Raw genomic sequence first — 72089 nt, forward strand, 5'->3', positions numbered from 1 at the left:
TAGGCTTCGATGAAAGTCACAACGCTTGGATTGATGAACACAATATCACATAGAACTACAACAATATCTACTGTGACCCAAAATGCCACTTAACTACTGTCGAATCTTGAAATCGTTCTAGACGTCAATGATTAACGTTTATACCGGATTTATTCGAACATAACACAAGCTCAACCAAGTACATGACGGTACTTTCGAAATTTAAGTTAAATTTAATTAATAAGGCACCAGATTCGGCCACTTAATTATAAATGACACATAAGCAAAGTTAAGTGCGATTTTTTATGGTGCAAGAGAATTATACACACTTAATTAGTTAAGTGGTACTTAAGATTTAAGTTGGTGCAATCGGCTCTTAATCTATAATTTGGTGAAAAGACTTCTTGCTCCGAATTTCTTACACCTGGATTTCTGTCAACTGGATTACTTTTCATCCAAGATACTTGAAAAAGTACATAAATATCCATTCGTTTACTTCAATTATCAGGAAGTCTGCTAATGTGGGGCTGATTTGATTAATACCAGAGTATGTGTAATCGTAAAAAATTATGAATAATTAGATAATGATGATAATAGAAGTACATTCGTAGCAAAACTTTACGACATTGTTTAAATCAGAATTAACAATCCACACTTATTCTCCGTTACTAAAATATAATCTTATCATCTTACTTAATCATAAAAGAACGTAGTCCTTTTACCGTAAATACAAAATTAAGGAGTTTATTTTATTGTCGTCGGTTCTGAGATTCTGAGAGAATTTTCAATACCACCGTTTCTGGCACAGAAGTAGGAAATTGAAAAGTCATCGCCACTTGTTTTTGTATTTTTTATGACTCCTCTTTGTTTGATATGTTTTATTTTTTCTCTCATAATCTATATTAAACATTCGAGTTAAATTGAGAGCGGCATCAAAAAGATCAAATCTCGTTAACGCGTCTTAAAATTTACATACATATACAGGGTGTTAGGGAATGGTCTCCCAAGAATTTCAGCGTGAGTTTGTAAGGGAAAATAAGGTCAAATACCTTAATACAATTTTTTCCCAACATGAATGGTTTTCTCAAAAATAAAAATTTAAAATGGTGCCTCACTGTTTGGAAGCTTTTGGACCATTTTATTATTGTAATAATTAAATAAATAGTTAACGTTTTGTAATGAAAATTAATTGCTTAACAACCAAAAGGCAACAATGCCTTTATGTCAGATTTTATCGAGTACCTACTGGCACAATGACGTTTCGGTTTTAAATAGTTCCGTTGGATATCTCATCAAAAACTACCAGGACGGCTTTTATATTGTTAAAATCAATAATTTATCTATTAATATAAGTTTTTTTATAATTTATTTAAAATATTTGACTACATTCACCACAGCTTTGAGGTAAGTCCCATTTTATTGCTGCAAAAACCTGAAATTATTTCTGCAGCTTCATTGTGACATCAATACCACATCTCGTTCAACCTCTAAAGGGATTTGAAATCGAGCACTGACCACCAACTAATAAGATTCGTTAATTTCTGTATAACTTTATTTATTTGCATTGACAATCCAACTCGAAAATTTTTAACCAATCAAATTGCAGCATTTTTCCAATTTGGACCAATCAAATTGATTTATAATGAAAAAACACCGAGCAGAGTGAAAAATCAACCAGCTGAGTGAAAAAACAACTAGTGGTTTTTCAGCGACAATTTAATTCATGTATAAAAAATCTCATAAGGCGCTGTGATTTTGTCACTTTGACAGCGGATAAAAGTTTGCCCTAACTTTTATCCGGCAAAAACACTCAGGCAACTTATAGCTTTAGTTGCTAGGCATCTAATACCTTTAATACCAAATAAAAAAATTAAATTTGTATTGTTCATTCATTAAATTGTCTCGCCGAATTACACTCGAGGTTTCATTTAGTCAGGAAAAATATTTATTTGCAACTCAAACTAATTGCTTGACAATTAGACTCGAAAAATTGGTACGATAAAATCAACTCCGGCCTACGGCCGTCGTGCTTTTATCGTGCCAATTTTTCTCGTCTAATTGCTAAGCAATACGTTTTCGTTGCAAAAAATATTTATCCGACTAAATGAAACCTCTTGTGTAATTACAGTCGAAAAAATTTATGTCAAAATGAAACGTCAATTTGATTAGGTCAACTCGATAAAAATTTTCTCGGTGGATTGTCAAGTCGAATACAATTCGTGGTCTAATTTTTTCTGCAAAATTTGTCATTTAAGACATTCGTAGCTTTTGCTTTTGGAACATTACACTCGTCTCCTTCGTCGACTCGTGTAATTTTCGTTGCAAAAGCTACTCATGTCTTAAATGACAAATTTTGTCGGAAAAAATTATACCACTTATTTTATTATATATGAAAAAATTCAACATAAATGTTCAAAATGTCCTCCGTTTGCCCTAATACAAGCATTAACATACCTTCACAGGCAACCAATAAAAGATAGATCAAGCCAAAGTGTAGACTTTGACAGTAGTAAATTTCGACTCGTTACCAACCAATCATTTTAAAACCCAAACATATAAGATTTCTTCGTGCACGAAGCAATATTTCAACAGTCCCAAAACTGCAGGGAACAATTTTATTTTTAGAAAACGCTTTAATTTATCCAAAAACGGTATAAAAATATTCGACCACATTTTCCCTGATAAATTCACCCTGAAATTCCCTAACACCCGGTATACATTTTTAAACCCAAGTATAGCAACTAAATTGCCAAGGCTTTCCTTAAACAGATAAAATTCTTGTTTGAAACGTATTCACTAAACAAAGTAAATATTTATTTTTTAAGAAATTTTTACAAGAAATTACGTTGCGTCAATTCCATTGAGTGAACGATATTGTTTTAATAGATAAGAATATCTATGGAACGAAATTAGTCGAATGACATAACTCTATGCATTTCTATAAAATATTAAATATTTAACCGATGCATATCCGTTCTCCATGGGAAATGTTGGGATGGGTCTGGCGTCTTTAACTTTACCAAATGGAAAATTGAGGATGTGAATAAACACATAAGGCCGCCACACACGGATGTGGATGCCTTGAGACATCCATGCGCATACGTGAACGCGTAAGCAACGTCGTCAAGGTGGACGCAAAATAAAGCCACGTTGTTGAATGCACAATCAGGAGAACAAAGAACACCGCGATGGTGTGTCTGTTTTTGCCAGAAATTTTGCTTGTACCCTGATGTAGACACGTGCATGTATCAAGACATCCACGTCCGTGTGTAACCGGCTTTACGGAGACGTAACTTGGTATGGCCGGTGTCAAATTGTAGGGGTGGCCAAGTCCTAATCTTTTAGAGGAAGCAGGTACTGATTTCCAAACAAGTAAATAGCAGAGCTTGTCATTTGACTTTCCAGAGAGTGGACAGGTACACGATAATATTAATAAGTAATAACTTCACTTCACTTTGTTGCCCTTCTTTTTATATAATTTGTAGTTTTCAAACAGATGCAAAATTTCGGCACGTTCACTTCTAATTTAGCTAGACATACCTATTAATGTCACAATTTACGAAACTGAAATAAGGAATTCTCCTCCATTCGACCCTCTACATAACCCTTAATAATTCAAGTAAGCATCTGTAACCACAGATACTAAGAAGTATGGTGCTACTTGAAAATTTCTAAACGATTGGCTTCGTTTATTAAGTTGATAAGCGCCGCAATTGACATCAGGTTATTAAGGGTCAAACTAACCACGCCCTGCAATTTAGTACTTAGGATTTTAAAACCTTTGACCATCGCTGAATTTGACATCGCCGCTTGAAAAATGAATAAAGTAGTCAAAGTCTTAACCGAACAAAAAATAGTTATTTTTATTTGTGTATCAAGGCCCAAAAAGTGCATCTTTTTCGTCCGAGTGTGGGTTTTCTTGTCGAGCCGGAGCCGAGACTTGAAAACAGGCGAGGACAAAAGGCACTCTTGGGCAGAGGTGCACACAACGTTTTTCGTGTTCATTTAGGCATTTAGGCAAATTTTGAAAAGTAATTTTGAGTTTATCGTTGACAGATGTCAAGATAGGTATATAAACTGAAAAATGTATATATTAGAGTTATATACGAGTACCACTTTTCACGTTATGACTGTATCTCGATACACGAACACGAAAACTAAATAATGCGGTTAACAATGACAAATAGCAATAAAAGAAGAATTTTGTAACAATTTCAAAACAACTGCATTTAAAATTTGTTAGGGTCGGAAAGTTATGTGAATCAGTCTGTATATGTTAAAAAACAATTTTACACGGGCGTACTAAAAAGTTGTCTTTTTTCATAATCCGTCATTTAAAATATAACGTTCATCTAAAATTTCGAAGGGGGTGCGGCTGAGGGCGAAGTAATTGTGCCACCTCATATTCTAGCATTTCAAATTGGTATTGTTAAATACACCAGAAATAAATACTATTTGCGCGAACACCCGGTATAAAAATTTTCATGTAAATAAACAGTAGTGCTATACGAATTATCATTCACAGAAATAGTTTTAGGTATAATAATTTCAAAGACAGGTAAATTTAAGCAAATATTTAATGTTTTTATCGTTTTACTTTTATGATTATATTACTTTTATTGTTATAATTTAACTACACCTATTTATACTTAAAGTACAGTAAAAAAGCGAACATAAGTGTAGAAATAAAAATGAAGATCCTTTTGACGGTATACAAAAAATCTTGTAGATAAAATATCAAAGAGTGCTGATTTTATGCAATTTGTAGTTTTTGGTACTTGCTCGAGTATATTCAACTATAGGAATTGTATGCAAACAAACTAATATTCACTGTTTGAACAACCATCAATATCAACTGTGTTTCAATTTTGGAAAACGAAGTTTACTATTAGGAAATGTAAGAAGCTGCAGAGATGGTACAATATGTGATGATAACAAAAGAGTTCCGTAAGTGTGTATAAACTAAAAATATTAATGTATCTATCATTTTAAAAACAAGGTGTGTTAATTTACCTTCGCTACGAGCTGTGACACTGGTTCCAACAACCTCCACAATTCCTACCGGTAAGTCATTATTAGCTTAAGTAAAATTCCCATTCATCTAAGTGCAGGTAAAAATTTTCCAAACAATATTGATAAAAATAACAAATCCAGATTAGAATTAATGTAGTATTAATTTTTGCTATTTACTTACATGTATGTACATCTCCGTATTTTATGACCTCTAGTAAATTTAATAACTTCACAATTAGGGGTATTATTTGTTCAAAAAATCAGATTTCTAATCTATGCCATTAGCGAATTTTTTTTAGGCAATTCTATGATTGCTTCCCACTTCCAAACATAACTCGTCTTCGTGCTTTGGTCATATACAAAATCTCCAAATCTAGAATTGGGAAAGTGAGAAATGTTTACAAACTGGTTGTCTTATCCGTCGACTATAATAGTTATTTATGCAACGAGTTTCTGTGTAAATTGGGCTTTTCTAATGGATTAGTGCCGTTTCGTGCGTTCCTATTTCGTGCGTTACTGAAAATATTCCCAATTCGGGCGTCGTCCCAAGTCTTTACCTGCGGCGAGTGCCATTTCGTGCATTGGTCCGTTGGCAATGCGGGATACGGTCATGTACGAAGTACCCACCCACTATTTTTAATCAAAGACATTATATTGGGTGTTTTTTTTTAATTTCACCTTGTAGTAGGCCTTCAACAGTCGATTGTGAACGCACCACCCGCGTAAAACGTAAGATTCAAACAACTGATCCGTGATCCGTAACCAGTGGGTACAGTGCGTTCACAATCGGCACTTCAACGTCTACTTCGGGGTGAAAAAAAAAACGCCGGATACATATACCTACCTACATACTCGTATTTATTCCTCGTATTTACTATGTTTCGCTGTCAAATAATGTTATCCAAAACTCTTCAAGTTGGGATTGATTTCGTTCACTTGACTATAGATTTTCCATAGAATAAGGTACACTTAGCCTTGTAAAGGCTTTATGTCAAACTTCTAATTATTTTATACCTACCTATCTCAGAGCATTTAAGTCCAAAATAAATGTGCTTTTCACTCTATACCTATATATATACAGTGCATTCACATTTGTTTTAGACCAGAGTAGACTATGGAAATTTGGCGAGTTGTATGGTAAGACTGTGGCTGAATGACAATATACATCATGTATAATATTTGAGGTTACACTTTCTTGTCAAAATTCATGACCATGTAGCCAAGCATTATCATTTTCTAATTACCTACATAGTTTAGAGAACTCAATAATGTGTGTATTTAGTGATAAATGTAAATATTGCAAAAATTTAAAACTAATTTACCTTAATACTTAATAATAATGTCAAATCTGACACTGGCAGCTCGAACAATTTTGATTTTGTTATTTTGACATAGCCCCGATACCAACGTTTAAAAAAATTAAAATAGCCTACTCTGGCCTAAAACAAAAATGAATGTATTATATATACAGGCTGTTTGATGAAAAACGCCTCAATCCATAACTTTGTTATTTATTACCCGATTTCAATGAACAAAAATATCAAAGATATGGTTTCAAGCACTACAAAACAGCCATAAAATGGTTTTTTTTTGGCGTTATCTTTAATAGCTAACGATAGTCAACTTTTTTTTTTAATGGACACATGTAGCTTGGTCTGGTAAGGTTTTTTTTTCTGGATCTAATGATGTATTGAAAGTTATCATTTGGTTCATAGCTAACTGAAAAAAAATAAAACATTTTTTGTGGTTCAGCTTAATATAAAATTTTTAAGAGTGCTGTGAAAAACAATCGGGATACAAAGTACGATAAATGTCATCTAAACGTCAGCTTAGAAGTTTTCATCTGCTTTTTTAACCTTTTTTTGTGTAAGTATAAATAAGTATAAAATAACATTGTCAGTCATGCAGGATAGCAGTCATTTGACTATTATTTTATGTTCGAGTGTAATAAAAATCGTAATTAGTCAAAAACAAAAAGTTAATAGAAAAAATAATAATTATTAAAAAAAAATAAAAAATAAAATTATTATTATTATTTATGTTTTCCAAGAAAATAATAATAAAACTCTTCAAGATTGCACCTGAAAATTTTCAAAATCACACTTGACATTTGTTGCTATTTGTATTCCAATTGTTTTTCAAGGCACACTTGAAAATTTCATAATAAACTGAACCACAATTAAAAATTGTTTTATTTTTTTTTTCAGTCAGCTATGGACCAAACGATAACTTTTAATACATCATTAGATTCAGAAAAAAAAACTTTATCAGACTGAGCCTAAAAAACTACATGTGTCCATTAAAAAAAAAAAGTTGACTATCGTAAGCTACTGAAAATAACGCCAAAAAAATTATTTTATGCCTACTTCGTAGCGCATGAAAAAACATATCTTCGATTTTTTTGTTCATTGAAATCGGATAATAAATAAAAAAGTTATGGGTTGAGGCGTTTTTATCAAACAGCCTGTATATATATATTCGTATGAAGAAAAATACAATCAAAATTTGAAATTCACAAAATAATTATGGTAAATTATATGTTTTTAATTTGTTGTAGGTACCTGTTCAGGTACAGATATAAATAATAAATCGACCACACACCCAGGAGATGTCACTTTCAGCAAACATGTGTGACGAGAACGTCAAGCTCGCTTGTGTTGCTACAGGGTGATTCATATAAGATAATGAGCCCGACGTTCTGACGATGCAACCCAAAAAACAGATTTCATTTACGTCTTGATCTCATTTTAATTACGATTTAGATTTGCAATCCAAGTTATCTTATGTTGCTCTGACAGTGCTTTGACAAGCTTTAACATTAGTGCTGGTCTTTATTGTCACATTGTACACTGCATTGTACCGTTCATTGTTCATACCCCTGTTAAAAATGGTATACCAACAACGAAAAAACCGACATGGTTTTAATATACGGAGAATGCAGAAAAAATGCTGTTGTTGCAATGAATTTGTATGCCCAACGTTTCCTGAATAGACGACATCCTAGTGACATGATTTTTAAACGTCTTGAAAGGAAACTTAGAATAAATTGGCCTCTCCGTAATAGAAGAAGACAACGCACTGCTAGGTCTTTGGAAAATGAACTTCGCGTAATAGCTTCCGTGGCAGAGAACCCACAGATTGACCATAGAAGTGTGGCCCGAGAAGAAGGCATTAGCCAAACTTCAGTTTGTTGTATTCTGAGGGAAAATAAATTTCATCCCTATCATGTGCAGCTCCTACAAGAACTTAAGGAAACTGATTTTGAACGCAGATTAGATTTTTATCACTTTATCAGAACCCAAATGCAAGTTGACAATAACTTTATTCAGAAAATTTTATTCAGTGATAAAGCCAAATTTTCTAACAATGGTAGTGTTAACAAGCAGAACTACCACTACTATGCTCAGGAGAATCCACTGTGGATACGTGAAACACATTTCCAACAAATTGTTTCGGTGAACGTTTGGTGAGGGGGATCGCATAATTGGGCCTTTTTTTTCCAAGAAAATTTGACGGGTGAAATCTACTTAAATTTTTTGCGAAACATATTAGGGCCAATTTTGGAAAACTTACCATTGGATGTCTATCGTGGTTTGTGGTTTCAACATGATGGGACAGCACCACATTACCATGGACATGTTAGGCAGTACCTAGACCATATTTATAATAAGCAGTGGATTGGTAGAGGGGCCCTTAATGCTTGGCCACCCCGTAGTCCGGACATGACACCTTTAGATTTTTTTTTATAGGGTGCTGTTAAGGAACAAGTATACGCGACACCCATTCACACCCTCGAAGAGCTACAGAAACGCATACCCGACGCAATCCATAATGTTTCGCCGGAACTTTTACAACGTGTCCGGAGGTCTTTCCTCAATAGAGTAGCGGCTTGCGAACAAGCAGGAGGCCGGCATTTTGAACACCTTCTTCCCTTAAAAATCATTAGAGAGTTTTTGCAAACCGTTTTATCGAATTTAACGTACGTTATTCTCTCGTCGCTAGGCTGCAGAAAAATTTGTTGTTGTCGAAAACTCTAAACCAAAGACGTATTACGTCTTTTCTAGTTCGTTGTCGTACGTACGTTAATCGAATAACGTATATCAATTAGAAATTTAATTTTCGAAAAATTGTCATCTAGTAAAGGTTCCAAGATTAGATTTATAACATTAATAATTTCTCAAAGGATAGGCGCTATCTCCATAAATTTTGATTCGTTGGCCATTTACAAAACTGCTTATAATAATTAATATAATATATTATTAATTATAATAATTTCATTAGTACATAGCAGTGATTGATATTTAAATTTATTTATTTTATTTATTATTTATTTATTTGTAAATAAGATAACGTTTACCGATCAATTAAAACGTTTTGCAAAAACTCTCTAATCAAACGGTTTGCAAAAACTCTCTATTGTTTTGTCTCCCTGTTTATCGTTGCAATTTATGATTTATAAAAAACTGTTTGCCTACCTTTAATGTTTCATTCTTTCATACATTTTGTACTGGGTTTACACCGATAATGCTTCTCTAATTTCTCTATCATTCCGCGAGAATTGAATGGCACTAATGATGATCGTTCTCTGCGCTGATGTCAGAGTGACATAAGATGATAACTTGGATTCAACTTGCAAATCCTAATTTAAATTGAATCAAAGGCGTAAATGAAATTTATATTTTGGGTTGCATCGCCAGATCGTCAGGCTCATTGTCTTATCTGAATCGCCCTGTATAATTATATACATGGCTATTCTAAATGATAAAATTTATGGTTGCCGCTCCACATAAAAAACATCAAAATGATGTGAATAAATGAGTACACACCGTTCACACACGGGAGTTATATTGGGTGCAAAATAACTCAATATTTTTAAAATTGATTGCAAAACAATTGGATTCAATCGTTAATTTAACAAAAATAAATAAAAATCTCATCACCGCACTTTTCATCTAAAAAATGACAGTGACAGCGACAAAACCGACAGTTCACATGAAAGCGGCAAAAATGTAATAGCATGAGCATGACCTATTTGGACTACAATCATTTAGAATAACCCTGTACTTTGTCCAGCGAGAGATTGGGAGATTTTAAATTGTATTTGTCAACTTGTGTAAATAAATATGCATACATACCTTTGTAACAAAGACACACTGAACAATTACGCCTTAATTGTATAACACAAAAACATTTGTGGTACATGTCAAAATATTCGAAAACAGTAGCTACACAGCTACAACATTTTGATGCGAATTAGAAGCTTTTTGCAAGCGCTCTCATTACGAAAGTGTTTTTTCATTTAAATCAAAAAAAATATTTAAATGTTCAGATTCAAATGTGATTTTGGACATTTTAAATCCAAAGTGACATTATTAACAAATCAATTTTAAAAAACAGCTAAATTCATTTTTTGTTGAAACGGTTTCATTTATCGTGGAATGGCTCAAATGTAAACCACGTGGTCACAAAATGGCTGCTGCAAGTACTGAACGTACCTCCGGCTGCTTTGGAGATCGAACTACGAGTGAATCAAAAAAGCCCTGTTTCCCGTCCCGCATGCGGTTTTATCATTTCTGGCGCACCCCACTTTCGCAACCGCTACTTGACCAAAGTGACCAATCAGCTCGATTCTATTTTACGCCGATCGCGACACCTTTTCGATATCTCTAGAAGTTTTGAAGTTACAGTTTCCGTTTTTCCACCATTAATTTAAATGTTTAAATTTAGACCTTTGTCAGGACCAGACCGAATGTACATAATTTGTTGTTGAATTAGAACTCTGAAAAAGAACACTAAATTACTGACTCTATACAATAATAAACCTCAACATCAAGAAACAAACACAATTAAAACGGAACAAACAGAATTAAACAGGAACACTGAATTAATGACTCTATAGGTACAATAATAAAAATCAGACCAAGAATTAAACAGAATTAAAATGAAGCAAACAGAATTAAAATGGAACAAACATAATTAAAATGAAACAAACAGAATTAAAATGAAACAATAGTTATTTGGATCACAAGTCCAGAAAATGATATTTTGCGAGTGTGAGTGATATTGCGTAGCCGAGGCGGTTTAGCCGAGGCGAAGCAACACGAGCACTCGCAAAACATTTTCTGGACGTGTAATCCACAAAATTTTTCATGCCGACAAATTTAAATCATTTTTAAAAAGTAAAAATTTTGTTCACAAGCGGAATCGAACACACGACCCTCGCGTCCCTGAGCCGAAACGGAGTCCGTTGGCTATATTCAATGCTGCCTGCCCATTCTCTAGCGAATTTTTAGTCAAGGTCACTTTTGTAAGTACTAGGCCGGGAATTTTACGTTCCCGGCGGATTTTGAATCATGCAAAACCGTCGATAACGACCGGCGGCATGAAAACAGAATGTAAATGAAACAAACAGATTTAAAATGAAACAAACAGAATTAAAATGAAACAAATTAACATTATTTTGAAACCTAAATTGGGCTTGAAACGCTGTTACGTAAGTGCTATGTCATGCAACTAAATTCCGTTGATCTGCTACTTCTAAAAATTGTTCTACATTGGTTTGATTCCCCAAAACTGTTCAAATTAATTCGTAATTTTCATTCTCTCTCTCTCTCACTCACACCTCTGATTTCTACGACTACCTGGCTTTACCGTTACTCTGTTATCTGCGTTTTCTACCGACTCCCTTTCTACTTTACTTACTTTTCTAACTAAAAGTGCAAACGATTCTAGTTATTTTCTTCGATAAAGCGCTCTGTTTCTAATTTGCAATTCTCGCCCTTTAATTACAAATATGCCACAAATTTGAGAATGCTAATAAAGGTAAATTAACCTAATGAACATTGATTTGGTGGTTCTCTCAATTTGAAACCTGCTAACATCAAATTCATTAATTCATATGGGACTTAGGTGTGTTTAAGCGCAGGTTTTGATATTTAAATTAAACTAATTATCGAGAATGAACTGATTTATTTGAAAGCAGCTATTTGACTAACTAAGAAAAACGACAAAAACGCATGGTGTGACAAAAATAGAGAGTCACAAAAACTCACTCGCTTACATAAGTCACAATGGAAATAATGCACATCCGTGACATTGAAAAACTGTACTTTTTGTACAATAATAATTCAATATTCTAACACTCCCACTCAAAAATTACAGGAGCTAGATACCTTGAATTTAATTATTAACTTTATATAAAAATAAGTCTAATGGTAGGCTATAATATAATGTAACAGTAAAAACTAATATTTCCTTACTGTAACTTAAAATTATTATTCCATTCCAATAGTTAGTCGAATTTCTAGAAATTTTGCTGCTACTAGAGACTTTGTAAAAACGTCTGCCAACTGATGACCTGTTGGAACATATTTTAAAATTATTGTGTTTTGTTGTATTTGTTCTCGGATAAAATGATATTTGATATCAATATGTTTGGTCCTTTTATGATCAGTTGGGTTATTGGCAATGCTTATGCATCCATTATTATCTTCAAAAATAATTATAGGGTCTTTTATTTCAAAGTGTATGCTTTTCATAAGTGATTTTAGCCACATTGCTTCTTTTACACTTTCATATAATGCCATATATTCGGCTTCAGTGGAAGAAGTTGCTACTGAGTTTTGTTTTTTAGTATTCCAACAAATCGTACAGGATTCAAAAACACGAAACAAATATCCTGTTGTACTTTTTCTATCACTCAAATCACTTCCCCAATCTGCATCAGTATAGCCAATAACTACGTTTGTATATGTAGACCTTTTATATACTAATTTGAGGTCAAGTGTCCCTTTTATATATCTCAATACTCGTTTTAAACACTGCCAAAGCTCTTTATTATTTTTACTTTGAAAACGACTCAGAATATTTATTGCTGCACAAAGAACTGGTCGTGTACAGAGCATGGCATACATTAAACATCCAACTAAATTTTTACAGGGTGCGTTATAACTTATATTCGAGTTAAGTTCTTCATAATTTATTTGTACAGGCAAAGGTGTAGCTACTGGTTTACAATCACTCATATTAAATTTTATCAAAATATTTTTAAGAAATATATTTTGATCTAGGGTAATTTCATTTTCAGAACGGATAATTCTAATACCAAGAAACAATGAAATTTGTTTTAAATCTATCATTCGAAACTGTTGCATTAAGAATGCTTTGAAATTAGTCATGGTTTCAGCATTATAAGTAATAATTAGTACATCATCAACATACAACAGCACATAGATATTGCCTTTTAAACTACCCCTATTTAAAATATACAGACAGCGATCTACCTTTGAATTTTGAAAACCCTTTTCTTTTAAAGTTTGATCAAACAGTTCAAACCAGCATCTTGAAGATTGTTTAAGCCCGTACAATGATTTATGTAATTTGCACACCTGATTTTCATTGCATTTAACACCTTCAGGTACTTGCATGTAAATGTGCTCTTTCAAGGTACCATTTAAAAATGCAGTTTTGACATCCATATGATGCATTTGTAAATTAAATTGATTAGCAAATGCTAATAAAAATCTAAAGGTGGTGATTCTTGCAACTGGTGCAAAAGTTTCGTTATAGTCAATTGAATATTGTTGACTGAAACCTTTAGCAACTAATCTAGCTTTATACTTTATAGGATTTCCCATTGCATCATTTTTAATTGTGAAGACCCATCTACAACCGATAATATTTTTACCAATAGGTTTATCGATTAAAGTCCAAGTTTGATTTACTTCAAGAGCTTGGATTTCTTCATTTATAGCGTCCTCCCACTGTTTGCGATCTTCCCTTTCTTTAATTTCAGTGTAAGATTTAGGGATTGTTGTATTATGAAAAGTAATCATGCAATTTAAGTATGTTTGCATTTCAGTAAGTTCATCATTATAACAGGGTTGAGGACGATTTTTAATTCTTTCACTCCTTCTGATTGGTGTTACTGATTTATCTGTTTCACTAATTTCTTTCACAGGTTTATCAGTTTCATGCGACACCGATTTGTCCACTGTTTAATCTGTTTCATGACTAGCAAGTTTGTTTTGTTTGTCCAATGATTTATCTGTTTTATTTGTACCAGATTTATCATTTTCGGACATCACAGTTTTATCCACTGTGTTACTTGCTTCATCACAATCAGTTTTAACAGTTTTAAATGGCACATAATTATTTACTGTTTTATCTGCTTTATGATTGTCAGATTTAATAACAGTTTTAGCCTCTGCAGTTTTCATAGTTTCGTCCATCTGCAATAAAGGTCTCGAGATTTTAAAATTTATCTCGTCAAATATTAGATCTCTAGCGATTAGGAATTTTTGATTACTAGGATCCCATATTTTATAACCGTTAGGTGCATATCCAACTAATATGCCCTTACTTTTTCTGATTTTATTATGAACATATACGGTTGACCCAAAGACTCTTAAATATTGTATTTTTGGTTGTTTGTTGTGCCACAATTCATAAGGAGTTTTATTTGCCTCGAGAGCTTTAGTGGGGCTTATATTAATAAGGTTTACTGCTGTTAAAACAGCCTCACCCCATAGGGCTTTATTTAGGTCAGCAGCAATGACCATGGTCCTGGCCCTTTCAGTAATGGTACGGTTCATCCTTTCAGATATACCGTTTTGTTGAGGCGTGTGACTAACAGTCAAATGATATGTAATGCCCTTTTGGCTACAAAAATCTTTATATTCATTCGATAAATATTCACGACCATTGTCGCAATACAAATTGACGATCTTTAGATTAAAATGGGCTTCACACTTTGCTACAAAGAAAGACTTTGTAGCAAAGTGTGTAGGGAAAACATCAGATTTATAAGTTATTAAATAAACAACTGTATAATGAGTGAAGTCATCAATGAATGTCACAAAATAATTTTTGCCATCTACAGTACTAGGTTTAATTGGTCCACACACATCGGTGTGAATGATAAAAAGGGGGCGCTTTTCATGATTTTTAACTTTCGCTTTAGCGAAGGGAAGTCTAGACTGTTTACCATAAATGCAAGCTTCACAGATATTATCTGTAGGTTTTATTAATTCAAGATGATTAATGTCATCTATCATTTTATGTGTTTTTAATTGAATGAATTTTTGCTTGCTTATATGACCAAGTCGTTCATGCCATATTTTGTAATTATTATTTATTACAGATTGACTTCCTAAATTTACCATGTTTTTACACGCTTTAATTTTTACAGCTGTTAAACCATTAAATGGCTTACCTGTTAAAATGGTTACATCACCATTTTTTATTGTGACACCTGCCGCATCAAATATAGTCGTCATTCCCTTTTCCTGCATCCGACGAACGGAAAGTAGATTGTACGGGACGTCTGGGCAATACAGCACATCTTCCAACGTTCCGTGATGTCCTAGATTCGTCTTCACTTTTACAGTACCTCTTTTTGTAGCAATGACGGAAGTATTTGTCTTGGCGACGGCAATGTTGATTGGTGGTGATAATTCATGGAATTCAGTAAAAACTCCGTCGTTATTTATTATGTGGTCTGTGGCCCCGGAATCCAAAATAAATGTAATTTGATTGTCATCATTTGTTTCTGACTGGTACTCCGTGCTTCCAATCATAAAAATAAAACCTTGATTAGCACTGTCGACATTGGTTTGAATACTTTGGATTGTTCGGGGACGATCTCCTTTTTCTATCATCCTTTTGTAGAAATAACAATCCTTCTTCATATGATTGGTACGACCACAATGGTCGCATTTTAGGTTTGAACACTTATATTGACGTCCAGATTTAAACTTATTTTTATGACCATTTTTCTTGAAGCCCTTTTGTGGTTTATATTTGAAATGACCCGCATTTTTCTTGTGAAAGGAAAAGTTTTGATTAGAACCACTTGATCCCGGAACACTAACACTCAGAATTTTTGTACTGGTCGCATTATCACTATCACCTTTAATTTTCACTTCATAGTCTAAAAGTCTATTTTTGACAAAGGTTAAATTCAGGTTGTCTTCGTTGAGAGTCTCTAATGCTGTTATGAGACCATCATAAGTCGAAGGGAGAGTTAGCAGAAGATGTGATACTTTGTCCATTTCATCTAATTTCGCACCCGCCGCAGTTAATTCCGTTATTATTTCTTCGAATGTGTTAAAATGTGCGATCAACGTTTGATCACCTTCCAGTTTTAATGAAAGGAGTCGTTTTCTTGCTGCAAGTTGCGTGGCCAAACTTCGTCGTTCATAGATAGCATCAAGTTGATCAAAAATGGTTTTGGCGAAACGTACCTCTTTCGCGAAACTCAAGAATGCATCACTTAAGTAGTCCACAATAACACCTCTCGCCGTGGAGTCCGCCTTTAACCAGTGTTCGTCTGGCAGATCTGGGATTGCATCTTCAACTGCATGAAGAATATTCAATTCACGCAATAGCGACTTTACTCGAAATTTCCAAATGCTATAGCGTTCTCCGTTGAATTGTTTGATGTTTCTTTTGTCGATCTTCTCCATGTTTTACACTTGGCACACCGGCACTTTTGTACCTTAATTTAACTTTCACGGTCGATTACAGATATTACACGATACCTGGGCCCATAACCTATGGGACTTAGGTGTGTTTAAGCGCAGGTTTTGATATTTAAATTAAACTAATTATCGAGAATGAACTGATTTATTTGAAAGCAGCTATATGACTAACTAAGAAAAACGACAAAAACGCATGGTGTGACAAAAATAGGGAGTCACAAAAACTCACTCGCTTACATAAGTCACAATGGAAATAATGCACATCCGTGACATTGAAAAACTGTACTTTTTGTACAATAATAATTCAATATTCTAACAATTCATTTATCCCCTGATTTTAACTGGACTCCCCAAATTGTCGAACGAGTAAATTTTGCAATGTTTCTTTTCCCATGAAAACTGTTATCTTTGTGTTATGTTCGGACCGGGGGCGTACCTGCATTTTCAAAGAAAGGTTGGCAGATTTCACTTGAGGAATGTGGTACCATTCTTGCCGACAAAGCAACAATAAAATTTACAGCTGACCAGCATTTGCGTCGCAAAAGAACGGTATTTAAAATATTTAGTTGAAATTATTTTAAAATTAAAATTCCTAATTTATCGAACCTATTCGGACCGTTACAGTGTATAGGGCCCTAAACAATAAGTAAATAGTTTTTCCATGGAAAATTTGCGAAATGTTACTTTTTCTGTGATCACTATGGTAAGATGCATTTTTCCATGGTTTACTTCAGGACAAAACTAACAATTGCTCACAGTGTGTAGAAATGATCGTGGGAAAAATTTCTCATTCTGCCCATGGGCGTGAAATTCCTCACTTTAGTTCATTCCCCTTGCCCTTACATTATGTCCAGTATTATGAGTTATGACCTTTGCTAATAATAACTTTTGCAGCTTTCAATTTTTAATATACTTTGTTTTAAATTTGAATTTATTTTTAATGTTTTGTTCTTTTTATTTACTCTGCACATACCTACCTACACATGATTCGATATTTCAGAAAGATTCTCTCGATTTTCCTTAATTTTATCAATTCACCTGTATTTTTTCAGTTACACGTTTCTTTCAAAGATCTTACTATTCCAGCGACTTATTTTGGGTATTGGGTAATACTAAAATATCATATTTTTTTCGTACCCAACAACCATCGATCTGAAAAATATGAAAAGTGAATGAGTAAGGAAAACTATCAAAGTTTTAATAAGATAAGACCGTAACCCATATTGACCCACTGTACTCAACGTGTGTTTGTTGTTGTTTTTAATATTCGAAAGAAAATGAACTAGGTACTTATTATTTACTTTGCCAAGTACGTAGAGAAGTGACCCACATAACATGTGAGTCCAACGCGTTGAAACCACTAAAATGTAATAGTTATTTGGATTACTAGTCCAGAAAATGATATTTTGCGAGTGTGAGTGGTATTGCGTAGCCAAGGCGCCTAGCCGCGGCGAGCAACACGAGCACTGGACAACATTTTTCATGCCGACAAATTTAAATCATTTTTAAAAAGTAAAAAATTTGTTACACAGTCTAGGACTGGTTTACAAATCTATGAGGGGCATGATGACCAACTCAATAGACCGGGACCAATGGCTTAACATGACTTCCGAATCGCGAGACAGAATATAGCCTTTTTTTTCTATTTTTTTAAATTTCGCCCTGGGTCGGAATCGAACCCGCGACCCTCGCGTCCCTGAGCCGAAACGGACTCCCTTAGGCTATATTCTGTCTAATAAATAATAATATTTCATCCGGTGGATTTTGAATCATGCAAAACCGTCAATAACGGCCGGCGGCATGAAATATTTTTATCATCATTGATCATAACTACTACCTCTAGGGAACTCCAAAATTTTACGTACGTATTCAGCCAGATAATTTTTATCAGAACATCATGTAGAAATCATACACTTTTCGCCAGAAATGCGAAATGCATTTCGATTTCAATGGCATCGAACATACATACTTCGGATATCGCTAAATATAACAAAAATTATCAAAACGTGAATAACAAACCATTACAACTTATAAGTGTTCACTTCTTAACATTGAAGGGCCAACTTGCTTGCGCTATTTTTGATTTTGACATCGCATCAGACATCATGGACGCGGCCAGAATGGGCGTTAAAGACTACAGTGGCGCCGGTTAAATAATAATTTCGTTATTTCGGTTTTTTAGAGGCATTATTTTAATAGGGACAATTTAATTATTAAATATTTCGTGTAATTGAAAAATAAATAGTGATAAATGCTTCAAATAACCTTACATTTCACTCGATCGAGTCGCCTGTAGACATTTCTACTCCTAGGACTTGAAGTACTTCTACTCCGCTCAGGAAAAAAAGCCACTTTAACCGTTTCTATGGAGATTCACAATGGCGCGACTTTCGACCGCTTGAAGATAAAGAATCTTATTTAGTGGTGAAACACTTTAAATTAACTTATATCGGCTGTGTGAAAATGGTGTCAAAAAGGTCGGATAAACTTTTTAGCACATATTAAGTACTATTCACACATACCGAAAAAATAACAAAAAATTGGTACTATCTTTTTTTAATGGTATATGGCCTCTTTAACGGGCAGTATCAAATTGCGGCGGCGGTCAAGTCTTAGTCTTTTAGGGAGTGGGCAGGTAGACGATTATAGATAATAATTAATAACTATCCTTTACCTCTGGTTTTTGAAAAATTGAAATACAAAAATATCGTTGGTGGACAAGAAAAGTGACGTTGTGCATTTTGATGTTATAAGGATGTTACAATTCTTCTCGATCAAATCAGTCAAGAAATTATAGAAGCCATCAAGCTTGTATCAAATGGAATCGCCACCCAATGATTATAACATTTAGGCCCGGTTTATTCACCTTCAAGTAAATTTATCTGGCCAGTAGTTGCTGTGATTTAGAATCAGCTATTGGTGGATCCATGGTAATTACCGTTCAGATAAAGTTACTTGAAGGTGAATAAACCCGGCCTTAGCCAAATATTTGATACGACTTGATGTATTGCCTTTTCGAAATCTATAAGTATTTGGGTAGGCGCAAATGATAACTGAGCACAAACTCGTTACGAACTGTAAACAGTGCTCATAACTCTGAGCAGTTTTGTCCGTCAAAAAAGCGAACACAAGAGGCACATAATTAGTGCGATTCTGTTTCAAAATTTAGCAATATTGTTATTGAACAACATTGAGTTTGCATAGATCCAACCAATCAACAGCATTATTGCATGGCAAATGCAATAATACGTTGTTTCACTGGAACATTCGTGAAAACCCTTCTTGTGAATGCGGTGCAGAAAAAGAAACCATCCAACACATTTTGGAAGAATGTCCCCTTACTAAATTCCAGCAAGGTTTCTCCAAACTACATCTACTTACCGAAGACGCCCTAAATTGGCTACAACAAATTAAAAACATATAATTTACCATAATTATTTTATGAATTTCGAATTTTAATTGTAATTTTCTTCATACGAATATATATATATATATCAACAGCTTCATATCATAGCAACTACAACTTTGTTATATAGCAATATTGGTAAATTTTAAAACAGAATCGCACCAATTGTCCATTTTTATATCCGTGAACAGTAAATAATTGTTTAAATTTTTTTTCCTGAAATCGTCAAGAAAATAGGTCATTTCAAGACGCAGTTGGATTTTGAAAGTGTCACTTTTCAAGCCTAGTCAGTTTTACGATTTTTGCCTGCCGAGGCATTTTTACTTTGCATGTAGAGAGTCATTTTACTATAATGGTTATCGTTACCTAGGTGACTGTGTCCGACGTGATGCGATAGAATTTTATTTTTAAAAAGCGATTTCAGAAAAAATTTAATACATTACGCAGCATGAAAGTGTCTGTGCGTGACTCGGAGGCTTGAAGAAGTACTCGGACGCTTCGCATCCTCGTATTCTTCAACACGCCTCCTCGTTTGCAAAGTATCACTTTCATGCCTCGTAATGTAATATAGTTACTATTGTACAGTGTGAAAACGTACCGTCCACGTATATTTCTGACGATTATGACAAAAATTTCAAATTTGTGTGGCAAGAAAAAAATATATGTAATATGTATGTTTTTCTTTGTCATTCACCTGAAGAAAATCCCGATTTCGATTAGTTTTAATTTGAATCGATTCAAGAGCATCATGTACATCGCTGATACATCTGGATAATGAACTGAGAAGTGCAGTACTAACTGAAAATTTCTAAATGATAAGCCGACCCCTTATTAAGATTATAAGTGCTGTAGTTTACATCAGGTTATTAAGACCCAAACTAACCGTGCGCTGCAATTTTCATATTTAGGATTTTAAAATCGTCATTCTCGCTGCAATTAGACATCGCCGTCTTTAACAGTTACAGAAAAAGACTTGAAACTAAAAATTCCTTTGTTAGATCACTTAAGTATGGTATTAGTTGTATGGTTTACATTGTCATAAAAGTATTTTATTGAATTTTTGTGTTCTATCTAAAAGAATAGTTTGGTTTTAATCAAGTTAAAGTTAGTGGATAAAAGTGCTTTAAATGTGCAGTAGTATATGACAACATTGTAATAATTTTATGGTTTCTTTTGAATTGTTGTAAAAATATCAATTTCTGGTTTCCAAGGAAACATTTGTACTTGTACTTTCGGGCGTATCCGAGTTCATCCCGGTGGTCACTTCTTTACCTGCATAACCCTTTTTAACGGACGAGTTCCTCCCGAGGTTATCGGGGATTACTGCGTAAGGTAATCGACGGGTGGTAGCTGAACTAGATTATAATGACTAGTATTTTGCTTGAAGTTGGCAATAAATACACTCATGAGAGGGAGAAACAATTTTATTTACAAGGGTAAATTAAAATGACATACGACATTTACAAATTGCACTCTATTTATGTATATGATATGAGTAAAGACCGGATAAAAAAGCATAAAAATTTAAGAAATAAGCGCTTAAAATGGCACATCATTTTGTCAAAAAAAGCATATAAAAAGCCTAAAAAGACATAAAAAAGCACATAAACCCAAAAATAAAGCTTAAAAAACTGAAAAACGTATAAAATTTTATTAAAAAATACTTTTATTATGAGCATACCAAATTGTATTTTAACATAACTACAAAAATAAAATTATACCTTATTCTTATGCTATGGTAACAATCTTCCTATACTTAAGTAAACTTTAAACATATTTTGTGTACCTAATACAAAAGTAATCAACAAAAACCATATAAGATTTAAAAGTCAGATTCTTGTTCCTGCTTGAAACAGCTGACAATAAGATGTTCTATACTGGCCATTGTGAAATTATGCCTCCTATCACTTAAGATGTTTTTGTACGCTGAAAAACTTCTTTCTACATCGACACTAGTGATAGGTGCGTATTTCAATTTAACAATTATGTCAGAATCCACATCGATATCAGCTTCTCCATTTCTGATTTTACAGATGTCCTGCAATTTAAGAAAAACTTCGTTTTTTGAAACTGTTTCTGTTTTTTTTTTAACGATTTCTCCTATTTTACCCGGGACAGAAAGAATCCTCTCTTTAAATTTCTCAATAATTTTTATCGATTTAGTTAACAACAACTGCTGTTTTTCAAGATGTTCTGTAGTTTTGCTCACAAAATTGTAGTTGGCTTTAATAAACACCAAGTTGTTTTGTAACTCTCGACGTTGCATAACTTCTTTGCAGTCTGTTATAGCTTTTGTAGTTGTATCAGTAAAATCCAAAACAATTTTCTTAAAATCTTGAAAATTATTTGCATAATAAACTGTCGCGTCCAACCAAGTGCCCCATCTTGTGAGTACTGGTTCCGGAGGCAGCGAAACATTAGGTAATGCCCTTTTGAAGTGCTGTACTCGTAAAGGTGTTTTCACGAAAATTTTCTCACCACTTTTTACCAACTCGTTAACTAATGGAAATTGTAAGCGAATTGTTTCAGCGATCCGATTAATGCCATGCGCCAAGCAGGTACAATTGATTAATTTCTCATAAAAAAATTTAATATTAGATGCCGCTTTAACCATGTATGGCGCTCCATCTGAAAGCATTAACAAAATCTTGTTTTTTGGTTGGTACTACATTTGGTAGGAAAAACCTTGCCAATTCTTCAGTAATAAATTGTGAAATTGTTACAGCATTGGTTTTATTCACCTGTTCCCATGCATTGTAGCTGTGCCGGCATATAATAAATAAATTAGGTACACAAGCCCTAGAAATTAAAATCTATGAAAAATTGAAAAATTAAAATTAAGTTTTATATAAGCATAAAAGTCGAAAAAAAGCATGAAGATAAAAAATAAGCGTAAAACTACAAAAAAAGCAAAAAAAGCGCAAAAAACATAGTGTCAAATAGTTTGTTTTTATACGATTCATAAAGAAATTAATTGATTTTGTTGCTGCTTTTAATTTTTGTTGTAACCGTAAAACTTATAAATCCGGTCTTTAGATATGAGTATACAGTAAGTTTTTTTTAAGATTGGCCATAGGGTTTTACATGCAAATTTTTCAACCCACGTTAACTTTATTTTTGTGAAAATTACAAAGCCTAGCACTGATTTTATATTAAACAATAATATTATCTAGTCATTAAAAAAAAAACTTAAGGTATATCTATTTTTGCAATAAAAAAAATTTTTTTAACACATCTCCAACGTATACGGTTATCACTTATTACATAACCTTCTGGCTTGACAAAATTTCGCACCATGATCTACAAGGTAGCCTTTTTCACTTAGTTCCCATTCTGACGTTTTTAAAGAAATAATTAAACTAAAAATTTTACTTTGAAATGGGCTTATTTATAAGTGAGATTTACCCCTGCATCTCACCAAAATAGAGATGGTTTTAATCATTGGTCGCAAGAAGTATGTCTTCTTATAAAGAAATCTTTAATTTAATATTTTAGGAAAGGCAAGGTAATTCCTAATTACCCCATTATTCTTATCACCAGCGCTAATCCCTTACCGTCCACTACCTGCTACAAGACTTGAAAATTTCTGACCGCCGCACAGAGGGGTATTGGACGGTCAAAGTTGATCAAAAGTCGAAAATTTAAAATGAATTTCATATAGTTGGGCAATGTAACCACAAAAAAATACTCTTTTTAAAAAGATTAAATTTGACCCTCATGCCATTTAAAAAAAATCAAGTTAGCCTTGTATCTTCAAAATAAATGATGTTGAAAAATTTAAAAAAATCTTAGATGATAGATTTTAAATACTTCTAACTGTGTGCCAAATTTCAAGAAGCTCTGCTAAACCGTTGTGAAAATATTTAGCGGTGTCCATACCTCTAGCGACCCTGTATATTTAAAAATAATAGGTGTGTTTTGGTGATTTTTTTTCTTTTTAAATCACTTCTGTATAGAGGTTAGTACACGTAAAAATTAGAAGTGGGCCTTGGAAGACCTTGGAAATTAGTTTAAAACACACCACTTTTACAACATACGTTATTTATAACTTCCAGTTGCAATTCCTTTGTGTTAATGGTATTAAAAAAATAATCAAAACGCTTACTGACTCGAGTCCATCACAGAAATCTTTATAAATACAGAAAAAATTGACACTGAAACTTCGTATAACCAATAACGTATAGCAGGGCAGAACATAGCCCTGAAAGACAATAAGGTTGTCTGGGCGTCCGCCATCGTTTTTTTTTTTGAAACCGGCAAATAACAACATACTTTATCTATTACCCCACTACATGGTTCAACTTAATGAAATGAAATTTTAAATTTTCGACTTTTGATCAACTTTCAGCGTCTAATACTCCTCTGTGCGCCGCGCCGGGAGGAACTCCGCTACCGCCCTAATTTCGACTATCGCTATTGAGGTAACACAGCGCAATGTTGCCGCTTTGGTCATTACTTTTTAAAGAATTACTGGCTACACGATGTCTGCACAAAAAAATTTCCTTCAAATTAGTGATCTCTGAAATATCCCCCAACTATGCTTAAAGGTTTATCCGACCTTTTTGACACACCAGATATATAGTTTGGGAACGAGAAATTGGAACTTTAGCTTCTTCACTTGAGTTTAGGGTAGGTTGTAAAGATTATAATATGGAAGATTTACGATAGTGGTCAGTTTTTGCCTGCCGAAGTGCTAGTCTAGTATACCTGCTAGTTATTAAAAAGGGATGCCGAATATCCGGTAGAGCTCGTGCCAACTCTCATGATCGATGACCTTGACAAAAGCTGCGCGAAGGCGGAGCCTAATTTTGATAAGTGAAACGTGAAAACATCGGTCGTTTGGTTAGAAATTTCAGAGTGGCGCCAAATTTAAATGTTGCACTCTCCAACGGTTTGGACTAGAATGCCCGACTTGTCGTCAGATAAATATCAACATAAATTAGTTCACAAGCCTGCAAAATGTAAAGTGAATGGAAACAAAATTTTCAACGCTTTCTTAAAAGGTTTTTATTTATTTACTTAAGTCAACAACTCACAACCAAAATCAGCTAGATTTGAACTAGAGCTACCCCCTTGAACTTCTTTTTCGTCAACCTGTTCTTCATCTGATGACAGAAAGAAATCAGACTCGTCACTTTCTTCGCCATTAATGGAAATTATTAGGTCTTCAACCTCATCCACTATATATTCCCTTTTCATGTACTCCACTTCAATTTTCTCCACATGAGAACAAATGTTCTGCCATTGTTGTACAGTCACTGCTTCAAATTTCGCTTCTGCCAATTTCCTGACATCATCCAACTTGAACGTTGTGTTGTATGCTGCCACATGATTTTTCACAAGCGCCCATATTTTCTCGATGGGGTTTAGCTCCGGATGGTATGGTGGCAACCTTAGAACTGGTATGTTCGACTCCGCCAATATTTGATCTATTTTATAGATTTTGTGTACAGGCTTGTGAACTTTAATTATACCATACAATTCTGCCTTGGTGCATTTCTGTTCAAAGAAAATTCCTCTCTCCATTAGCCACTTTTGCATGTCAGCCTTTTTCCATGCAGACGTTGGACTTGCTTGTACTGGCACATTGTGGTAGGAAGCATTGTCTACAACCAGCACAGATTTAGCACTAACATTCTTCACAAATTTTTCGGTCAGCCACTTCATAAAATTTTCGCTGTTCATTTCATGATGGTAATCTCCACTTTTTGTCCCAGATTTAAAAATTGTCAATGCATTTGGCACAAATCCTGTTGCACCTCCTGCGTGCAGAATAATGAAGCGTGATCCTTTTCCCACTGGGGCCTTTAAACACCTATTGGAACCATCATCCCATGCTTCTGGTGAAGTGTGCAAACTATGTAGATATGTTTCGTCACAATAAATAATGTTCCACCCTTCTTCTCTGTACCGCTTTATCCTCCTTAAATATTCTACCCGTTTCGCCTTGATGTCAAATTTTTCAACCAATGTTTTTCTGTTGTCCTGTGTTTTCTTCCAACGGAAACCAATTTTATGCACCAGACGTCTAAATGAATGGATTTTTCCTGTGAAATTAACACCTTCTTCATCTTTCACTGCTTCAAATACAGCCTTCATTGTTGGTCTTCTTTTGTGAATATCTGCGTATGTATAAATAATGTTTCGAATAATTTCCTCTTCGTACTGATCCACAGATTGTTTAGGCTTCGGTTGATTAATGTTCTTCCTCGGAGAAGTAAATTTGGAACCTACTGGTTTGTTTTCGGCTTCCTTAATGATCCTTCTCCGAGTGCAGATTCCAACACCAGTAGCTTCTGCAACCCTTTCTTGTAAGCGGTTTAATGGGATTGAAACTTCTCCACAGTCTTTTTCATTTTTCATAAATTTATACACATTATAAATTATTTCCCGTCCTTGACTGTGAACCACTTTCTTTTGATTGCTCATTCTGATGAATGACACTCAAAGATTCTGTAAAGAGTACAAGTATTTTTGGTTAAAAATCAAGCACAATTAAGTGTGTTATACCGAGTGACTATAAATGATTGAAAATTATTTTGTTATGTTGGTAACACATTTGAAATCTTTAGTTGGCAACATCGTTGGCATGACACACGCAATTTTTAAAATTGAAACAAACGTCAAAAAAATCTAAATCGACAATGTACTTCGTGACTTAACCTAACCTAAATAGAAATGATTGACAGATGATCCACGAGAAGACTTGCACTACCAACTGCATCAGTGTTGCCAATCCACTATTTTCCTTCAATCATTTATAGTCACTCGGTACTTACAATTGCAATTATGCAGATTAATGGAGTCTTGAAAAAGAGTGTTTGTAAACTCGGAATAACAATAATGGAACGGAAATCAAAACAACAAGGAAGCAAACACGGAGAGCGGAGGTTAATCACGAAGATCGGACAACACAATGAAAACCACAGAACACCTAAGATAAGAACTGATTTCCCTATGTTAAAGGTTGGCAACGGAAAATACAACGCTCCTGGTAGTCCAGTGGCAAACTAAATGACCGCGGGAAAAATTTGAACGCAACAGTCTTTATAGTGCTCCCTTTTTCAGATATAAGTTTTTTTTAGTTGTCAAGATATTAAAGTGTAAAAAGTAAATTTGGTTTTAAAAAAACCAAATATACTTTTTCACTTTAAAATCTTAACAATTTTAATAGTAGGAAAATAAAATTAAACACATATATATTTATTAGTTATATATTGAACGAAAAACCGACACAAATAAGAAAAAAATGTAACAAGATAAAACTCTAAAAATTCAAGAAAACAGATAAACAACAATTTAACATTCACTTGAAAAAAGTAAAAAACAAATCACAGTACTATTTACATTTCAGTCTTAATATCCCTCGGATACTGCGGAATACTTCTACTCGCGAATTTACGCTTGTTTGTCAAAACTTCACTTTCACCTGTTCCACAATAATTATGGTCTTGAAGATGAAAACTGGAAATGCTGTCCATTATTTCACCATCTTGAGAATGTGAGGAAGGTTTTTGATCCAAACCTTTGCAAACCGCGGTCAATGTTGTAGACTGATGACATCAACAACTACAAAATCTTCATTTGCAGAATGGTCGTAAGGTTTTGGTACAGAACCGGTGTTTAAACGATCCTTTCTTTCATTCACAAAACTATTGCCTCAAAATGATGTTCACAAATTTTCCATGCACCAGTTGATGGATTCTGTATATTTACAAGAATACTTCTTTCGGCTAACAACTCCCACGACTGAAAAACTTTAGTTTGCACAGTTTACATATCAAGTATGGCACTAATCCGAAAACTTTCGGGAAATTTGCCAAGCATCCTTGGCATAACCCAAAACGAAACACACAACACATCACACAAGATGGATGCTAGTTCGCAAACTCGCAAAGGCGCAAGCTCACAAGAGTCACTAGATGACAAGAATGACATTTGCCTGCGCGGTTTATTCAAAATTCCCCCTCTCGCTCCGCGCCCCGCCGGTGGCACCCACACTTTTTCCGCTGCCATTTTGCCAATGCCAGTTTCACCCCCCTGTATGAAAACAAACATTGAAAATCCAAGATCCAAAACAAAAAGTCGAAAACACCCCGAGTTTTGCATCCCGGAGTTTTGTGGTGACAGTACCCATGTTTTTAGTTCGACTCGTACAGCCGCGTTTGTACGCATTTTGGTTTCTGCGTCATCGATCATGAGTTGGCACGAGCTCTAATATGCAGATTGTTTGTGCCTCCTCGAATGAAGTGCTCATAGTCGTAAATCTCCATTATTATAATCTTTACAACCTACCCTACACCCATTGCAAGTGAAGAAGCTAAAGTTCCAAATTCTCGTTCCCAAACTGTAATTATGTTTGGTACTTTTCTTATTGTACTTACATTATTTTTATAATTTGTAGATGCAATCAGAGCACATTGGCAACACTGTTAAAGTGTTAACCTGCAAACTGTCACTTTGTAACGTAAGCCCATTTGACATTCATGACACGAAAAGGAGAAGAATAGAAACATTTTGTATCCAACACGAGAAGAAAGTTCTTTTTCCACTCTTGCTCGTGAGTTAAATTTCGAGCTCAAGTGTAAAAAAGATACATTTTCTTCTCTAGTTTAACAAATAACTATTACCTACTCGACTTGCATGAACCATAGGTGGAGATTTTCAAATATTTGGGCGACTGGGGTAATCGAAAAGACAGTGATTACACTCACCCCATCTACCTACTTGTTTACTTGTTGAACGTCGAGTTGAGTAGATACTGGGGCAAGTACTTGTCCCAATTCACTGTCCTCTTTTTCTCGCTCTATGTGAACTAAACTTTGACTTTAATGTGTTTATATGAGTGCTGGCCCCATGTTTAAGTTTAAAAATATTTATTGTTTTCAACTGTTATAAATTCTCATTTTTCTCCTTTGTAAACTACCTCCTAACTGCGCTAAAGCAAAAAATAGCAGATAACCAACCGTTGCCCTAGACAACACATTCAAAGTGACATTTCTTGAAAAATTTGTCAAAACTGTCAAAAGCAAATTCGAAATCATTTTTAAAAGATTTGGAAGCTTTAGGGACGTCGTTTCAAACAATAACATTTTGTATGCAACTCGTTTCTTTGCAAATTGGGCTTTTCTAATTGCCCTCGAGGCCTTAAAATCCTCGCTACGCTCGTATTTCAATCAGGCCTCTCGGGCAATTAGAAAAGCCCAATTTACACAGAACCTCGTTGCATAAATAACTATTACAATTAGGTTTGCAGATTTATCAAGAGAATCATTTCCGTTCACAAATGTCAATTGTGTTTACCACCACATAAATTTTGTCGTGCAGACAGGTGTTTACTCAGCTTTATAACAACTCTTCAACATGTGGTTTACCTTATTAATTATTGTTTCTTTTAACGATGGAAAAATAATTTTCCTTTTCTTTCCTCTTTTAATATAATTTTAATGTTGTTTTTAACATGAGATATTAACACTAACACTTGTATCGGGCCTTCAAATAAATATATATTTAGAGTAGGCGCAGGCTACATTCTAATTCTGTTAACAGTGTAAAGTAATTTTTGTAGGTAACCAATTATTCTCCGGAGTTACACAGGTTACATAGTAAGCTTTTTCTCAATTTCATATTGTCATATTCCGTGGAGGGGGAATAGGGAGAATGCACTACAAAAGTTAAAAATATTTTCTAACCTAATTTTATTTCGTTAAAATGTCAGTCGTTTCTTGTGTCATTTTCTACGCTGGAAAAATGTTGCAAACAATTGAATTTCCATAGGTTGCTCCAAATATGAATTTATTTGAAGGCCCTTTATAAATCTCTAAGCGCTTTTTCTTCTTGTTAGGCGATCAGAATTTTTTTCAAATATAACAGCCTCATTATCAGTATTTTGAGTTATAAAATAATGTTAAGTCGGAGTTGCATATTTTACAAATCAAGAAATAATGTTGTTCTAACACTAATATCTTATACTGTTTCTATGGTGCATTTGAGCTCACACCTTATGTTTCCCATAAAATACGCTTTTCACTTATAATATCCCTAGTAATTATTATTATAATTAATTATTAATTATTATTATAATTTTCACTTATAATATCCCTAGTAATTAGCCCTCGTGTTCCACTCGGGCTAATTAATACGTTTTAGAAATGCATTCGAAAAAATTTCCGGAAATAATCAATGCACGAGGGCATATTCGGTAAGAAAATCGCAACGACACGGACATTATGCTTCTTAAATTATAAATTTTTAAATCGTACGACACTCATTAAAGACCAATAGAAAAATTAGTTCACGAGCCATAACCAAGACAACAACAAAATAAATGATTTTGATTGGCTGAAAAAATTTCCACTTATTAATTTCATGTTGGGTTAGCTATAGAAACGACACCGAATTCTGTTTTTCTATTGGTTATTTTTAAGTGTCGTGCGATTTTCTCTATAAGACACGTCGTCAATAACAACGTAGGTATCTTATAGAGTCATCAAATACGCTCACACATATTATTCAGGTAACATTTTATTCATAATTTTTACAGTAATTATCTCAAAAGTGAAAAGTACAATTATTGAATTGGAACTGCCATATTAGCTTCGTGCTCTTGTTCCTAACATCTTCTTCTTTAACTTCTGCTGCTTCATCCAATGCAAGTGTCCGGCCATCGAAAACTGGCAATCTTTACATTTTCTTAAAATGATTCTTGCCGTAATGTGAATTAACTTTTAATGAAGTTCTTCACACTTACCCCATATCAAGAAAAGCCAAAATGAGATCTTCCGTTACCTCTGTGATGCTTTTTTTATTGTTCCGGCCTTGAAACGAAACATACACCTTTTCGTATATACTTTTAGACTTCATTGGTAACAAATTGCCCCTTTTTTCTTATTTGTTTTGGAACGTTTTGGCGCATGTCAACGATGAAAATTGTTTTTTTCCAAATGTGTTGATATTATTACCATAGTACCCACGGCAACCTTCGCATTTTGTGTATTGTGACGCGACTCGAATAATTTCAGAATTTATTAAAATTTCTGATAAGACGTTAGTGTTAGAAAAAATCTTGAAGACAACGCATGTTTTATAGTTTAAAAATCTCGGTCTATTAAATCCTCGCTCCCTGCGGTCGCTCTGATTTAAACTACGACCTGGATTTTTAAATCGTCTATGAAACACTTGTTGTCTTAATAGCTATAGTGTTAACTTGGAAGCTGAGTCATCTGAAATAGATAAAAATTCGAGCAGTAAGCAGTGCGCAAGTTATAATATACTGTTTTGCTGTAAAAGTGTAAATAAGAAAAGAACAAAATTTAGAAAGTTCTACATCTGCAAATTGTTTTGTGTCCTCTGCTGTTGCATTAACAAAGTTCTCAGTTGCGCACAAAATCAATGGTGCAGCATGAAGCAAATATAAAAATGCTGTTCTCGAATTACTATAGTACTTAATTTAAACATATTTTAGTAACTGCACCTCCATGCTTCGAAGCAAGCAAATTTCCTGCAACCAACTGCAACGAATATTACCAATGTGTACCTGTTTGGTGGTGGTGGGAACCAAGATTGCAAATATGTCCAGACGGCCAAGGGTTCGATAAGTCATCTTTGGAATGCGCTTCTGCTGTTTCACTAGAGTGTTATATAGCGACAACCTCAGTACCAACGACAACGATACCACCTGGTAAGCATAAACACAATTTATTTTAACATTTTGAGTAATTTTGCCAAATATAGTTACAGCGCCTTCATGTTTTGGACCTACGAAATCTCCAGCTGCAAATTGCAATGAATATTATGAATGTGAGCAAGTATGGTGGTGGTGGGAACCTAGATTGAAAACATGTCCAGAGGGAGAAACATTCAACACAATATTAAATGACTGTGACCCCTCTGATCCTCTTAACTGTTATAATTTAACAACAATCTATACACAAACAGTTGCAAGTAGTGGCAATACAAAATCAACGCTTACGGCGAATTCAACAACAGATATAGATTCTACGAGCACCAAGACACCGCCTGAATCAACAACTGCTACACAACGGGGAACAACAACAGTTGCTACACTGAGTACAACAGAAGGATGCTCTACCCTTTCAACAACAACAAGAACAATAGAAACTTCAGGTACCTAATATAGTTATTTATTCACGTCATAAGTCCGGTAAACCAAAGTTTACGGTAACGAGTGAAGAGTCTGGAATTTTGAGACGAGCTACTATAAAAGTTTACCTAACGTATAACATAATGGGTTTTATTTCGTACTGTAGACAGTAAATCATTGTTTTAATGTATGTATGTATGTATGTATGTATGTATGTATGTATGTATGTATATTTAGTACCTATACAGGTTTATAAAGTTATCCGGATTTTTTGATATTTCCACGAACTTATAATATAATAACTAAAAACTAAGCTAACTAAATAAATAAAACAGTAATTCAAAACCAATAACAAATTAGCAATTATCCCTCCCCACATATTGTCCTTCTTCTCCACTCAACCTTCTTCATCCATTCGACCCCTCTTCCATCCTCGTTCAACATTTCTTCTCTACTCTCATCTCTCTCTCTCTCTCTCTCTCTCTCTCTCTCTCTCTCTCAATTCTACGCATTTATTCAACAAATACTCTATCGTCTCCTTTTTTTCTCCACACATCCTGCACATTCTAATCCTATCCTCATTCCAATATTTATTCTCTCTCTCCTCATTTCCACACCTAAATCTTGCTATTATCACTCTCTCTTCCTAGGTACTTTGGTAGTTCTTCCGTTATTATTTTTTCATACTTTCCATTGTACCTAGATTCCCTAATTCTCGTTCTTCTTTCGTGCACTTGCGCATCTCTGTCTCTCTGCACCAATTCATCTGTCATTGCTCTGCCTCCCTCTCGCATTCTTTCTATCTCCGCTCCTGCATACACATTTCTTTCGAAATATGCCTCCCTGTCTTTCCATACCCCTTTTCCAATTTCTTTCCTTTTTTCTTTCAGACACTCTTGCAAAATTCTACACTCTCCTCTCTTTATCACTCTCTCCTCAAATCTTATTGCTCTCTTTCCTGCTTCTATTCTTATTCCATCCCTTTTTGTTTCCTCCATCACTATATAGCCCGGTGTCTCTCTATCAACTCCTAGAACCCATTTCAAATATTTTCCTTGCACCCCTTCCAACCCTTCTTGCTCTCTCCATCCCCATATTTCCGCTCCATACATCATCACGCTTTTCAGCAGACTATCCTTCTAAAGTCATGTCCAAATTTTCTCTCTGCTATCCCCCATACCGCTCCTATTATCTTAATTGGTTTTTTCACTAACTCTCTCACATGTGCTGCTGCTGTGTTTCTTTCATTCATCACATAACCTAAATACTTAAATTCTTTCACTTCTTCAATTTTATCCTTCTCCTATCTCCACTCATTTATTTTTCTTCTACCAACCCCCTTTCTAAACACCATCATCTTGGATTTCTCTACATTCACCGTTAACTTTTCCCTCCTCATATATTTCTCCATGCCATGCACATCCACATTATCAAAAGCTGGCTTCAGGTCTACAAAAAATGCAAATGCCCTCTTTTTTATCTCATTTACTATTATACGATTCAAGATATATACATTGTCCATAGTCCCTCTATCTTTCCTAAATCCCGCCTGTCCGTCTGGTAACACACCCCGCTCATTCATTTCCTTCATCAGTCTCTCTTCCACAATCATCGCGTATACCTCATATGTCGTATTAAGGAGCGTGATCCCCCTGTACTTGCTGGCTGTATCTTTTTCTCCTTTCTTATATATGAGGCATATTATCCCCTCCTTCCTCTCCCTTCCACACTCCATTCATTATCTCTAACAACCTATGAACTTCCCTTTCAGTTCCATATATCCACGATTCGTTCTGTATACCGTCCCTCCCCGGTGCCTTTTTCCTTTTCAGTTTTCTCAGTTGTTGCTCTAATTCTTCTCTTGTTATCTCTTCTATTTCTCCCACTCTGTGTTGTCTCTTTTCCTTTTCTTGTCTGATTTCCTCACCCCCCAACAACTCACTGAAGTGCTTTCTCCATTCCTCCATAGTAATTCTATCACTCACTATTTCTCCTTTTTTCTTTCTTTCCCTATTTGTGTATCTCCACACCTCTTCTTCCGTCTTTATACCCTTCATCTTCATTTCTTCTTCCATCCGTTTCTTTTCCTTCTTCTCTTTGCATACTAATTTGTACCTCTTGCGTGCTCTCTTGTACTCTTCCTTCGTTGCTTTTTCTTTTTTCCAATTTCTTAGTTTCTTTCTTGCTGCTTGCTTCCCTTCCCTGCATTCTTTATCCCACCACTCGTTTTTCCACATCCCCATCTTCTATCTTATCTCTATCTATTTTTTTTCTGTTGCATTTTTTACGTTATCGCTCAGCTCCCTCACTTTTTCGTTTATCTATTCTTCTTCGTATTTTGCCTCCCTAAGTCTTGCTCTATAATTTTCTTTTCCTTCTTCCGTCCAAATATTCTTCACAATTTTTCTTTTAACATCCTTCATACTTCCTCTCTCTTTCTCTCTTCCTTTTGTCCTCACTTCCAATGGCATATGATCCGACTCCACTCTTTCTCCCACCTTAAATTCTCCTATTTCATCCCATGCTTCTTCATTCACCATTACATAATCAATAACTGTCTCCCCTCTCGGTCGAATATACGTGTACTCCCTTTTCTCGTCTCCTATGCAGTTTCCATTAAGTACGTCCCACCCTCTTTCTTCTACTAAGCTAACAAGTTCTCTCCCTCCTGCGTTTTCTATTCCATCTTCTGTTGGTCTTCTTTCTATTGTTCCTTGTTCTTCTTCCATCCGTCTTCCTTTTCCCCCAATTCTTGCATGAAAATCCCCCCAATCACCAAAGTTTCTTCTTCCTGCTCTTTTAGTCGCTCTTCTATTATTCTCTTCGTTTCTTTCATACTTCTGCTGTATATTGTTACAATTCTCCATTTTCTCTGTTTTCTTTTCACCGTTCTTTCCATAAACCCTCTTTCTTCTTTTGCTTCAGTTCCGTTTTCTTCTTCCAGTCCCTTTTCACACCCATTATTATCCCACCTTTCGCTCTCCCTTTCTTGCTTTCCCTCTCTGCATATTGACACTTCCACTCAAACTCTCTCGGCATTCTCCTTTCCTTCCACCCACGTTTCTACCAATCCCACTACGTCAAATTCTCCCAAATACTTCCAAAACTCATTCTCTTTGTTTTTTATTCCCGCTACATTCCAGAATACTATTCTTATTTGCTCGTTTTCTCCCTTATTCCTATCCATGTTCGTTTTCCCCTTTCTGCCCTGTCGTCTGTTTCTTGCGCGCTTATTCAAATAATTGCTGTATGTAACTTCTCCTTTTCTTCGTCCCACCTAAAACCTTTTCCCTCTATCCATATCTTTTTATAACCCACTTTCACCCGCAGTCCTTTTTGTCGCTCTTCTTTGGCTAGCGCTCTTAATTCCTTCTGTATGTCTCTTTCCTTCTTCGTCAGATCATCTTCTATGTATACTCTCTTTCCTTTTTTTTCTCTTAGTTTTCTCTTATTTTTCCATAACTTTCCGTTTTTCCCCGCAGCTCTCAAGTTCCGCCACAATCCTTTTTCCTCCATTTATTTTATACATCTCTTTCACCGTTACTTCAACCTCTAATTCTGCCTTCATCCATTTTTCCAGTTTCTTGTCGTTCTCACATTCCTCTCCGTCCAGTCCCGTTACAACAATATTCTTTTTTCTCACTCTTTTTTCCTGCCCTTCCATTTTCTCCTTCAATTTTTTTCATTTTTTCTTTTAGTTCCATCTTTTCTCTTTCCCATTTTTCTTCCTTTTCACGCATCATACTTTTCAATTGTTCCAATTCCCGGCTCATCTTCCGATTCTCTTCCTTTATCTCCCCTACATCCTCCATAATTTTTTCCAACATCTCTTTCATTTCCTCATCCATTGCCTTTTTAACCGGTGATCTTTCCACTTTTTTACTTTTCCGAAAGGGGTTAATCCTCTCTTCTGATTCTCGTCCTTCTTCTCTTTTCCTTTTATGATCTTCGTCTTTCTCGCTCTCACTATCACTTTGTTTCATTCTACCTCGTTTTTACTTGCCACTTATCTTATCGCGCGCCGTAAAACAGGTCCGCTCGCTTCGACTGCTCGAATCGGACTTTCATTATTTTAATGTAATAAATTGTAAAATAAATTCCCGAATTGAAAATATGGACATCTCTGAAAAACTGTTTGTTTTGTTGCCTTTTCATATTATGTATCTCAGGAAACGAATACGAAAATAATTTTTTCTAACTTGCTATTTTAACAAAGCTACTAATTAACGCGCTCACTTTGAATATGTTAATAAACCATTAACACATCCGAAATTTAAAAATGTTTTCACTTGACAAAACAAATTCTCTGCTATTTGCTGTATTTCTGTATAATTCATCTTTAACTGCAATTTCACTTCCGAAAAATGACAATTATGTTTAGTCTAGATTCAAATTTTAAATTTTACTATAAATATCAACTTTGCAATTAAAGTATCACCAACTGTCACAAAATTCCCTAAATTACCATGTATTCAATATGCAAATTAGACGAAATAGCCTAAAAAATTCGTTTTATATAACTTAAAGCACTCGTTATTTAAAAGCACTCCTGCCTGCGGCAGTCAAACTGCAAATCTCACCCGTGTCTTAATGTTAACGGCCGGTTGCATAATGCATTTTAAAGCGGTTTTAAATTTACCTAAAACTAAAAATTGTGTTTCATATTCATTAAACGAGTTTTTAAATCCTTAAAACCCCCTTTAACTTTAAAAGCTCGTTGTCAGTCTTTTATCTCGTTAAAGGTGGATTTAAATCGAGAATGATTTAGCGCGGGCATAACAGGCATTGCCTCTGCCCGATCGCATCATTAATAATAATAATAATAACATAACCTCAACTAAATGACAAGTGACATTTCTCTAATACATTGCCACAAATTGCTACATTTTTGTTTGTGAATTAGTAGGTAACCAATAATTCTAATTTCAATGGATAATCGCGTGCAGGCACATTTAATATCAGATTCAGGCAGACTTGTACATGGGGAGAGACAAGTGCAGTAGTTGATTATAAATCAACATTTTTGAAACTTGTAGGTATAGGTACTGTTACGTTATAATTTACGCTCCCGAAACTGGGCAACCCTGGTACCGGTTACAAATCCGGAATGTTCAGGGGTATAACGAACAAGTCGTGGCTTCGACTCGGTTTACAATGCGAACCACGAGAAACGCCGACCGAAGCTGAAAAATTGGTGAGAACAGCCCGGAGTACGGGAAATGATACACAATCTTCCAACTAATCGTTTATTCAGATGTCAACAATGAAAATAATGATATAATGAAAAAGAAAACAAACGAAGCCTGACTAGCCCTATGGCGTGTACAAAATTGAATAACCCTAACTCCTCGGAGGGTCCTCCGGGTCCCAGATAGACAACGAACGAGTACCGGCAAAACAATAAAAAAAAATCCTTTCTTTAGCGAAGGAGGAAGGCCGACTGATCCTACGTAACGTCGCTATTCGGCTACGCCGCCCGCATAAGCGGGGAGGTCCTCCAAGTCTTCCTTCGCTCCAAAAAAGAAAGAATTGAAGTTAAGATGTTTCTCTCCGGTACGGACCGGTGAAGAACCACGCGCAAAAAAATGTTCGGTGAGCGCGATACACAATTCCTGGCGAGGTCACTCACCGATTGATAGTCGTTCGTGAATATAAAAACCCGACGGACTTGATAAGGAAATTTTTTCTTAAGTTAGTACGATTAATGAAATGACGCGCCTTATGACAAAACTGCAACTTTAACAGTGGAACAAATTATAAATCCTAAACGCGATATACAAATTAAAGGAATTTGATAAAACTTTTCACCCGTCGAAATAATGAGTGACAATGGAAATTTGACTATAGTTAAATACAAACGCTCAATTAGTTCGACGGAGTGACAAAATACAACCGAAAACTTTGAGAAGCTACGGCCTGTAAAAATTGGGGTGTCACCACTGCTCCGGACTTGCTGGTGGGTAGATCCGGCACCTTCCGGTGAGTCCGGGGACGACCTGGACTGACAGGACTCGACGAGATCCTGATCCGCAAAAGCGTTCGGTTTGGAACCTTCCGTAGTGAAGTCCGTGATCCGCTTGGCGATGTGGGCGGTGGTACTTAGACGAATCGTCTCCAACGGCCCTCGTGAACTCCACTACGTCGTCTCTTCGGCCCTGCAAATTCACTCGATCACTGTCCCCTTGACTCTCCCCAGGCACTGACAACACCACCGGCAAAAGGTCATGAAAATCTCCCGTTCCGTCTCTGGTTCCCCCGATTTATAGCTTCCACCCCCTCTATGCGCAGATTTTTCGGCGGAAGTCCGAGTACGTTTCCGTCGCGATGGATTCTAGAACATTCTAGAAAAATCGCGAAGATTTACAATCGCGCGGCGATTTAAATCGTAACAGTACCTACCTACCTACTGAGAAAATAAATATAATCCATGAATTCATTAGTTTTTATTGCTCAATTATTGTTTTCTTACTACCTAATTCAGTCTGTAAGTCTAATAAGAGTTTTTTTCTTTCATGTTCTTCTCTTTCCTCTCTTCTCTTCTGGAAAAATTCGACGACCTCTTACGAGGAGTACTGCAGTACTGCCCATTATAAGTTTGTGAAAATGTAAAAAAATAAATAAAATATTCAGTATGTAACAGTTCAAAGTCCGAGCGAAACGCTTACAAAAACTTTCCAACGTTTACAGTAAAATTCCCTAGAATTCCCTTGGAAGTGACTACGTAAACACGGTAGATGATTCGTTTTCGAATTAATGCAAATTTTAACTAATGTTTCGATCGTCCGTGTTTATGAAACACAGTCTCATTTATTTTAGATTTAAAGTCGCATTTACCTTAAAGGCGCATTTTATTAAAGGAGACTTTAAGGTCGGATTATGAAACCGGCCGTTAAGTTTAATAAAACTCATGTTTTAACATACTAATTCAATTGGTTTACTTCGTTTGCATCCAGTAAAACTTTTACCGGGCTCGGTACCGTAAAGTCTGTTTTACCAGACTATAATCATCAATGTAAACATGGATAATATGAACAGAATTAAATAAAATCATTAACGAATATCACAACGTTCCTGACGATAAAACGACAATAAATGTATTAGCCACTACTACATTTACATCGGTAACAAATCATCCAACAATGGCGACAACTTCCATAAAATCATCAGATGGATCAACAACAGCCATTTCCACACCTACTACTGCCCCAACAACAACTTCCAATTCGACAACAACAAGTGCTGCTGAAGTTTCAAGTAATAGAGCCTTAGTTGTACAGGGTTATTCTAAATGATTGTAGGCGAAGTAGGCCATGCCCATATTCCATGTTATTACATTTTTGCCGCTTTTATGTGAAGTTTCAGTTTAGTTAATTTAAATATATTTATCAGCAACTCCTGCATCGACGGCATTGCCGAATAGTTCAACAGCGCACTCCTCCCACGGAACCACAGATGCTACTGAAATTTCAACAACAAATAGTTTCACATCCGGTACCACACCAACAAACACCCATTCAACAACAAAACACTCTCCTGAAACGTCTTCTAATGAAACCTCAACTGCAACAATTGACGGCTTAACCTCAACGACTTTATCAGAAATTCTTACATCAACGGTAGTTTTAAATAATTCAAGGACAGATATTGATGCGACTAGTGCAACTTCTGAACCAAGAACTACTATTCAACCGGGAACAACCACAATTTCCACAACAAATTCAAGAGAAGAATCTTCTACCATCTCGACATCAACAAGAAATTTGGAAACTTCAGGTACTTACCTGATAAATTTTAAACGAATTCCACAACGAACTTTACTATTTAACGTCGGGAAATTTAGCAGTTACTTCCACACCAACAGCAGTAACAAATCATCCAACAATGAAGACAACTTCCATAAAATCATCAGATGGATCACCAACGGCCATCTCCACATCCACTACTGCCCCAACAACCACCAATTTGACAACAACAAGTGCTGCTGAAGTTTCAAGTAAAAGAGTCTTACTAGTATCTGAAACAAAAAAGAATTTAATGTAAATATTTTTATCAGCAACTCCTACATCAGCGGCAGTGCCGAATAGTTCAACAGCACATTCCTCCCACGGATCCACAGATGCTACTGAAATTTCAACAAATAGTTTCGCATCCGGTAACACACCAACAAACACCCATCCAACACCAACAAACTCTCCTGAAACGCCTTCTAATGAAACGTCAACTGCAACAACTAACCCCTTAACGTCAACAATTTTATCAGAAATTCTTACATCTACGGTAGCTTCAAATAACTCAACAACAGATATAGATGCGACTAGTGCAACTTCTGAACCCACAACTACTACTCAACCGGTAACAACAACAGTTTCCATACCGAGTACAAGAGAAGAATCCTCTACCCTCTCTACATCAACAAGAAATTTGGAAACTTCAGGTAGGTACCTGATAAATTATAAACGAATTCCTCAACGATCTTTATTATTTAACGTCGATAAATTTTGCAGGTACTTCCACACCACCATCAGTAACAAATCATCCAACAATGGAGACAATTTCCATTAAATCATCAGTTGGATCAACAACGGCCATTTCCATTCCCACTACTGCCCCAACAACAACTACCAATTCGACAACAAAAAGTACTGCTGAAGTTTCAAGTAATAGAGTTTTAATTGTATCTGCAATAAAGAGAAATTTAATTTAAATATATTTGTCAGCAACTCCCACTTCGGCGGCATTGCCGAATAGTTCAACAGCACATTCATCCCATGGATCCACAGATGCTACTGAAATTTCATCAACAAATAATTTCATATCCCGTACCACACCCACAAAGATCCATTCAACAACCGCAAACTCTCCTGAGACGTCTTCTAATGAAACGCCAACTGCAGCAACTAACGGCTTAATCTCAACAACTTTATCAGAAATTCTTACGTCAAATACAGTGTCGAATAATTCAGGAACAGATACAGGTTATACAAAGATACCTTCTGAATCAACAAGCTTTTCTCAGCCGGCAACACCAACAGTCTCCACACCGAGTACAAGAGAAGCATCCTCTACTATTTCAACAACAACAAGAACTTTAGAAACTTCAGGTAACTGATCTGATAATGATATATTAATAACGAATTCCACAACGATTCAGATAAATTAACCTCAATAAATTTAGCAGCTACTTCCACACCAACATCATTAACAAATCATTCAACAATGAAGACAACTCCCACATCGGCGGCATTGCCGAATAGTTCTACAGCACATTCATCCCATAGATCCACAGATGCTACTGAAATTTCAACAACAAATAGTTTCGCATCCGGTACCACACCAACAAACACCCATCCAACAACAACAAACTCTCCTGAAACGTCTTCTAATGAAACGGCCACTGCAACAACTAACGGCTTAACCTCAACAAAATTATCAGAAATTCATACATCAACGGTGGCTTCAAATAATTCAACAGAAGATATAGATGCGACTAGTGGAACTTCTGAACCAACAACTACTAATCAACCGACAACAACAACAGTTTCCACACCGAGTACAAGAGAAGAATCTTCTACCCTCTCGACATCAACAAGAAATTTGGAAACTTCAGGTAGGTACCTGATAAATTATAAACGAATTCCTGAACGATCTTTATTATTTAACGTCGATAAATTTAGCAGCAAATTCCACACCAACATCAGTAACAAATCATCCAACAATGGAGACAACTTCCATAAAATTATCAAATGAATCAACAGCGGCTATTTCCACACCCACTACTACCCCAACAACAAATACCAATTCGACAACAAGTGCTGCTGAAGTTCCAAGTAATAGAGTTTTAGTTGTATCTGCAACAAACAGAAATTTAAATTAAATATATTTATCAGCAACTCCCACATCGGCGGAATTGCCGAATAGTTCAACAGCACATCCCTCTCACGGATCCACAGATGCTACTGAAATTTCGACAACAAATAGTTTCGCATCCGGTACCACACCAACAAACACCCATCCAACAACAACAAACTCTCCTGAAATGTCTTCTAATGAAATGGCAACTGCAACAACTATTATTACATCAACGGCAGCTTCAAATAACTCAATAACAGATATAGATGCAACTAGATCAACTTCTGAACCAACAACTACTACTCAACCGGTAACCACAACAATTTCCACACCGAGTACAAGAGAAGAATCTTCTACCCTCTCGACATCAACAAGAAATTTGGAAACTTCAGGTATGTATCTACCTGATAAATTATAAACGAATTCCCGAACGATCTTTATTATTTAACGTCGATAAATTTTGCAGGTATTTCGACACCACCATCAGTAACAAATCATCCTACATTAGAGACAACTTCCATTAACTCATCAGATGAATCAACAACGACCATTTCCACACCCACTACTGCCTCAAAAACAACTACCAATTCGGCAACTACAAGTGCTGCTGAAGTTTCAAGTAATAGAGCCTTAGTTGTACAGGGTTATTCTAAATGATTGTAGGCGAAGTATGCCACGCCCATGTTCCATGTTATTACATTTTTGCCGCTTTTATGTGAAGTTTCAGTTTTGTCTTTGTCACTGTCATTTTTTAGGTGAAAAGTGCTGTGATGAGATTTTTATTTATTTTTGTTAAACTAACGATTGAATCCAGAAATATTGAATTGTTTTGCAATCAATTTTAAAAATATTGAGTTGTTGTGCACCTAATTTAACTCCCGTTTGTGAATGAACAGTGTGTATAATACTCACTGATTCACATCATTTTGATTTTTTTTTATGTGAAGCGGCAACCATAAATTTTACATTCAGTTTTCACGCCTACTACGACTACAATCATTTAGAATAACCCTGTATCTGTAACAAACAGAAATTTAATTTAAATATTTATCAGCAACTCCCACATCGGCGTCATTGCCGAATAGTTCAACAGTACATTCCTCTCGCGGATCCACAGATGCTACTGAAATTTCAACAGCAAATAGTTTCCCATCCGGTACCACACCATCGAACACCCATTCAACAACGACAAACTCTCCTGATACGTCTTCTAATGAAACGCCAACTGCAGCAACTAACGGCTTAATCTCAACAACTTTATCAGAAATTCTTACGTCAACTACAGTGTCGAATAATTCAGGAACAGATACAGGTTATACAAAGATACCTTCTGAATCAACAAGCTTTTCTCAGCCGGCAACACCAACAGTCTCCACACCGAGTACAAGAGAAGCATCCTCTACTATTTCAACAACAACAAGAACTTTAGAAACTTCAGGTAACTGATCTGATAATGATATATTAATAACGAATTCCACAACGATTCAGATAAATTAACCTCAATAAATTTAGCAGCTACTTCCACACCAACATCATTAACAAATCATTCAACAATGAAGACAACTCCCACATCGGCGGCATTGCCGAATAGTTCTACAGCACATTCATCCCATAGATCCACAGATGCTACTGAAATTTCAACAACAAATAGTTTCGCATCCGGTACCACACCAACAAACACCCATCCAACAACAACAAACTCTCCTGAAACGTCTTCTAATGAAACGGCCACTGCAACAACTAACGGCTTAACCTCAACAAAATTATCAGAAATTCTTACATCAACGGTAGCTTCAAATAATTCAACAACAGATATAGATGCCACTAGTGCAATTTCTGAACCAACAACTACTACTCAATCGGCAACAACAACAGTTTCCACACCGAGTACAAGAGAAGAGTCTTCTACCCTCTCGACATCAACAAGAAATTTGGAAACTTCAGGTAGGTACCTGATAAAGTGATAAATTATAAACGAATTCCACAACGATCTTTAGGTATTATTTTATTTTATCCTGTGTAAAATTTCAATACTTTAATTCGTCAGTTTGAATCCAGGAAAACGCAAAAAACGGCCGGACGCCGGTTAAGTGTTGCTATTGGAAACACAAAAGTAACAATCGCAGTAACAATTATTCAGGTTTAAGAAATGTTTTATTCAAAACTACATCTAAATACAAATTAACATTTTAATTATTTAGGCCACAAAGAAGATGCACTTACTTTCTCAGACTAAAAACGTTAGTTCACAAATAAAATAATACAACCATTTTAACAAATGCGAGATCTTTTGCTGTTCTGGAGACACAGATTTAAAAGTCATAAAGGAATTTCAAAATTTAGCACCAGGCATTAAAATTTCTGACCGAGAAGGTTTATCTCTTTTAGGCGCTCCAATCTTTGACCAAGGTTTCAAAAACACTGTCGAAAAAACTATAATTACAGTTGAAAATCTTTTAAACAAAGCTGAACTTCTTAACAGACACGTGGCTTATACTCGTACTTTAAGCAAAAACTGTCTTTTCATACCAAAATTTATTTTTTTATTAAGAACAACTGCATTTTGGAAATTTTCTAATTATGTTAATTCAATTGATTCTTCTTTAAAGTCTTGTTTAAAGAGAATATTTAATTTACGTTTAACTGATTTACAATGGCGTCAGTCAACTTTACCGATTAGATTTGGTGGTCTGGGAATTCGTCGCATTTCCGATATTTGTCTCCGTGCTTTCCTATCTTCAATTAATGGGGTTAAAAAACTTGTTTCTTTATTAATAAATTCAAAGGATAATGAGCTTATTATTCACCATTATGATGAAGCTTTAGCAGTCTGGGATCTAGAAAATGAGAACGAAAGACCAACAATCCCACAATTTCAGAATTGGGACCATATTAATATCAAACGAATACCTAATTGCCAATGACTTAATCTTTAATTCACCTAGAGACTTGGCTCGTTTTAAGGCTTTGCAATGCAGGGAACCAGGATCTTGGTTACATGCAATACCTTCTCCTAATATTGTTACTCTTTTAGATAACACTTCCTTCCAAGTTTGTGTTGGTTTAAGATTGGGTTGTAATCTTTGTACACCTCATATTGGCAAATGCAACGCGAAAGTTGACGAAATTGGCACCTAGGTACGGTCTAAGTTGTTTCAAAAGCAGTGGTAGATTTTCAAGACACACTGAACTTAATTCCAATATCAACCGGTTTTTAACTTCTATTCATGTGAATTCAACTTTAGAACCAAACGGACTGTCTCGGGATGACGGAAAACGCCCAGATGGGATGACTTTAGTACCGTGGATTAAAGGTCAACCTTTGGTTTGGGACGTTACTGTTGTAGATACACTTGCAGACCGTTACGTATTGAAATCATCTGAAGTCTCAGTTTTGCCGCTGAAATGGCTTGCAAACGCAAACATAGCAAATATAGTTCAATCATTTCGTCAAACTACGTGTTTAAAGGTTTAGCATTTGAAACCTTAGGTCCTTGATGCAAAGAAGCCATCGATTTCATTAATGTCATCGGAAACCGACTTATCGTGGAATCAGGCAAATTCAAAATCGAAGAAATTCGTTTTCGAGAGGATTTCCCTTGCCATTCAACGTGGAAACGCTGCAAGCATTCGGGGCACTTTTCAAGTTTCCGCAATATTATCGGAAAATTTCGTATTATAAAACAAAAATGTTATGTAATTATGTTATTAATATAAAGTTTCTTTACCATTTAAACCAAATCTAAAAAATATACATTATTTTTTGATTTCCATTTACAAAAATGGCTGAATTATTTTTGATACCTGTCACCAGACTTGCTAGGTATTAATTCAGTACAGGCTTGTGCAGATTTTCTTACAATTTTTTGAGGATTTGCTTTAGAAGCCATTTTGACGCACCAAATTATTTCAACAAAATCAACAATTGCCAAACAGCCGTTGCTAATCATGTTCCAAAAATGTGACTGGATGGGGAGCATTTGTTGAATTATTTTGAAATTAACTTCAATGTTTCTTTCAAACGAAATTTGAGGCAGGATGAAATAAAATACATAACGACATTTGTCCGTGAACTCTTTCTACAGTACTCGTTTCGAATTTCAAGACTCGGCTGCTTCGTCGCCTCGTCCTTAAACGTCTCACTCGTACTGTAAACTATGAGTTCCCGGACTTATAACGTTAATTAGTAATTACTATAACGTCGATAAATTTAGCAGCTACTTCCACACAAACATCAGTAACAAATTATCCAACAATGGTGACAACTTCCATAAAGTCATCAGATGGATCACCAACGGTAATTTCCACACCCACTACTGCCCCAACAACAACTCCCACATCGGCGGCATTGCCGAATAGTTCAACAGCACATTCATCCCACGAATCCACAGATGCTACTGAAATTTCATCAACAAGCAATTTGGTATCCGGTACCACACCCACAAACATCCATTCAACAACCGCAAACTCTCCTGAGACGTTTTCTAATGAAACGCCAACTGCAGCAACTAACGGCTTAACCTCAGCTATTCTTACATCAACGAGAGTGTCGAATATTTCAATAACAGATATAGACTCAGCTAAGACATCTTCTGAATCAACAACTGCTTCTCCGCCGGAAACAACAGTCTCTACACCGAGCACAAAAGAAGCCTTCTCTACCATTTCAACAACAACAAGAACTTTAGAAACTTCAGGTAACTAATCTGATAATGATATATTAATAACGAATTCCACAATGATCCACATAAATAAAATTCAATAAATTTAGCAGCTACCTCCACACCAACATCAGTAACAAATCACCCAACAATGGAGACAACTTCCATAAAATCATCAGATGAATCAACAACGGCCATATCCACACCCACTACTGCCCCAACAACTACCAATTTGACAACAACAAGTGCTGCTGAAGTTTCAAGTAATAGAGCCTTAGTTGCATCTGTAACAAATAGAAATTTAATTTAAATATATCTATCAGCAACTCCCACATCGGCGGCATTGCCGAATAGTTCAACAGCACATTCCTCCCACGGATCCACAGATGCTACTGAAATTTCAACAACAAATAGTTTCGCATCCGGTACCACACCAAGAAACACCCATTCACCAACAATAAACTCACCTGAGACATCTTCTAATGAAACGCCAACTGCAGCAACTAACGGCTTAACGTCTACAATTTTATCAGAAATTCTTACATCAACGGTACCTTCAAATAACTCAACAACAGATATAGATGCGACTAGTGCAACTTCTGAACCAACAACTACTACTCAACCGATTACAACACCAGTTTCCACACCGAGTACAAGAGAAGAATCTTCTACCCTCTCGACATCAACAAGAAATTTGGAAACTTCAGGTAGGTACCTGATAAATTATAAATGAATTCCTCAACGATCTTTATTATTTAACAGCTACTTACACACCAACATCAGTAACAAATCATCCAACATTGGAGACAACTTCCATTAAATCATCAGATGAATCAACAGCGGCTATTTCCACACCCGCTACTGCCCCAACAACAACTATTTATTCGAAAACAACAAGTGCTGCTGAAGTTTCAAGTAATACAGTCTTACTAATATCTGTAACAGACAAGAATTTAATGTAAATATTTTGATCAGCATCTCCCACATCGGCGGCATTGTCGAATAGTTCAATGGCACATTCATCCCTTGTATCCACTGATGCTACTGAAATTTCGACAACAAGCAGTTTCGTATCCGGTACCACACCCACAAACATCCATTCAACAATCGCAAACTCTCCTGAAACGTCTTCTAATGAAACGCCAACTGCAGCAACTAACGGCTTAACCTCAACGACTTTTTCAGCTATTCTTACTTCAACGACAGTGTCGAATAATTCAATAACAGATATAGATTCAACTAAGACATCTTCTGACTCAACAACTGCATCTCCGCCGGAAACAACAACAGTCTCTACACCGAGTACAAGAGAAGCATCCTCTACCATTTCAACAACAACAAGAACTTTAGAAACTTCAGGTAACTGATCTGATAATGATATATTAATAACGAGTTCCACAATGATCCACTTAAATAAAATTCAATAAATTTAGCAGCTACCTCCATACTAACATCAGTAACAAATCACCCAACAATGGAGACAACTTCCATAAAATCATCAGATGAATCAACAACCGCCAATTCAACAACGGTTATTTCCACATCCACTTCCAACTCTATTGCTGCTGAAGTTTCAAGTAATAGATTCTCAGTAGTATGTATAACAAACAGCAATTTAATGTAAATGTACTTTTCAGCAACTCCTACTTCGGCGACATTGCCGAATAGTTCAACGCCAGATCCATCCCACAGGTCGACAGACGTTACTGAGATATCAACTACAATGAGTTTCACATTTAGTAGTGGCCCAACAATCCCTCATGCAACAACAACAAACGAAACTGAGGTTTCAAGTAATGAAATATCGATTGAATATTTCAATAGCAGCTCTTTAATTTCAATTTAAACATTTTTATCAGCAATTCCTACAACAACGGCAGATCTAACAAGTTCAACAATGAAGACAACAGCGACGACTGCTGAACTGTCGACATCAGTTACTTCAACTTCCACCGCGGCGACTTCAACATGGATCAATTTATCAACCACAAGAACACCAGAAACTTCAGGTAGTAAATATAAAATCCAATCTTTCATAAACAGTTAAGTTTTATTAACTTTATCAACCAAATTCACAGAAACCTCACTATCAAATAATACAACAATACTCAATCGAAATTTATACTTTCACGTTCCTTGTTGTTGAGATTGTTGATTTCCGTGCAGTGCTTACAACATTACTTTGATTTTTTAATTGTATCACAATCAAGAGTGCCAAACTCAATAATTTTAACACTTAATTTTACGTATTCTAACCTTGCGGCGGGCTATATTTTCCTTTTTGATTTGCAATACACTGATCGTTTGGTTGAAAGTTGTTTCAGTCATATGTAGACTTTTGAGATGAGATGAATTTATTCGCTTGTATATTGTTTTCAATATTGATGTTTCAGTAACACCGCCTACATGTAATGGACCTGGTAAATATCCAGCAGCTGCTTGTGATCAATATTATGAATGTGTTCAGTTTTTGTGGTGGTTTAACTTGCAACTTAAAACATGCCCTAGTGGACAAGCATTCAACCCAACACTTAAAGATTGTGTCTCTGCTGAGCTTCTACATTGTGGCGCTTCAAGCACAAGCAGTAGTACCACAAGAACAACTTATCCTACTACCAAATCATCTACTATTACCTCGATAGCTACTACTGTCGCTCCTGGTATTTTGTCTAATACAAAAACTTTTTTTAAATATAATTCAGCTGTTCCAGTAACTCCACCAACGTGCACTGGTTCTGGAAAATATCCTGCACCTGACTGTACACAGTTTTACGAATGTATTTCAGTTATGTGGTGGTGGGATTATGAAGTAAAAACCTGTCCTGAGGAACAAGCGTTTGATACATCCAGTTCCGATTGTACATCAGTAGCTCTAATAAAATGTAAAAATACAATTACTACAACCACTCTTAAGATTAATACAATGACAACTCGAAAATCAACATCTACCACAACAACAAAATCAACAACTCAAACTACAACTACTACGAGCACAACACCAGCGCCAAGTAACTTATAGAAGCAATGTTACCTCTATAGTTTTATGTGTAATATTATTTTTTTAGTAACTCCACCAACATGTACCGCAGCGGGGAATTATCCTGCACCTTTATGTAATCAATATTACAAATGTCTCTCCGTTATGTGGTATTGGGATTATGAACTTGTAACATGTCCTTCCGGTCAAGGTTTTGATGTCGCAATCAATGACTGTGCAGTAATAAAGAATGCAGTTAGAATTTCCATGTGAACCCCTACAAAACTGCATATTGCTGTAAAAATAACAGAAAACTGAAGACATTGTTGTCATTTTTAGAAAAAATAGTATCAAATTCGGAGTTTATCATATTATGTGTATATTTGAAATAAACGGCTATACAGATTGTGCCACCCCTCTAAAATCATAGAATATAATGCGGTGTTACTGAAAGGATTCGCGGACATAAATGTTAGTCAACATAAAGGAATACCCAGTTTATTCACAACATATTTTGTTAAGAGTGAAGATTATTAACTTGTTGACGATTATTAACAATCGCTACTCCCAATTGTCATTTTCTTGCAGGTTTGTCGGCTTGTATACATGGTTGCTGTATACATCACATTCTTTCTCTACTTAGGTAGGTACGTACTGGTAGGTACTTCAAAACCTTTTAACAGATGTATTTAATACAAATTAATAATCCAGAGGTTGTTTGACAATTTATGGGCGATTTCCGGGAAACTCTGAATCTGTAGATGGACTTAGAGTTGTGGAAGTAAGATCGAAGTCGTGATCTTCTGGATCGACTGCTTCAGATATTGATGGTAAACTTTTCTGAGTCTTTTGTTTCTCCCACAATGTTACCCCCGACGATGATCAAACAAGTTTTTCACACCCGATATCGACCACCAAGGTGTTTGCAACTCCGCATTGTTTGTCTGAACTGTCTCATTTGGAATTTAAAGCCAAAAAAGACCCTTAAACTTTCTCAAATCACGGGAAAAGTGAAATCTTTGTTTGCTTTCGTTGTCATAAGTAAAATTCTTCTATCTAATTTAAATTCACTGATTTTGTCTTTATGAATTTGTATACCGAATTTATTCATTTCAGTCGATGCGCCGGTTTTTTTGTTATCTACCGTTGAGGCAAAGTCAACGCGCACCTTTTCTCGGGATAATTATAACCCGCTTATTTGCCCACCCAAAATCGCTCCCTCAGAAGTCTCATAACTTTTCAACGCCTCAACGGAAAATCATCATCCAAACTTTCGCGAAATGGTCTTTTTACCCTCTTCTTGTCTTGACCGTGTATTAAGTTCGCGAAGACATCTTGCTTCGTTTCGACGCTCTTCGAACTTCACGCAGCCTCAACGAAGGCCCGTTTTCGAAAAGTTTGTTATCTCTAGACGGTGGTACCAGCAAGTTATCTCGGAACCGTCGTCCCAAGAGGACGCGTTTTTTCCGGACATTCGCCCGTTGGAGTTGTCTTAGAATCATTATCTCAGCGAGTGAGCGAGTTCTTAACATAGTCCCAAACAGACGTGTCATTTTTTTTTCTCCGTTGGAACCCTAGTCCCAGCATCGTTTTCGGATTTCCGGGCCTTCTTCATAGCCATCGTCATCTCTTTTCACCATTTTGACCGTACATCGCCATCGCGCCTCAGGCCATTAGTCACACAAACTCTATTAATCTCGTTTCAGCAGTGCCATTTAAAAACCACCCCGGTGGTTGCTTTCGGATTTTTTTTTTGCATAATCATTAATGTTTTCCTTATTTTAATGAATTACCTAATTAATTAATATCAATTCAATGTTTTTTACATCTTAATTGCCTGACTGAGTTCAGTTCGGGTTATTTTATTACAAAATATTTCAAAGCCTTGTTTACAAAATGGATGAGTTCTGCGGGTTTGATCAAATTTTGCACTGTGTTAAAGTTATTGTTGAGGTTAGGTATGTTTGTAATCAAATTCGTAAGAGACTTTCTTTGTAATTGTAATCATGAATTTAAACAGATGATTGAGTCGTCAGTCTTCACCTGATTATATTTTATGTTATCCAATTTAGATTTGAAAAAGTTTGATTTTGCTGTAAACCCCCATTCTTATGCAACCCTATTTACGTACGGCAAATCTACCCTAACCTTCAGGTAACTTGTTCGAACTTGTATTACCCAAGCAACATTTAATATCGCGTTTACTAAGTTACACTTTTACCAGAGTCGGAAGGTAACATGCTCGCGGTATTTAATACAGAATCGCATTTAACTATTACGCCCTAGTGCCGAAATACCTCTTCCGGTAAAAGTCCGGTGCTTAAACACCAATCACAACTTCCGAACAAAACCCGGATACACAAGTCCTCGCAAATTAATCTGAATGACTGTAGGCGTCATTTCTCTCACAAATTTTCGTCCACGAGCTTCGACATAGACTTGTACAGAACTTTGTCGTACGCGACACCAGTTTATTACAGGTAACCGGGATAATTATTTTGTCTCGTTTGTCCTCGTGGTAGCCCACACATACATAGTACATGTCGTTGGAGCGGGAATTACGACGCCCATTCTAAGTCCACGGCCGGAAGCTACGACCTGGCACCGTGTCTTAGACCTAGTAAAGTTGGAGAAGAGGGTCCCCGGGAACCACGACTCTCCTCATCGTTGGTGGCCGACAAACGCGCCTATAATTTCAGGTGCAATTGGTGCAAAACAATAATTTTGCTTTGATCGCCTAAACACGACGCGGGAGAGAAATAGCCCTTCTCTACCCTATATTGAATATGCAACCAATTATTCTATCTCCCTAAAGTTTATAACTAGAAATTTCGATCTGATTTGAGGGCACCAGTTGAGAAAATTCAGGAACGATTTAGTTATAAATTAGTAATTGACTGTTAAGTTCAGTGGCGGGTGGTATTCAAAGCGAAAATGAAGAAATTACGTCTAATAGATTTATAAAAAAAAAACAATTGCTGAATTTAATCTTAATCTAAGTTCTGTGCAGAAAACCGTGAATAATTTGTTTTGTTAAATTATTATTAATTCAACGTTGCGCTTCAGTTTAGCTGGAAAGTTGAACGAAGGCAGGCGAGCCCACCCTGGATTATGGCCGACGAAGCTAGTGCGTACTGTTACGTTATTATTTTCTCCTTAACTACTCCACCAACAAGAGAAAACTTAAATCTCCCAACTTCACCGGGGGAAATTTAAATAACGATTTCTGAGACTGATTGGTTCCGGGTCCGGCACATAAACACACTTACGTCTCGAGAGCGAGGCTGTTGAAGTAGAAATGATGCTACACAAACACGGTGTTATACCAGGTGTTGGATAGAAACACAGATGTAATAATGAGAGCGTTTAATATTCCTTTCCTAACCTTACAGGCGACAAGTAACTATTTAACTCCAACTTAGATGCCGCTGCGGGCGAAACACAGTCGACTATGTAAGGTGATGCTAGGATACAAACCAGTGTTATTCCAAAATTAACAAATTAAAGATATGGGCCTTGAGACCAAATTGAACTAACCAAAGTTAACAATAAGGTAAAAATGAGACTAGAAGTGAACTGAAGTTTCTCAAAATAACACGCTGAAGGCGCTTAAACACTAATTAAATTCACAAACAGTGCCGGTACTACCAGGCTAAATCTCAAACTATACAAATGACCAATTCATGAAAATTAAACCAAAACCTTCCTTACATCGGGCCTGGGGCTTGAAATCCAAGAAGAGTCCTTGGGAGAGCGAGCCGGAGGAAGGTCCTCCGAGTCCTTCTTCCGCCGCTGGTCTACCACGCCGTCCGTATCCTCGGAAAGTCCTCGGGGTCCTTCCTCCCCTCGACACTCCCTAGGGATAGGCGTGAATTAGTCAGGTTTAGCCCCGGTGCAAAAAAAAATGGAAAACGATAAAGTAATGTGATAAATAATAAAAAAACTTCCGAGAGCCAGCGAGCGCGTCGTTTCTGGCGAGGTCACTCCAGGTCCGATAACGTGAATCAACGTAAAAGAAATGAGCCAAGATGGCGGACAGTAAAAGAAAGACGCTGAAGGACCTTGCCAGATATGAGTTGCTCCTGGTCTCGGGTTCCTCGGCCAGGGACAGTCCGGTGTGAGGTCCTGCTCTCCGGTGGGGTCCTGGGGGATGACGTCGGCCCAACAGGGTGGTGAAATTAATCCGCTGAAGCGTAGGGTCGATGACCCTCGTGAAGGAAGCCTTTATCCGCCGCGACGTTTCGGTTGGAATTCTTCTAGGACGATTTCCCAGCCGAATCGGTCTTCCTCCACGGGTTCGCCAGCACCTGTTGCACACTAAAACACCCCCTAATCTCCCCCTTTTGAACACAGCACTCACACACGAATCGGTCGTAACCTCTGACCTCAACTAGTCGAGAACCTCTCGAGAACGTCTGCTCCACCTTTATATATTTTCCCCTCCTTTCGCCGAATTGACGCGGCCGGTACCGGAAGTCGGGGTCCGAGAGCCCGTTCTGGAATGTTCTAGAACGTTCTCGCCTTTAGGATTTACCGCGAAATTAAAATCGTAACAGTACGTACGATTCTATCAGTTTCTGTGTTCTCTCGCGTCAACTCGAGCCGAGAGTACGACTAGGCTCTCGATCGCTGTTTGTTGTCCGGGTGGGCTAGCCTACCCTGGCAGTCCAAGCGTACCAGCGTACACACGTGCGCATGCTGTTATATGAGTTTGATAGCGTCTAATGCATTACTGAAAAGATTTTTTTTTTCACGAATAAAACAAGACAACAGTGTCATCGATCATATGTTTACCTTTTTTGTTTACCTTTTTTTTTTAGATTTTTATAAAGTCAGACAATACATTTTATACTGTTTCGTGTATTTGTATTTGTATTTGTCAATACTAATACATAATACATACTATCTAATAATAAAATATTTCAGATATAATTAAATCTGAAATAAATGTTAAAAATAAGAAGTAGGAAGGCGCAATCAAGAAAGAAAGACCGTAAATTTTGAAATTTATTTATATAAAAATACCCATAGCCTAATAGGGTACTGGACACTTGAATTTTACTTAATTAATTTAATGAGCCTTATATCAGTTACTAGAAACAGCTTACTTTGTAAATCAATATGAATCATATATGTACAAATAGTACCGGACCGGACCTACCGTAACCAAGGGCAGGCTAGGCCTGCCTTACTGAAACTCGCACGCGCACATTGTCATAATATGATGAAAAACAAATAGTTCGAAATTTAAATAAACCATGTCCTGATCTGGTAAATTTACTTTATAATGAAAAGAGACGGTGCACGCGCATGTTTTCAACTTCGTGGTATCAAAAGTGTCAATGGATTTCTGGAAGCATAAACAAGAATAGATTGTATTGTTGGTATTATTTATTATTTTGCGAAAACACACGGAGTCCCTGGAATTCAACCGGTTATAATAATTTGAAACAATTAGAATTAGCAATGTCAATCCAGCAACACGAAATTTCGAAAGAACACGTACACGCGGCCTTAAAATTCAAACTTTTTGGGAAACAACAGAGCATTGCAGCTGCGTTACATTCGGGACATCGGGTAAGCATTTTGAGACATAACGAAAAAATGAAAGAGAATCGGGATATTTTAAAACGTTTAGCCGATATGACACTCTATTTATCGACACGGAATTGGAGTTTCGTGGTCACGATGAAACAGAAACGTCATTAAATCAGGGCAATTTTAAAGAGCTCGCGAAACTTTTAAGTACTTATGATGAAAAATTTTAAACTTTTTTAAACGAATATTCTGTATTTAGCGGTTTATCAAAAACCATTCAGAATGAGTTAATTGAAAGTATCACGAAAGTGATAATAAAAACCATAGAATCAGAAGTAGATAAATCTGTTTGTTTCTCGTGGCAAAAGGTCGAAAGGCAGATGATCTTTTTAACTTATTGACAACGACTTTTAGTAGATTCAATCTTCTACAAAAATTGGTAGGTCAAACGTATGACGGAGCTTCAGTGGCTTTAGTAATGGCAAGAGAGCAGTCAAGAATTCGTTCAATAGCTCCCCAAGCAAAGTTCACACATTGTTATGCCCACAGACTAAATTCAATATTACAGGACGCTTCAGGTAAAATCAAAGAGTGTCGAATATTTTTTTGCTAATGTTGCCGGATTTTCAAGTTTTTTTTCAAAATCAACGAAAAGGACCAAATTATTAGATGATGACTTAGTGTTAATTGTGTAAAATGACAAAAAAAAAGTGCATATGTATAATGGTATACATTAATCCTTATGCAGGACCTAAGTGCCTACCCAGATTTTTTTAGTATGAGCCGCCACTGGTTAAGTTTCAAAATCCCTGACTGGTGGTTACACTCAATTTGAAGTAAAGGATTTAATATAATATGTCGAATAAATGGATCAGATAAGTTAAATTTGTAATTTAGGTAATCCGACAACCAAAGCGTTGCGGCTCCTTTCCATCGGAAATAGAATCATTTGTTGCTGGCTACCTCTAGCTTTAAGCATTTACTTCAAATATCTCGAAACTTGGAAAATTATTTTAAATTTTGATTTTGGTTATTCCAAATTGTTGAATAAATTGAAATTGAAAATTCCATGGTGAACGACTGATAAAATAAGTTCAACGAAAAACCAGTAAATTTTGACATAAAGTTAATTAATCAAAATAATATAACCCTTTCTCGGCCTTACCCAGAAAGTTTAACACCCTGGTTGCTCGTAGGCACCTGTTGTTGGAACTGGCACTAACTTATTTATTAGCACTCGGCACTCTTAACGAAGCTAAAGTGAGTTAATAAACAAAAATAGTTTAAATTTGGAAAATTTAAACAAAATCGCAAAGGCAGACACACGGATATCGACTAGTTAGAAAGACAGTCAAAAACCCGAAATCCCCCAAAACAAATGTGCCAAAACTATAAATAGGGGACGCTAACTCGCTTACCCCCCTTCCCTTGTTACTCATTTTCCATATGTGTGGAATTATGCAAATTTGAGTCTTACGATGCATTGGCATTCAATCAAACCTCGTTTAACTCGCTTAAAATAGTATATTAAGTATAAAGAACGGTACTGACAATGCACGGATCGAAGACAATTGTTTGGAGGAGGAGCTTGCGACGACTCCAATATTGTCTGAGATCCGTACATTGTCATTAACGTTCGTCATGCTTATGAGATTTTTTGCGCGATTGAATATTTATTACAAAACATTCCTAACTAGAATGCAATGCGATACGACGCCCTTCACATCGTGTTGCCACAATGTCGATTTTTGTATCGCGTTTCTCAGGCAATCTGCAAACAACTACCGCCATTGCAGTTTTTGTGCGCAAATATCGCCAGTTGTGTTGAAAAACAAGCAGTAAAATGAGTGATATTAGTGATTCCGAAAACGAAGTGGATATTGTAGAAGAAACTTTGAATGTGGGGTGCGTCACAAATAAAGAATTTTTGAAACTAACGACCTCAACGTGTAATTAAGAAGACAAGGAAAATGTGTGGTATGAAAATTTTGATGTCGCGGCAAGTTCACTAATATTATTTCATTGCAGCGGCAAGGAATGCCGACCACAAGAGCCGTGTGAGTTTCCAGAAAGTGCTAACATCTTGTCTTCAACTTCTGTCTACATAAATCAAGAATTTTCTAAACCAGCGAACTCAATATGAAATCAAGAAGACAAGGAAAATCCGGGGTATAAACATTTTGACAATTCTAATGTTGCGGCAAGTCTGTTACTAAAATTGTTTCATTGCAGCGGCAAGGTAGGCCGACTACAAGAGCCGTGTGAGTTTCCAGAAAGTGCTAACATCTTGTCTTCAATTTCCGTCTACATAAATGAAGAATTTTCGAAACCAACGATCTCAGTGTGTAATCAAGAGGACAAGGAAAATGCGGGGTATGAAAATTTTGACAATGCCAATGTCGCGGCAAGTTTGCTAATGCTATTTCATTGCAGCAACAAGGAAAGCCGACTACAAGAGCCGTGTGAGTTTCCAGAAAGTGCTAACATCTTGTCTTCAACTTCTGTCTACATAAATGAAGAATTTTCGAAACCAACAACCTCAATGTGTACCTAATCAAGAAGACAAGGAAAATGCGGGGTATGAAAATTTTGACAATGCCAATGTCGCGGCAAGTTTGCTAATGCTATTTCATTGCAGCGCCAAGGAAAGCCGACTACAAGAGCTTTATGAGTTTCCAGAAAGTGCCCCCACATCTTGTCTTCAACTTCTGTCTACATAAAAATTATTATAATAATCGATTAATTTTGAATAAACTTTACTTACCGTTCTAGAACACCAAAAATTACTTACCATCGAGTTTATCGTTAGCAACGAGTAAACAGAGCTTACCATCTTGGAAACAGACGTGGTAAACAACCAAATAGAGTACAATCGCGCAAAAAATATCATTATTTCCTAGTTAGGGTGATTTTTCGATTCGCAATATCAACATTATTAAACATACAATTTGTTAGTCCATTGGACAATATAATAAAACACAGTAACGGTAGCGAATCACCCCAATTACGCTGAAAGAGAAATTAAACTCCAAAATTGGTTGTTGTTCTGTCTGCAACTAATTGTTGAACTGAAGCTGGTTAATGAATGTAACAACAAATTTTGTTTGTTTAAATTTAACGGAAAGCATACGGAAGAAAGACGTAAGAAAACTGTAAATTTCGTAGTACTAACCCTGTTAGATGTCGCCCCCAGTACTACAGCGGTACCATTTTTACATTTTCACGATTTTCTACGTTTTTCTTACAGAAATTTCTACCTACTTTCCTTGTAAAACTATGTTAGTAAATGGGCAGTAATCATACGGTGCAAGGTTTGCTTACAATGATTAAATAAAGAAAATTGGTTTGTACATCAGAATTACGATTACTCCAGCTTAAATTAGGGTTAAATTGGATATCATAATGTTCAGAAAAATACAGCGCGTCTTTCTAAAGTAGTGGGTTTGTAACTTGACTTTGTTTAACCAAGAATTTATTAATTGCGCTAAATTTTTCCCGCGACTGACCACACGTGCAAGTGTAATCTGATATCTTACTTAAAAGTCTCGATCTGTAACGCGCCTCTCGCCCCCTTAACTAATCGGACCACCCTTGGCTGACGACGCTGGTTTTAAAATCTAAATTGCAGACACCAAATTCTAGTGGACCAATTCATTTGTGAATATTTTAAACGATTCGACCGATTTACAAAGATTTAAACTAATTAACAAATTTTACTATATGGATTTAGCAACCCCGAACAAAGCTTCCTATTCAATGTAAACATCTTCTGAGAAATTTAAATGAAACATCATTTACGGCAACCCCAGATCAATTGGATTATTAGCAACGTTGTTAATTTTAGTTCAATTTTGTCTTTATCACTCAAGATACACGGTTACTTCTTTCTAAACGGATGTATTAATTTATTTAGCGTTATATCTCTATTTTCGCCGATTTTAAACAACAATTAACTTATTTATCTTTTCGTATGCAAATGAGTGCCTTACTTGGTCGACTGTCTATGAATCCCGGTAGGCGTCTCGCCACCCTGATAACTTAAAGAAATACCAGATGGCCTTTTGAAAGAAACTAAAGAAGATAATTTTGCGATTTGCAACGGTCTTAAATTCCAGGAAACACTTCGTGGGAACGGCTCTGTTTTTCTCAACATTCTGATATTTACAAAACATGTGTGTATTTAAAATGGAAATAAATGGAATTTCGTAAATTGAACAGAAACAATTTGGAGGTCGTAAAGACAAATCTGAATTTGTTGAATTGAAGATGAATATTTTCCGCGATGGGAATAAAATAAAATTTGTAAATACCGCGTTCATCACATTCGCCTCCGGTCTTGCGTTGCTTCGTAGATGCGGCGTAAGACATCGCATAGTAGGTAGACGGTACCTTGTTGATGGTAGCACAGGTGGATGCGCCGGAATGGTGGATGCGCCAGAATGGTGGATGCGCCTCGGAGAGTCGGTGCGCTCAGAACTATGGATGTGCCCTGGAATAGCGCTGCTGGAACTTTTTGCGGATTTATTTGTCTCGTCGGTGGTAGAATTGCAAGTCATATTGGTCATATTGTACACCCCTTTTATTTCGTTCGACACTGGATCGGCGATCTGGGGGCCTACCACCGACTTCGGTGAGTTTTCTCACCAGTGAAAAAACTCACGTGCATTTTGTCACTCATTTATTAAAAACGCTACTATTGACATTGCGTGAGATGAGAAATTTCACCGATTAGTTTTGTCATCTGTTAGATATCGCAACGTTGCAATTCGTGTTCGTTGCTTAGCAACATATAGGTTTTGATCGTGCTTTTGACATTTAACAAATCATTTTTCACGATTTTTGAAACTTTATAATCAATCATAAAAGTGACGAAAGAGCAAAAAGAAATTTTAGTCGAGTTTATGCGGACTCACCCAGAATTAATTTCTGGAAAATTCTCCGCAAAAAGAGTGGGAAGCGTGGAAAAAGGTAATTTTTCATATTCGTTACTTTAGAATTTATATATATCTACATCGTTCAAAGGGTGCAAAGTGGAATATAACTAAATATACAAATTTGACATCTACCAAACATAACATCAAAAAATTAGAACCGATTTTTTGTTAATAGGTAACTTTTCAGGTGCTCAGCCTATTTTGCAGTACTCAGCAAGCTAAGTGCTTCAAATAGTCAGCCACGCACCTGAAAACTGGTGGTGACAGATATGGCAAGACTTGTGTGCCAGAACAAAATAAGAAGATGCTGTGAATTGGAGAAAAGCCAATAAAACAGGAGGTGGAGTGGACAGTTTTGCAATTTTCAGTCATTGTCACAAACTGAAGAATTTATTGCTGCAGTGTTGACACCAGTTGCTGTTTTGAATGCTCCTGGTTCTGACGATCCTCCATCCTAATCAATTAGTTCAGTGACTTCAGTGCCTGCCAGTCCTAATAGTTGTTCAGCACCAAATCCTTCTCCTCGTCCAGCTGCACGCACCTCCCTCCAAAAAACCCGACCATTAGAAACGCCACCTGTAAATAAAATGATAAATAAACAATGCATAAAAGTTACATGTGCTCACTGAACTGAAACTGATGAATTTATTTGTGTCTGACACTTCTAAGGGCTTCCAAATTGTTAGGATACTTAATATAAGTATTTAGTACCTACTTAGGGGTGGTTCAAGGCTTCTGTTACTTCATGAAGTGCGTCACTCACACTTCGTTGAGAAATGCCTACGAAGCAATTGTATCCAACATCATCCAACACAAGCCTGATAGCTGCTTGTAGCATAGAAGCGTGTGCTGCCAACAAATAAAAAAATAATGAAGACAAAAAAAAATCTTATTAGCTTAATTACTTGAGTATGGATAGATAAATCACTGGGTCTTCTTTTCAGACGCATATAAGGTCACAATAAAATTAAATAACTCTTTGGACACCTGAAACAGCTTGACAAATTATCTTTCTGGCAATTCTCGCAAAAGATTTCCACTAATCTCCAGCAGCTCGCCTCAATAACACATCCACTTCTTCTCCAAATCCTCAATTAAATTGAGCATCATTAAATCATCCATTTTATGCACAAATTTGATTGCAGACCACTGGCAAAATAACACAAAGAATATTGTTGCGAATTGTAACTACAACTAAAACGCGTGGGTGAAGGAGTGAAAAACGAACACTTAGAATTAGATTAACAGCACACAAATTTGACAAACTGAATTTACAAAAGGTAACACTTTGAACGGTAAATTAATTGATAACATTGATTACAATAAAAACGGATTGAAATGGATTAGAATTGAAAATGAACGAAAAACCAGACAACCGGCGTCCGGCGTACCCACGTCGCGAACGAGGGGCGAGGGCAGGGCCACAGAACACACGCAGGGCGCAGGGGGGCTGCCTACCACCGACTTGGCGCCAGAACTACTGCCCATAGAGGCATAGATGGAGGGATGGTTCACTTTTAGATGAATAATTCCAAACAAATATAATCCACAGAGTCCACTTCAACCTAAAAAACACGCAAAGCACGTATTGTAATACATATTTTACAATTTACAAGTACAAAAACTATTGGGCACACTATGGGGTGTGTTAAAGAAAGAAACGTAGAATTAACAATGCAAGAAATAATAATCTCATCAAGATCAAGAAAGAGAGCGTTTGGTGAGTTACCTACCTGCGTTTTTCTTCAAATTTTGTCTGATATGTAATAATAAACCAAAAAGTATTAAATATTCACTTTGTTTAATTAAATATTTCATATATTATTCATTAAAACCAAGTATAATTCTTCATTTGAATTTAACACACTTCAAATGTCACATCTCACCATAATTTCACTCATAATAAAGCGATCGAAAAATCTCAAGCGTTTTCATTCGAGTTTTGTCACCGGTGAGAAAAGTCACAGCGTCAATTGTAGGGTTTTAGCAATTTTCATTAAAATGACGTCATTTTGGTGACAAAACTCACCGGTGAGAAATCTCACACGAGTCGGTGGTAGGCCCCCTGGTACGTGTTTGGATGCGGTTTGGCGATTATTTTGTACGGTCCCCGATACAATGGCATGAACTTGGCGAATTGTTGTGTTCTGGTGTCGGAAGTGACTTTGTTCTTCAGCAAAACCCAATCGTCCAGTTCTAGTATCGTAGTTTCACCCTTTTGATTTCGTTGACGCAGGTTCGCGTGATGTCGTAGGTTTTCGCGGACCTTGGCATGAATTTCTTCTCTGGAGAGTGGTGCTCGTTGCGGAAGTAAACCGGATGTAACGGCATCTAACGGATTTGGTGGTTTTCTGCCGTACAGAATTTCATGCGGGGAAAAGCCGGTACTGATGTGTGGAACGTAGTTCAAGCAGTCTTCGATGTTGTTCAGATGGTTGACCCAACTGGCGTGATTTTCTCGACAGTAAGCTCGGAAAATTCTACCTAGCTCCGGCATTACGCGCTCGCTGGGATTTGACTCTGGATGTCGAATCGATGAAAGTGTTGGCTGTATGTCGGCAGCTCTCAGACTTTTCTCCCAGGTGCTGGACAGGAACTGTGTGCCATGGTCACTCAATGCGCATTTTGGTTTGATGTATCCGGCGTAATTTTCGATGAGTCGTTTGGCAGCGACTTTGGCGGTGGCTTTTCTCAATGGGTAGAGCTTGAGAAATTTGCTGAAGGCGTCGATGACCACAAATACGTATGACGCCCCCAAGCGTCCGGTCGGTAACGGTCCGTAGAAATCGACGCAGACTAAGTCCCCAACATGGTCGTACAGGATCGGTGTTAGTGGCCCCTGGTGCGGACGGTTGGAACATTTTGTTTTCTGGCAAAGGTCGCAACTCCGGAGACGCTTCTTGATGGAACGGTACATGTTTGGCCAATAATATTCTCCCTTCATCGAGTTGTACACTTTGGTTGACCCGAAATGCCCCAGGAGTTGGTGGTGGTAGTCCACGAGTTTGATGATCAAACTCTCAGGTACGGCAATGCAGTCATCGTTCGAGTTTTGTGACCTGTGAACTAACACATTATTTGTTAAATTATATTGTGCCCAAACCCGTTGAGTCCTCGAATCTGGAGCAGCTCCGCCGGATCGTTTATTTTCGATTATCGGTCTCAATACTGGATCGTCGGTTTGATGTTGTTGAAGATCGGAGATCAATTGCAGCATTTCGGGTGTGTTGTGGACTTCAAACATTGCGACAATTGGTTGTTCACGTGGATATTCATAGCTGGCTTCACCGTCAGATGGATATCGTGAAAGAATATCGGCAACTACATTATCTTTTCCCTTCACTAACTCGATTTCGTAGTCATATTGCCCATATTGCAACGTCCATCGAGTTAGGCGTTAGTAGTTATATAGTGCTGGTTCTGGCTCACTCAAAAATCACGTTTTAGAATCATGTGTTTTGCGTGATCTCTTCAAAACGCCAGTTTCAGAATCATGTGTTTTGCGTGACCTTCAACTGTATCAGTCATGTCGCGATCAAAACGCTAGTTTTAATTTGCGTTTGTAGTTTATTCAAAACATAGTTTTTGATTCAGAGTAAATTATCTGATCATTACATCCGTTTTGGTTCCATCAAAAACATGGTTTTTGATTCAGGTAAATAAACGGTATTTTGCGTGACTTATATTTTTATAAGCTAGAAACATTGAGGAAGATATTGAAGTTTCATATTTCTGTGCTCTCTGCAAAACATAGTTTTTGATTCATGCAAATAAGTAGCATTTTGCATGATCTTTATTTTTCTGAAGGGGTCATTGTGTTTTCATTCATCTAAACATTGAGGTAGTGGGGGATCATTTTATAATTGTATGCTGAACTTACATTTTCATAGTATTAAAGCAGCTGCATAGTATCAAAATTAAACGATGAGTCATTTCTTAAAATCTATAAACGAAGAAACTCATCTTGTGCCATATGTGAGGCCAAGTTATTTAGAAATTGATAGAAGATTCCCCATTAAAAGATTTATTAAGACGGAAACTCAGTTTGGTGAACAAGTAGTCGTTGATTGTAGTGAATTTAAAACGCCTCTTCCACAACGGTTTACAGAAAAATTTAGCGAAAAAGTTATTCAAACTTTAAACAATTTATTGAAACAAGGAAAAAACATTTTTATGGTTAGTGAAGGAATAGTTGGAAGAACAACCAATATCAAGTTTGTTGAACAGACAGAAGAATAAATTTTTCTGGAGCTACACGAAAAAAAATGCCTGTTCCGATTAAATATAAGTGTCCATCATGCAAAGGTGAAAGTGATATGGAAGGTGTCAGATGTCTTCCTTGCGCCATGCATGATTTAATTAAGAGTCAACATTTTAAACATTTTTTACGAGAATATAGAACTAAAGAGTGAATTTGTGTGTTCCTAAATGTTATTATTATTTATTTGAAATTGTATATTTTGTAGTAATGTAAATATAAATAAACTTTCACATATTCATGTTGTTTTATTGCTACTATCACTACCATATTGTGATGTAAAATATTGCTTAATCACAATTATGTGAAGGTTGAAGATGCTGACTTAGGTTAGTCATCTCTATCCGGATGATTATGAACTGCAAAGTAAGGAAATAATGAAATAAAACACTAGATTCTTTATTATAATTTTATTAAAAATATAAATTACATTTGAATGTATTATGTGATGCTACTTTTATCAATCCAACTGTTGTGTGTGTTGTTTAGTCCTAACCATTTGACATACATTTTTTTTCCTTTTTTTCTTAAAACTTTTTCCACCAAGTAAATATCCGAATGTTTTACTTTCTGCAATTCTTCTTCATAAAATCCTCCTAATATATCTTCGCCCTGTACATCTTTTAATAAATATGTTGTTGGATTAGTTAGCTTTACTTTTTTAACAATGAAAATTTCGTTTGACCAATTGGCTGTATAACATTTATCAAAAATTTGACGATGTTTACTTATTCGTACATGATCACCAACAGAAAATTTATTATGTACATTTGCAAGCTTTATATGAGTATAAATTGATTTCAATATTGATCTTTCATTGCTTTTTTTAACATTTGCGGGTGTAGTTTTAATTGTGCTGTGATATTTGTTGTTATATTCGTTGGCGATTTTATCTAATATATTGACCCATTTATAATTTCCTTGAAAACTAAATTGTACCCACATTAATTGCTTTAGCGTTCTGTTGACCCGTTCAACTATAGATGCTTTAATAGAACTGAACGTACTATAATGATTAATTTTACGTTTTTTCATTAAACTTTGAAATTTTGTATTAAAAAACTCTTTACCGTTGTCAGTCTGTAAGTTTTTAGGTGGTGGTTTTACTTTTAGTAAAATATTCTCCATTGCTGTACTCACATCAATAGAATTTTTTGTCTTTAATGGAGCCATCCAGACGTACTTAGAAAAGCAATCAATTACAACTAAAATGTATTTAAATTGTTGATTTTCTTTGGCATATGGAATCATTTCCACAAGATCAGCTTGCAATGTTTCATTTAGTCCTTTAATTATAATACGACGACGTTTGAATTTTTTTCTTGCAGGCTTATGTAATTCTTTTACGATATCCATTTTGATGGAAGTAGGTTTATAACCATTATCTTTTAATTTGGAAACCATGCTTATTATAAATGTTTTATAATCGCTTTTTCATCATTGACTGACTGATTTTCAAATTTTATTGGACATTTAACAATTATTTGCGCAAATAAACATTTAAATTTATTGTTTTTAGTTTTCGATGTACTTTGTTTAACAACAAATGATATACTTGTTCCAAATTGCATTTGATAATTCAAAGCTTGTTCTTTAGTAAATAATTTATCATTTAAACTTATAAGAACCTCTTCATTGTTTAGAAGAATCTTTTCAATGGTACCCTGTTCTAATGGAAATTTATAATCAACTCTGTCAAATCCTATAATATATTTATTATCTACAATGGCATTAGCTTCAAATTTTAAAATTACGTTATAAAACATATATGAGGATGAAAGAATTTCTTTGTCACTAAACTTTGTCAATACCAATTGTGGATTTTTAACTAAGTGACGTCCAAATTTATCAAGCGTCATCATTCAATAATACCAGATTCACGCAATTCTTCTACAATTGAAACTATTTCGTTATTGTGACCCGAATGTCCCGCTGTCTGCGAAGCAACTAATAACCGAAGTCTTTCGACTAATTCATTTGGATCATCCCAGTAAACATAATTTATTCGATAATTATTTGTTTCTTTTATCATACCTTTACCGATGGCTTTTCTTGGTCTTTTAGGAGTTTCAGTATAATTTTGAGATGGAAAGTATAAGGGAGCAATAACTGATTTATATTTATCAGATCTAAGGCGAATTGGAGCAGAAGGATCAAAGTTAGGACGACAAGCATTGCCTAAATCCAAAATCTCTTTATATGTACTCAAGTCATTTTGTGTATACTTTTTAGGATTGTTTTTAAATAAAAGTTCATAGAGTCCCGGTGTTGTTTTATAAAAGTTGTTATCTACTTTAATGTCTTTGCCCATAAACTCTACAACAGATGAACCAATGAAGAATTTCTCTTGAAAGCTGTCGTGTCTTATGCCAGTCCTATGATCAAATTCTCGTTTCTTATCAAGAATCATAGCACTTATATATTGTCGTGGTATTTCATCAAAACTTTCTAAGTACTCAGTAAATAAATCTGTTCCAACAATATTTGAAATATTATTTTTACTTTCTTCAACTGAATTTTCAATTAACTCATCTAGTTCTATATTGTCTACATTTTCAGGTTCCTCTATAAAACTTTCTGGTTCTACCTCCCTTTTTAAAACTGATGCATCATGTGATGTACTTTGAAGTAGCTTATCAATTTCATTCAAATCAACTTTATCATCTTTTATTGAATCCATTCTTTTTTGAAGTTTAGAGATTCTATCCGAAAGAGTAAGTTTATTTTCGACGGGAATAATTTGTTTAAATGTTTCTTGTTTTTCTTCTTTAGGTTTAAAGTTGTTGACAATGCCTTTTTCTTGTAACTGATTGGATATTGTTTCAAGTCTTTTGGTAATAGGAGAAAAGGTGTTTTCATAAATAGACTCATCTTGTTTTAGCAAAGTCATTTTTCGCTTTACTTCATCTCTTTTCTTAATTAATTTTTTTAGATTGTCTGTGTCTGTATCATTAACTCTACTTTTTAAATTCATAGTTAATACAAATACGCAAAACGTTATCAAACCGTAAAAGCGTTACAAAGCGTTAACAAACTGCTTCTAAAACTGTGGAATTTGGTACTTTGTTTCGTTTATATAGTTTTTCTTACTGAAATTAAGGTTGTATGAAGCAATCAAAACCTTTTCTATAACCTCCACTATTGAAATCTTTTTCTTTGTCAATTACTAAAAAATTGAATTTATCCTGCCAACATAAATGACACATTTCTTTAAATTGTTCATAAGTGAGCTCCGAACTAACGTTGTCTCTATAAATGCGAAGTAAATTTAACTCATCTTGTTTAAATACTATTAAAAAATTTGCATTGTCTCTAATTAATTGTTTCGGAATTTTGGTATAAGTCTGACACAAATAGAAACAGTCAATATTTTTATGTCTACCCATACTAAAATATTCTCTCATAACATTTTGTTTATCGCAAGCTACATCATCAAAAATTATTAAGGAATTAGGTTTAACTTCTGATGAAGAGGGAATATTATTTTCTAGATTATTAAATGCAAAGAAATTCATTCCTTTTATAGGTTTTAATAATGTTTCTAAATACTGATATTTTGGTTGAAATAATGATTTTGAAAAAACATAGACGTTTTCAAATCGCAATCCATTAGGATGTTCAATTAAACTTATCATTGTATTGGTTTTACCACAGTTTGATGGTCCTACAATAAGACAACGTATAGTTGAGGGAAAAAGTCCTCCATGTCTTTTTTTGTTAATAGTTTTAAAATCATTGTTTGAAACTTGTAGTGTTATTGGTTGTTGTACTATTCGCATTTTGCATGAAACTAATGAGAAAATTTTCTGTAAACTATAAATATTCTTATCCAAACCTGTTTTGTTTTAGTTGTGTTTTAGTTGGTAAAACCTAAACTTCATAAAGTCTATATATGGCAGTAAAAAAACGAAAGCGTAACAGTCAAGTAAAAACGGTTAAAAAGAGATATAGTGGGCGTGGTATTCTAAATTCGGTGATAAATAAGCTACCCGTAGAACTTCATATTCCGGGTTATAATTATTGCGGACCAGGAACAAAACTATCAAAACGGCTTTCCAGAGGCGATAAAGGAGTTAATGATTTGGATGAAGCCTGCAAGGAACATGATATCGCTTATAATAAGAGTTTAGATCTAATCAATAGACATAAAGCAGACCGTGTCTTATTAGAGAAAGCAAAGCTTAGATTACGTTCTTCTAATTCTTCACTTGGAGAAAAAACTGCGGCTTTGGGTGTTGCATCTGCAATGAAAGCTAAATTAACACTTGGAATGGGTTGTTCATCAGCAAAAAAATCTCAGCGCTCAAAAACTAAATTTAAGAAAAGTAAAAAAGGATTAGGGTTTAACCAACTAAGAAAAATTGCAAAAACAGCAATTAAAGGAAAGAAGTTTAAAAACAACATTGATGTTATAAAAGCAGCAGTAAAAGCTGTAAAATCAGTAAAAAACAAAAGTCCTATTAAACATACACGCACTATTCCTATACCAAAAACTGGTGGATTTTTACCGCTTATTCCAATTTTTGCTGCATTAGGGGCCTTAGGTTCTTTAGGTGGTGGTGCTGCAGCAATTGCAAAAGCAGTAAATGATACTAAAGCAGCTAAAGAACAACTTAAAGAAACTCAAAGACATAATCAAAATATGGAAGCCATTGCATTAAATAAGTCTAAATCAGGAAAAGGATTGTTTTTAAAACCTTATAAAAAGGGATTCGGTCTTTTTTTAGGACCATGGAAATCACCAAGGACATTCCTATAAAGCTTCCAAAACGTGCCTTAACAAATATTGATTTAAAAAAATTTGCAAAACTATTAGAAATTCATAATTTTAGAGGAGTATTTATGAAAGATTCATTGCCTAAATCAGGAGCAAAAGTTAACGAAACTGGTCTCATAAATTTAGATGATCAGAAAGGTAATGGAACTCACTGGACTGCTTATAAAAAAATTAATAACCAGGTCATTTATTTTGATAGCTTTGGCAACTTACCGCCACCTACAGAATTAGTTAAATATTTAAACAAAAACAATAAGTGTGAAATAATATATAATCATCAAACATTACAAAAGTTTGATACAGTAATTTGTGGACATTTGTGTTTAAAATTTTTGTACAACTATAATAATTAATAACGGATGTAGATAGTTTTTAGTTTAGCACAGTCTTTTGTATGTGTTTGTATCATGTCTGTTACGTTTACTTTAACAGGAACAAGTTCAATACTTTCAAGTAAATATTATCCTCCTTTAGTATTGGATAACAGTGAATACGCTTTAGGTTTAATAAACTTAGAAACATTTAATTCAATAGCAAACGTAACTAATTCAAATAACAAATTTTATTTTACCTTAATAAATCAAACAAAAGGTTTTATTGAAATTCCTGAGGGTTCTTATGAAATTGATGAACTCAATGCTTTTTTAAGTCAAGAACTTATTAGATATGTTAAAAACGAATCATTAAAAACAAATCACTACATGCAACAACCTACTTTACTTATAGAAGGAAATAACAATACCTTAAAATGTGAAATTAAATGTAGTCTTGATATTGACTTTACAAAAAAAGACACTATTGGTAGTTTACTAGGTTTCAGCAGTAATACACTTAGAGCAAACAAAAAACATATATCAGATAATCCTTGTAAAATATTCAAAGTAAATGCATTATGTGTGGAGTGTAATATTGTATCTGGTGCCTATCGCAATGGTAAAGAAGTGCATGTTATTCATGAATTTTTTCCTTGTGTACCTCCTGGATACAAAATAATAGAAACACCTTCTAGTGTTATTTATCTACCAGTTAACACTAAACAAATAGATGAGATAACAATTAAAATAACTGATCAAGATGGAAATATTGTCAATTTTAGAGGAGAAGTGCTAACAGTAAGGTTGCATTTGCGTAAAGTAAAATAGCGATCCTGCAATGGGAATAGTGTTTAATGTTAATAGTAAAATTGGTGCAGCATACAAGGGTAAAAATATAAATATCTCAAAAACAAATAAAATTTCTAGTCGAGTGAAAAACGTGAAAGTGTTAACTACAGCAAACCGTTTGTTTTTAAAATCTTTAGGATTTCGAGTAAAAGTATAAATTTAGCAAAATGAATTTTGAAATTCTGAATGTTCAGGAACCACCGTTGTTTGATATGACAATTGCTAATGCTGAAAAACGGACTCATCCACCTTATGCATCTAGTTCTTTTAATAACAATGATGAAATTAGAATTCCAATACAACAACAAGACATATACACTTTACCTTGGTACAGTACGTTACATGTTCAAGGAAAAGTAAAAGTGTATGGTAAAGATAATGCTGTTTTACCACCTTCAAGCGTTGAATTTGTTAACATGGGAATTTTATTTTTGTTTAATGAAATACGTTATGAAATATCAGGAGATTCCATTGATACTGTTAGAAATCCGGGAATTGCGTCTGTTTTAAAAGGATATGCAACATACAACGAATCACAAAGTAAGGCTCTTCAAAACAGTGGTTGGTTTCCCAAAGAACAATCTACTATTATTGATGGAGTGAGTGGTAGTTTTGATGTTATAATTCCACTTCACATGGTTTTGGGTTTGTGTGAAGACTTTAAAAAAGTTTTGGTAAATGCTCGACAAGAATTAGTACTACGTCGCGGTAGTGATGATAGTAATGCATTTTTGCTTGATGATGATTTAGATAAGACAGTAAAATTGTCTTTAGAAAAAATATCATGGAGAGTTCCTCATATTACAACAACAATAAAAGAACAATTAAAATTATTGGATATTGTTAAAAGTGCAAAAGAATTGTACATTCCTTTTCGAAGTCGAGAATTACATGAATATCCAGTTTTACCTCAAACACAAAAACATACATGGGCTATTAAATCTGCTATAGAAAAACCTCAATATGTAATGTTTGCATTACAAACAGATCGAAAAAATCAACTTACTAAAAACTGTAGTCGTTTTGATCATTGTTATTTAAGAAATATTAAAGTTTTCCTTAATGATACACATTATCCATATGACAATTTAAATATAAATTTTGTTAACAATCAATATGCTCTCTTATATGAAATGTTTACTAATTTTCAAAATTCTTTTCTTTACAAAGAAAGTGAACCTATTTTTACTCCAAAAGAGTTTAAAGATATTGCACCAATTGCAGTGATTGATTGTTCTAAACAAAACGAAGAATTAAAAAGAAGTGCAGTGGATATTAGAATAGAATTTGAAACAAGTGTAAATATACCTGATAAAACAACTGCTTATTGTTTAATTTTGCATGATAGAATAGCTAAATATATACCAATTAAAAACATAATATCTTTAGTTAGATAGGTTATAAGTAGGTACCCATGTATTTATTTATTTATTTAGTTATTGTTATTATTACTTAGGTAGTATTTAAGATAAATAGTTGTAGCACCTTAATTATGTAAGAAAATTTATAAATAAAAGACAAAAAAATATGAAAAGTGTTTTATTGAATAGATGATAATAATGTTAACAGAGTCAAAGTTTCTTTATAATCCTGGAGCTTTGTTGATGGCCATCTCGCTGAGTCTGGACCGCAAGTCCAACCTAGCTGAGCCTCTGGATCGCTGTTTCCTTTGGATATGTTTTCCTTTACCCATTGTAATATTTGGGAGTGTTTAACATTTTCATGAGGCTTAAATCTATATAAAACATCTTTATTTAATTTCAACGACAAAATCGCTATCTGAAGCTTTTTGTAGTCAGCTATGTATGAAACATTACATACAAATTGATCAATGCATGATACAACAGTTTGATGGTTTTGCAAAATATTCAACAATGGAAATTCCTTTGTGCAAATGTTTTGCAAATTGTGGTTGGACAATAAATCTAACAGATAATAAATATGTGATACA

The 72089-nt window shown here is 35.4% G+C and overlaps 2 protein-coding genes and 3 long non-coding RNA genes across 17 annotated transcripts in view; 1 reads left to right on the forward strand and 4 right to left on the reverse strand.

The window, feature by feature from the left end:
* The first annotated feature begins 4613 nt into the window (after nucleotides 1-4613).
* LOC138134663 (mucin-2-like) lies at nucleotides 4614-57895 on the forward strand. 13 transcript variants are annotated; one of them, XR_011160788.1, is made up of 32 exons: nucleotides 4614-4688; nucleotides 4748-4926; nucleotides 4979-5043; nucleotides 31343-31558; nucleotides 31612-32004; nucleotides 39371-39754; nucleotides 39822-39974; nucleotides 40035-40415; nucleotides 40486-40638; nucleotides 40699-41082; nucleotides 41157-41588; nucleotides 41656-41808; nucleotides 41869-42222; nucleotides 42297-42449; nucleotides 42885-43268; nucleotides 43343-43774; nucleotides 46045-46527; nucleotides 46602-46754; nucleotides 46815-47198; nucleotides 47254-47406; nucleotides 47467-47850; nucleotides 47925-48068; nucleotides 48129-48284; nucleotides 48351-48500; nucleotides 48885-49151; nucleotides 49194-49499; nucleotides 49557-49843; nucleotides 50057-56983; nucleotides 57035-57175; nucleotides 57239-57379; nucleotides 57440-57584; nucleotides 57645-57895. XR_011160788.1 is itself a non-coding variant. In XM_069053053.1 (27 exons), the coding sequence occupies exons 1-27, from the start codon at nucleotides 4671-4673 to the stop codon at nucleotides 49739-49741; spliced, it is 6999 nt and encodes a 2332-aa protein (XP_068909154.1). In that variant the 5' UTR covers nucleotides 4614-4670; the 3' UTR covers nucleotides 49742-49876. The 13 variants fall into 13 exon arrangements, 1 of the variants encoding a protein (XP_068909154.1); XR_011160787.1 differs by having other exon boundaries at nucleotides 50057-57175; XR_011160796.1 differs by having other exon boundaries at nucleotides 49203-49499; nucleotides 50057-57175.
* LOC138135267 (uncharacterized) lies at nucleotides 24428-26800 on the reverse strand. The gene is made up of 2 exons (XM_069053967.1): nucleotides 26658-26800; nucleotides 24428-26331 (listed from the first exon to the last, which is right to left on the reverse strand). The coding sequence occupies exon 2, from the start codon at nucleotides 26305-26307 to the stop codon at nucleotides 24898-24900; it is 1410 nt and encodes a 469-aa protein (XP_068910068.1). The 5' UTR covers nucleotides 26308-26331; nucleotides 26658-26800; the 3' UTR covers nucleotides 24428-24897.
* LOC138135268 (uncharacterized) lies at nucleotides 27079-28596 on the reverse strand. Its single transcript, XR_011160907.1, has 2 exons — nucleotides 27404-28596; nucleotides 27079-27342 (listed from the first exon to the last, which is right to left on the reverse strand). It is a non-coding gene; the product is annotated as an uncharacterized lncRNA (long non-coding RNA).
* Nucleotides 30385-31389, reverse strand: LOC138134665 (uncharacterized). Its single transcript, XR_011160799.1, has 2 exons — nucleotides 30629-31389; nucleotides 30385-30570 (listed from the first exon to the last, which is right to left on the reverse strand). It is a non-coding gene; the product is annotated as an uncharacterized lncRNA (long non-coding RNA).
* A 13766-nt stretch (nucleotides 57896-71661) lies between the features above and the next one.
* Nucleotides 71662-72089, reverse strand: part of LOC138134631 (uncharacterized) — a 1183-nt gene continuing 755 nt past the window's right edge. Inside the window, exon 2 of the long non-coding RNA XR_011160780.1 lies at nucleotides 71662-72089. This exon is cut by the window's right edge and continues 367 nt beyond it. This is a non-coding gene — a long non-coding RNA (uncharacterized lncRNA).

The sequence above is a fragment of the Tenebrio molitor genome, chromosome 7 (genome assembly GCF_963966145.1).
Source record: "Tenebrio molitor chromosome 7, icTenMoli1.1, whole genome shotgun sequence".
Classification (NCBI taxonomy): Eukaryota; Metazoa; Arthropoda; class Insecta; order Coleoptera; family Tenebrionidae; genus Tenebrio; species Tenebrio molitor.

Excerpts from the sequence above, each read along its gene's own strand:
- LOC138134663 (XM_069053053.1), top strand. Across the intron at positions 40,416-40,485 it reads AAGAAATTTGGAAACTTCAG|GTACTTCCACACCACCATCA; the intron begins GTAGGTACCTGA and ends TAAATTTTGCAG. Across the intron at positions 43,269-43,342 it reads AAGAACTTTAGAAACTTCAG|CAGCTACTTCCACACCAACA; the intron begins GTAACTGATCTG and ends CAATAAATTTAG.
- LOC138135267 (XM_069053967.1), bottom strand. The coding sequence starts at position 26,307 with ATGAGCAATCAAAAGAAAGTGGTTCACAGTCAAGGACGGGAAATAATT.